Consider the following 72,089-nt stretch of genomic DNA (forward strand, 5'->3'; position numbering starts at 1 on the left):
GTTGAGAGAATTCAATGAAATAATGTATTCAAAGTTTCTAAAGCTGTGCTGAGCATTTACTAGGGGTTCCAACAGTTATATTGCTGATCCTCATTATTTGCAGATTCCATTTTCGCAAATTCACCTTCTTGCTAAAATGTATTTGTGACTCTAAAATAGTGTTCATGGTGCTTTTGTGGTCACTCACAGACATGGGAAAAGTGGTAAAAATATAAGTCACCCAGCAGGCGAATTCCCAGCTGAAGTGGGACAAGGTGACACTCTCTTCTTGCTTTAGCTCTTACACCATAAACAAGCTCTAAGGCTATTTCATGCCTCATTTTAAAAATGATGTGCTTTTTCTGTTTAGCAAAGCACAGTGCTGATGTGCTGTCTAGTGTCATAAGCCCAAGAAAGCTGTATGTGCCCTAGGGAGAAAAGCTTCATTCAGTCATGAGTCATCCTGCTGTTGGACAGAAGTCCTGTTGTTCTGTTCAGGCCCTCAGTGAATTGGATGATGCCCACCCACATTGGTGAGGGAGAGCTATATTCAGTCTAGATTCAAATGCTAACCTCTTTCAGAAACAACCTCAGGGATACACTCAGAAATGATGTTCTGCCAAAACTATCTGGGAATCCCTCAGCCTAGTCAAATTGACACATAAAATTAACCATCACACTCAAGTGTTTATTTATTACATCCCTCCTCGAGTTCCAAATGATGATGGCATTCCTCAGCAGTCCCTACATCTTTTGGGGGCATTTATCCCACTCCAACTTCTATTACAGTTATTCATGGTGTTGATGGGGATGAAAATGGTGTCCTGTGGAGTGCTATCAAGTAGAGCATTTTATGATTTTATACAGAGAGCATAACTATGGTGACCAGTAAGAATTGACTATATTCACCGGTAGAAATGGCATACACCTATAATCCCAGAGGTTCAGGAAGGAAGGAGGATCACAAGTTCAAAGCCAGTCTCAGCAAAAGCAAGGTGCTAAGCAACTCAGTGAGACTCTGTCTATAAATAAAATACAAAATAGGGCTGAGGATGTGGCTCAGTGTTTGAGTGCCCCTGAGTTCAATCCCCACTACCAAAAAAAAAAAAAAGAAAGAAAGAAAGAAAGAAAGAAAGAAAGAAAGAAAGAAAAATTGACTGTATTCTATATAGTTCCCATGTTAGAAAGGTTAAATATTATTGACTAACAAAGTAACTCCAACAACTCCACAACTTAAAACGATAGAAGTTTATTTTTTCACGTCTGTAATGTCTCATCAGGTGTTTGAAAGGAAATCTTACAAAAGGTGAGCCAGGAACCCATACTAAAGCAACTTGGATGCAGGCTCACAATAATTGAAACAAGGATAAATTATCAGCTATTTGTATTTGACATTTTATTTCACAGAGGCATCCTTTCATCTTATGGCTCTGCTAACACATAGGAGCTTTGCTTATGGAGAAAGGAGTCCTGGGTAGAAGACCTTAAGAGCCAGCCTCTCTCATGTGTCTTAGTTAAAAGATGAAGTCCTTACATAATGAGACCTTTCTTTATTCCTTTTTTTCTATGAATACTTCAGCCAAACCTTTAATCTCTGACTGAAAATATTTTTGCCACCGAACAAAAGATTATGTAAAGAATATATCCAATGCCTCTATGAAAGAAAATGTCAAATACAAATAGCTGATAATTTATACTTGTTTCAATTAAATTGTAAGCCTGCATCCAAGTTGCTTTAGTGGCTATAAAACAGTAGCTTTATATGACTTATTATCATATTTATCAGGTTTTGAATAAAACAACATTGACACTCCTTGAAAAAAGCATGCACTATCTCTGATATCTCTGCTTCGATTTACTATGGCCTAATGCTGTGGCCTTATGCAGTCCTTCTATTCTCATTTTAATATTGAGGAAAGAGGAAGTAACAATGTTTATCAGTACTTCACACCCCAGCCTTTAGAGAGAATATTATACAAGAAAAGTGTAGTCTTGTTAAAGGATCACCTCTTTGGAGTTCTTAGGAAATTCCATGCATCTCTGTAGAATTATAAGGAAAATCATCATGAAATTTTTTTCCCAAAAGTTGCATTTACCTGTACATTTTCTTAAATTTGTAACTTTTCTATAATTTTAGGGAATTTTTAAATCCTGCTGAACAGAGGCTGATACCATATGATCAAGCAGTACCATGTCTAGGTATATACCTAAAAGAAAGCAAGGTCCTAAGGAGATGTTTGTACACCAAGGCCCACAGCAGAATTTCTCACAATTTTTTAGAGCAATTCAGGTGCCCACCAACAGATGAATGGTTAAACAAAATGTGGTATTGACATGGAATAATCAGGAATGAGTTCTGATATATGCTATAACATGAGTGAACATAGAAAACATTAATGCTAAGTGAAATAAGCCAGACTCAGGCAAATATTGTATGGTCCTACATAAGTGAAGTACTTACAAGAGGCAAATTCATGATACAGAAAGTAGAACAGAGCAGGTGGTGAGGAGATCAAAGAGGAGTTATTGTTTAATGGGTAGAGTTTTTCTTTGGGATGGTGGAAAACATTTGGGAAGGGATAATATCATTGTTGAAAAGCCTTGTTAATATACTTAACACCACTGAATGGTTTACTTAAAAATAGTTAAAACAATACATTTTATATTATTTTTATTCTGCCACAATAAATCAAAATCACAATGAAAGGAGACTGGACTTTGGGACTTTAAGCCTGAGTTCCAGTCCAAGATCAACCAGGGGGTATGACTTTGAGCAAAGAACTTCATGTCTCTGAGTGGCATATTGCTCACCTATAAAAATGAGAATGTTACTACTGGCCTTAGAGGATTGTTGTAGAAATTAATGTGATTGGCCTGTCACATAATAGGCACTGTGTAAAATGATAAAGAGAACTAACATATTAAGTAAGCAAAATCCAGTAGACTATGTGAAGGTTAAAAGGGTCATAATTGTGGGGATTCTTTAATATAGGTTTTTAGTCCTTACAGTGTGACTTGATATGGGTTTTAAGATATTCATCTGCATCCAGACACACGTGTGCTCTGCAGACAAGTACATTTATCTGGAGATTAGATATCAACTATTTGAAATATCTGAAATAGAACCTTATTTGCAGAAATATGCCTAAAAGCCCTAGGTGTGCAAATGCCAGATTACATTCTATGTAGAGGAGCAGTGCATGCCCACAACCAGAAGTTGTGCAGAAACTATGATATGGGGACAGCAAGAAAAGTCAGAGCTGACAGGAGAGAAAGAGGCAGGAGAATGACTAACGCCCCCTGGAAGCTTTGCTTGAGGCTTGCATCATGAGTAATGTTAAGCCCGTGACATTCAGAAAAGGTTAGATTTCATTCTGTTTGCTCTGCTTAGGAAGTTGGGAGTCTATGCAGTATGCATTGAAAAGGATAAAACTGCAGGTTCAATGCTAATAATGTGGATTTCAGTTATCTGGAAAAATCCTTATAGAAGGAAGTGTGGCTATTTCTCTATATACTCGATTTTTTAAAATATTTATTTTTTAGTTTTAGGTGGACATATGTCTTTATTTACTTTATGTGGTGCTGAGAACAAAACAGCTGAATTCTATCAGCTTTATCACCTAATTATCTCTAGAATCTGGTCAGTTTCCAGCATTTAGCATGAGGCCAGCCTTGCACTGGGCTCTGCGAGTGAATAAATGAATTCAATGAATTAATGAACAAGCCAAAGAAGGAAACCGTGTACAATATGCATGTGTCTGTAACACATGAACTGCCTGCATATAAAGAAAGACATCCATGTTTAAAACTACCCCTCTTTTTCTTTTTCAGAGCAGAAATCCCTCTCTTGGGACCATTCATAAACAAGAGACACCAACACTGCCATGCCAGTGCCTCCACCTCCTCTGCCTCTACCTCCCCCACCTCTAGGAGCTCCTCCCCTTCCCCACCATCAGCACCTCCGGTAAGACCTGTTTTATTTAGTGTCTGGTTTGCTTTGGAGCTTTGGGTGCTTGGATTACACTATAGGGAAAGATTCTCAATGTTCAGAACCAACCACTACCTAGCTCAACTGTGGCAGGTGGACCTCAGGTAGCTCTGACAGCTTCAGGATCTGATTCCAAACCAGCCTGGGTCAGGTATCTGTCTCTTCTATTCCTAGACAGCACCCACCTCTACTGTTCGTGTCACCTACCTTTGACTCCTGCTGCCCGGTACAGGCTCCTTGATTTTCCCTGTGTGTCTTTCCACCTCACTGGGAGCCTCACGTGCCAGTCCCTGCCAAAGTGCACAGCTGAGGAGGCATTGCAAAATCAAGTTCTGGTGGTAAATGGGAAGGTGATAGATAATGATACCTTGGACTTCATTCCCTGGTTCTATGTTCAAGCAAGTCAAGTGTCATGTGAAATGCCACAATGAAAAATATAAATCACTAAAACTTCCCTGTCTGCACAAGACTGAATTCTTTCTGTTTCAGTTTGTGCTACTGGACACTCTCCTGGTTTCATAGTTTGGTTTCGGTTAAGTAGGGGCCACAGAGGGTGGTCATTTTGTTTTAGAACATGGATTCTCAATCTCGTCACCACTGATATTTGGGACCAGATAATTCTTATTGGAGGAGTGGGCTGCCCTGTTCATTTTAGGATACTTAACCACAACCCTAGCCTCTGCCTACCAGATGTCAGTAGAATCCCTCAAACATGGCAATAAAAATTGTCCCTGGGTATTGTGAAATGTCCCCTGGTGGGGGACAAAATATATAGAAAGAATAGGAATAAGTATTAAAGTTTCCCTGATGAATTCAACCCCACATGGTAGAATTCAGTCATCATGAAGTGTTGAGCGATTTATAAGTGAATGAAACATACACAAGTTATCATATGGATCCTAAAGAGATTGCTCCCACGGAGGAACAGCTTATATTAATTTTAAATATGATGATACAGGATGAATCACCAGAATAAATGAACTTACCAAAACCCATGATATTGGAGATTTGGGGAATGACCTATTTTTAAACCTTGCTGGTGACCCAAAGCTATCTGGGCTCAATACATGTAGAGCAAGCCTTTTTGGAGTTCTCTAGTAGATAAAGTGTAGAGCAATAATCATAAACATCACCTGAATAGCTATTGTGCCTCAGGTACTATGCTAAGCATGTAATATGAATTCTAAATTCAAATTTATAATCCAGTGAAGTCAACACTGATAGTGCTGTTTTGCAATGATGGACCTGGGGCAGAGAGAGAAGTGACTCACCCAGGGGCACGTAGCTATTAACTGGGCAGGGTGTGGTTTGAACCCCAGCCAAACGGCACCAGTCCTTGCTCTGAACTGGTAATCCAGCTGCTCTTTGATGTAAACTCAAAGGGCATTGAGTCTACTGGAATTCTCAGGGAAGTAATTCTCAAGGTTGCTTCTACCTATTTGAATCTAAAAACCAGGAAATCAATGGATCCCATTCTCCAAGCCCTGGACACATCTTCCAGATTTTCTTCCTGTATGCCTAACCTGCTCCTATGACCATTCTTTTCTTTTCTTTTTCTTTGTGGATCCATTGTTTTCCCCAACTTGCTCTGTTGATTTCCCTCTCTAAATAGAAAAAAAAATGCATGTTTCCATTTGAGTTAAACCCACGGTTTGCAGCAGAGAATCAACATTACAGAAGTGGCCACAATGCAGAGGAGCTCAGTTTTGTCTTGTCTTTAGCTTACAACTGCCTAGGGATAAGCTCAGAAAGATAGGGTCTCTGCTGCTGGGCACACAGTGGGGACAGTCAATGCCACTTAAGCTCAGTTTCAGGAGACCATGTCCTTAACCTTGACTGACCATCATCAGGCTTTGGCTGCACAGAATTCCTGGGTCTGTGCCTCAGGAGAGTTTAGAACCTGAATCCAGAGAACCTTAAGCTTGTCATGGATCACTGCTCAGTCATGGAAATGTTGAGTAGAAAATTGGATTCTCAGACAAGGATTCTGAAGGTTCTATTGCCTCTTCATCATTTCCCACCTGAGAGTTCCTTGAAGTCTTATCTTTAAAGAGCACTCTTTACCTCTGAATTAGTCATATTGCTTCTTCCTATGCTTGCTTCTTCTATCATTTGAGCTGTCTCTTGAACAATCAAGTCGGGTGAGGGCTGAAAGAGGGTCTTGGGGCCCATGGTCACACGGTAATAGTGAGTGACTCACAAGGCCCTATGTTCTAACCCCCAGCAGCAAAAAAAAAAAAAAAAAAAAGTGAGTGACTCAAAGAGAAGGTGTGTGCCTAGGTCAGGGCCAGCACCTAGCAGGAACTGCCTTTCTGAGCTACAGACTTTGCTGTAGACCCTGTAAGTCACTAGGCAAACCTGCAATGATCAAAAAATCACTACTTTACATTTTCTCCTTGCCTAAGACTTGAAAGCCAGTGCATGTTCAATACTTTCAAATTTCAGTAAGAACATTTGATAAAGCAAATGCAATTAGATCAGAAGTAACTTTAGGGGCAGCAACAATTAGTATTTGGGCATGACTTTAAAAGCTCTTAAGTATCCTTTGGCATAACATCACCATTCCAATTTTCTATTGTTCTGTAAAAGAGTAGATCCTGTACCTTTGCTTTTCAATAGACATTTAAAAACTCACAGAAAGTACACAGTGAACCTGTTTTGTAGATGGTAGCAATAGATTTCCATCTGGTAGCAGTAGATTTCCATTTTAATAAGCTCTGCTGATAATAGAGCAGTAGAAATGTGCTTTCAGGCTGGTAGAAGCAGGATTCTACCTGTACCATGTACAGGGTCTAAAACTCAAAGGTGTAAAAGCTAAAAGCGTGTTTGTGTCCCACAGCCCATGGGTCAGCACTTACTGTTTTAGTCAGGATCATGTAATGATGCAGCATAGTATGTTTAAAACAAAAATTCATAGATTTTAGACATATGCCGATTGGAAATCAAATCCCAGGTGTGCTATTATTTCCTAGCTATAGAATATAAAGTGAATTACTTAACAACTCTGAGCTTCAGGTTCCTTATCTGTTAGTGGGAATCACAATGGCCACTTCTAGGGAAGGTTGCTCTTGGCACAGAAGTCTCCCGAAGGAAGGCACTTTGGTCTGTGTTGCTCACAGTGCATCCTCAACAATTTGGATGGCTCCTGTCTCATGGTGACCTTTGAAAATACATGTGGAATAAATGAATCAAGGGGGTTTTGAAAGGATTCAATAAGCTAACAACAGCAGCTGTTGTTTACAAAGTGCCTGCTTAATAAATGGTAGCTACTACTATTTCAGAGAACAGAAAACTACTTGTACTGTACTGATACATACAAGTCAAAAGGTCAGAGCAAAGCAGAGGTCAGACACCAGAAATGAAGATCTAGGTGGCCAGCCTGAGTTATCCACAGAGGGAGAGTCTGAAAATAACCTCCAAACAGGGGAATAGAAGTTACCTTGTAGATTTTCTGGGCATCCAAACCCACTTTGCCAGTACCCCGTTCCTGCAGGCTGTCTGGGGAGTTAAGGGTTTGTCTTCTTTTTCATTCTGTGGAATAAGCTGAGGGGACCTGGGTCCACAAGAGTTGCAGGAACTACATGGAATCAGCCAGAGGTCAGAACCACGTGGCTTCAGCTGTGGCCTCATCTCAACTGGGGTGACCAACCATGTGTGCGTGGAGATCTGGGGGTATCATTTAACATCCACTCAGAGAAATACTTGCATTGGTTCAGATATTTACGGCATTTGGAGGAGGCTTTGCTTTCCCAGCTGCCATTAGATTTGTCATTTGATGAGCAGCTTTGGCAGCAGAAGACCACGTCACTGAAGGGAAGGACATACATTTCCCTGGAAGGTTTAACGGTGATGCCTGGGTGAGAATTTTAAATTGCCTGGCTCCCTGTCCCTCTCTAAAGCAGAGGACACAGTTGCTTGGGTCTCATGGCAGTTCCAGGATGCTGAGGTTCAAATGCTATGGCTTGGTCTTTCACTACCTGAGCAAAATATTCATTTAAAACTCATCAGGAAAGAGAGTAGAATGAATCAGACACAACTTTCTTATGTTTATATATGAATACACCATCTGTGTAACTGCACATCTGGTGAACCACTAGAATGGGATCCTAAATAGAATAAGTTATACTCCATGTTCGTATAATATGTCAGAGTACACTCTGCTGTAATGTATTTCTAAAAAGAACAAATTAAAAAATTATGAAAAAATTAAATTAATCAGGGAAATTTGAACACAGATATTTTCTTTATTTTGGTTTATATAAGCAAATTAATTTTATGACTTATTTTATTTAATAATATTGTTATTGTTTAAGAGTTATTTTCTTTTATAATAAAATCTGTGGAAGATACAATGTTGGATATATGTTTTGAACAAGCAGGGATTTGGAGGAGGAAAGTGATTGGTGTGGAGACATAGATTGGCTATGAGCTGATAAGCACTGAAGCTGGATGGTGATATCTGGGGGGTTATTCTACTTCACTCCATTTGTATATGTTAACAATTTTCTATAGCTAAAAAAACTTTAATGAACATTAACAAACTCATTTAATTCAAAATATAGGTGATTTGACAGAACCAGGGAGTTTCATAGCAAGCTTTCACTAATTCAGAAGGGTGTTTGAGATCAACTATTATAGGCTTTCCAGTTTTACAAAAATGAGACCCATGTTAGTGCAGGTTTTCTGCTGGAAATTCTGTACATCACTGAGATTTGGTCCCTCTGCTTCCCCACTCATTCTGACTCCTGTTTTGCTGGGGACTCGTGAGCAGGGTTTTTAGCTCTCCCTACAGCTGAAGGGTTGATCCACAAGGTGGAGAAATATAGTGGCGTGGTTTCCCTCCCAAGGAGAGTCCATAAAGGTGACTTTTAGCAGGAGTGTTCAGAAGCTCTGGGTCCCTATCACAGCCTCCCTTGCTAGTTTGTATTCAAATAAACATTGAGACCAAGCAAAGCCCAGATAACAATGTTTTGTGAAACTGTTGCATTTCCTGTTCTCTGGCTGGTCCAAGGACATCTAGCTTAGCTGGTGTTCTCTCCTCAGACAAAGCATAAAGGACATGGGGGATGATCATTAAAGCAGTTCTCCCTGTCAGCAACTCCCCTTAAGCCCAAGGTCACCAAATATGGAAGAATTTTCACCTTCAGCATTCTCTCATCTCTGACGAAACGTATCTTGTGACTGTTAGTAGGAAAGCAAACTGTGAGATAAAACCTCTGGGTGTAGAGATAGCCAGGAGAAGTGTGTGCTATGGAGGTGTGTGTGTGTGTGTGTGTGTGTGTGTGAGAGAGAGAGAGAGAGAGAGAGAGAGAGAGAGAGAGAGAAAGAGAATGTATATAGTATAAATATATATATATATATATATATATATATATATATATATATATATATATATATATATATTGCATATATAATGTTAAAGATGAACCTGTGGCAATCACTAAAGGAAAAAAAAGGTTCCTGATTGTGCTGGTGAAGGATCTTAGCAAGGATGGATGCTAAGATCTCTTAGGGGAGTTTTCTAAGAAATTAAATCTAAGGCAATGTTTAATAATTACTTAGGAGCTAAGCAATATCAGAAAAATATTTTGTATTTTCTTCTGAGATGCTCCCCCCACCCACCCCGCCATTTTCCATCTTGCTCATTTCTCCAGCCATGTGCAAACTCACATACTAGTTCCTCTTTACTTTCGAGGGTTTCACTTTAGCCTAATCTCCTTTTCCTTTTTTTAATCAGGTTTTCAGTTGAATCATCCATTCCTGACCCTCATGGTGAAAATACATGGCTCTTTTCCTCACCAGGACCATTCAACACCATTCCCTGCCCACCACTGACTTATGTCCAAATGAACCATATAGTTTTGTGTTCAAGGCATAAAATTTCCATTGGCAACAGTGCCAGTCTTCCCTGTTTGGCTTGGATAAGAACAGTACTCAAGTGGTAGACCTGGAAGACACTGTGGACTTTGTGAAGTTTAATGTTATTTCTTCTGGCGGTATTTTGGCAGGACCAGCCATATGGCTATTTGTGCGTGAAAGGTGGGCCACCTCTGGTAAGGTGTCCCAGGAGCTGAGTTTCCTCACATGGGCCTCACCAGCGCCCTCTGTGTCACCTTGGGCTTCTCTGTCCTTCACCTCTCAGGTCCTCACTGTACGACAGATGCACAGAGGCTTAGAGGCACTGTTAGTTTTCTTTTTGTTTCATTCTGCTTGGGTTCCATTTCATTCTCATTGCTGCTAGATAATGCCTGAAGACAAAAGCTATTCTAAAGCTGTAAATGTGTTCTTCAAAGGCTGGATTCTCAAATGTAAAAATCAAGGGATATCGGATGAGGGGTGGAGATGTGACCACACGATACTAGCTCCTAGGGCTTATGTGAAGAACTGTTTTAAAACTCATGCAAGTTCACACATGCTCTTGTTCTTTGGAGAAATTAACTAAAATGTGGTAGCGATATCAGGACACATTATTCTGAAACATGTTGCTTTACTGTCCAGATGCCAGGAGAACCCAAACCAGCAGGAATCAACTCAGCATGGGCACCCTGATATGCTGCTTTGATTCATGCCCAGAGCACTAACCCACAGGGCCCTCTGGCCCACCATAATTTTTGGAATTTAGCCATCTTACCTGGAGGCAGGGCATCTTACCAAGTCTCTTGTTCTCTTTGCTGCCAAGTATAGTTACCCAGCTCAGGATTTCAGACACAGACCCACTGGTAATTCTGAGATAAGAAGTTGAATGCATGTAGATTATTTGGGGCCTCTACCCTGCTGGGAATCCCTGGGAGACTATGCAGAGCCTTCCTTGATCTGCCCACCAATTCTTGTTCCTCCCATAGCACTTCCAGCAGTCCATCTCCCCATCTAGGAGTTCCTCTGGCAGAGATCACAGCAGTTAGCCCAAAAGGCCATTTTCTGAAGCCAGGCTTGGGGCTAGGCTGAGCACCTATGCCTGGAGCACCCATAGCATCTGCCACAGTCATACTTGTCACCAAGGTAGTTTCGGAGAGGGAGAAACTGAGGCACAGCAAGGTTAAGTACTGGCTCAGAGTCACATAGCTGCTAGAAGGGATCCGTTACCTGCGTTCTGTTCCTTCAACCTCATTGCCTCCTGGGCTACAGTTGTGGCAGAGATGGCTGGGAAACCCCCTAAAACTAGGAGTAGGGCTGGCCATGATGGCCTTCTCTGATAGTGCTGCTCCAATAGGACCTTTGTATGATAATGTATCTCCTTCTTTCAGCCATGGTGGCTAAGATTTCTGAGCAGACTGCATATGTTTCCATCCAAGCTGTGTGGCTTTGAAAAGCCAGATTACTTAAGTTTTCTGTGCCTTAATTAGAAAGTTTTCTATATAATATGGTCACTATCAAGACAAATTAATGCATGTACAGTGCTTAACAGGAAGCAAGGACCATAAAATTATTCATTGTTGATGATATTTTACATGTGAATGCTCTTTTCCATTTTGCTAACATTTTTCTGGCTTAGGAATTAATATGAACATGTGTAAAACAAAAGTGCACATTTCATTGCAGCATTCATGTGTGATAGGCACCAAGCCTTCAAGCCTTCAAGCCTTCACCAGCATTCAAGCCTAAACACCATTGCACTTGAGATGACTTTTTGATTGCCTGTCTTCACCGGGTGTTGATAAAACTCCCTGAGGAAGGGGGATATGCTTGCCTTGCCCTTCCCAGCATCAGCAGTATGAGTGAGTCGGGTGCCCAGCCGTGGGATCTGCCCAGGAGATGAACAATAGATAACTAAGAGCACACTTTCCCTTGGGTTGTTGGGGATATAGCATAGCCACACCACTGCTGCTGGTGTCACCAGCATAAAAAGAATTTAAGAGGTTACACCAAAACTGCACTCCTCCCAGAATTTTCTCTGTATATATAGAACACCCTCCTAAAGCCCTCAGACTAATTTTTAGCTGTGGCTCAATTTGAATCCCAACTGAGATGAAATTGGAAGCTAAACTGTGAGATGTAGCTTTTGGATGTGCACTATTAACATCTGCCATTAATTATCAGTATTAATATTTCATTATAGATAACACTGTGAGGTAAGAGGTGGACTGATTTTAACATCTCTTTGAACCTTGATACGCTCTTTACGATGGGTGAGTTCCGAATTGAAGAATCCTGTTTTACAGATGAAGAACTCAGACCTAGTGAGTTGTACAGACCACACTGCAGCAGATGGACCTGCTGAGCTGCTCTTCACAATTATAAAGTTCTTTTTGGTCTATATCAGAGGCTCCAGTAGCAGTAGCCTCACCACCACATCCAGACTCATGTGTTACAGGATAAAACTGCCTTCTCCCACCAACACATTCACATCTGGAAGTTCTAATCACAGTTCCTCCAAATGGGAATGTATTTAGAGATGAGGTCTTAGAAGAGGTAATTTAGGTAAAATAAGGCTGGTGGAAGAGGCCCAATACCACCAAAACTGGTTTTCTTGAGAGTAAACTGGGACATAGACACACACACACACACACACACACACACACACACACTCACAGGGACAACCCCATGAGACCAGAGAGAAGAAGGCCATCCAGAAGCCCTGGAGTGTAGCCTCAGAAGGTCAGAAGGAATTAACCTGGCTGACACCTTGATCTTGGACTTCTAGCCTCCAGGACTATGAGAAAAAAAAAAAAAAAAGAAATCCTGGTGTTTGAGCCACACTGTCCATAGTGCTTTGTCCCAGCCACTTGAGCAGACTCATACAGAGCACTTTTAGTGTCACACATGTGTACTGCTGACTCCATCAGCTGCTCCCACCATACCTGAGGAAAGGCCCCTGGGGCACCTGCATTTCCAGATGTGGCCATCTCAAAACAGAAGCTGCAGCTTAGTTCTACTGTCCTGTGTTGCTATGTGTTCAAAACCCCAAGTTCCTTGTACTGTTTTGTTGTGTTTTGTCTTATTTTCTAGAAAAATGCAGAATCTCTGATTTGAAGGAGCTTTTCAATTCTAAAATCTGTTTAGGCCTTTGTTTCTGATTACAGAAATGCTGAGTGTGTTGCAGGAGTAATGCATTTCAGAATCAATGGACAGATAACTGCTATTTCTAGATGCTTATTTGGAGACTCCTGTCAATTCCTTGCAACCCTGGATCATTTTAACATCCATTATAGGACGATCTTTCAGCAAGCACAAAGCAATTTGCCTGGCTTACCTGCCACACAGTGGCTCTGCCTCTCTTCTTGGGAGCTCCCTGTTCCTAATGGATGTTTGCTGGCATGATGGGGCTGGACTATGACCAGAAGAAAAGGGCAGAGCCAGGGTGAGCCTCGGAAGGTCTCTGCGCTGACCTGGAGTTGCAACAGAACAACCGCAGAAAACATGAGACATGAGGGGTAACCTGTCTGCTTTTTGCAAGTGGTCTCACTTCTTCCATTTGTATTTTTATTTTTGTCTTCTTCACCTTTCCTAGCTCTACCTAGATTTGCTTTATTGCTTTATCCCTGTTGCTAGAGCTAGCAAATTACAATATAGGACATTCAGTTAAATTAGAATTTCAGCAAATAATTATTTGAGTATAAGTATAGAGCAAATGTGTCATACTAAAAAAAATTCTTATTGTTCATCTGAAATTCAAATTTAGCTGGACATCTTATATTTTATCTGGCAACCTGATCTGTCTCTTAATATGCCACATGTGCGTTTCTCTTATGTGAATGTCTGTAGAGGTAGCTATAGAGACAGAGGGAGAGCAATCTCCTTCACAGATCTGCTTCTTTCCCTGGGAACCTATCACACATTCCCCACCTCCAATCTTTTTGGTTTTTGTTTGTTTGTTTTAGAAATGTTTTTGGTACTGGGAATTGAACCTAGGGGTACTCTACCACTGAGCCACATCCCCAACTCTTTTTGGTATTTTACTTAGAGACAGGGTCTCGCTAAGTTGCTGAGGCTGGCTTTGAACTCTTGATCCTCCTGCCTCAGAGTCCTGAGTCACTGGGATTACAGGTGTGTGTCATCATGTCTGGCTCCCACCTTCATTCTTATAATGGGGAGGCTGCAAACATTTCCCCCATCTCCTTTGTTCAAGTTTTTGCATTCTTTCCTCTATTGAGTATTTCCCTAATAAATTCTTTTAAACTATAATTTGAAGAAGTTTGAGAAATAAATGTTTTTTTTCACTCTCTTTATATTCCCTTAGTAAATCTGAAAATCTACCAGTCAATTTATGGGCATAAATTAATCTGATATCTGGGGTTTGTTGCAGATCATGTTGATAGGCTGCAGTCTCTACCCTCAGATTAGACATATGAAAAGGGAAGAATACCAAGGATTGTATATCCATTACAGTCAAGAATGGAGTGTAGCAGGAGGTGGAACTGGGTGATAATGGACTTCAGTCCTTTCTGGATCTGGTTTAAATGGCTGTGTTCCTCACCAGAGTAGAGGGTAGAGTAAGAAGATGAGGGTACTCACTCTGGGTACTCATCTCCTTAACTTTGCTCCCTCACCTCCCTCACTTCACCTTGACCCAGCCTTGACCCTTGACCCTTGACATAGTACAGTTGAACTTTGCCCCCTATAACATAGCATTGCACAAGCTGAACTAAATTGCCTCTCTTAAAAAGAAATCATAGCAACATTTTGGAAGATTCACTTTTCTTGCTTTTGAGTTATGTTTAACCTCATTCCACAAAAAGTTGAGACTACTATTCTTTAAAATTCTCCTACCACAAAGTTTTTCTAACCCCCTTCCATAGTACATGGCTTGTACAGATCCTCTTTTTATTTCCTGATTTGCAAGGTTTCTGATTCACTTTCTTAATAACATTAATCAGGTATCCATCAGTTCAGGGACAAGTACACTTTCCAGATTTCCAATTCTCATGGACCAACTTTTGGCCATTGGTATTACCTGGGGTTTCCACCATTCCCCCCACCCAGTGACTTCAGTAACAGGATTCTTTCATGTTATACTTTTCTTTAAAGTATTTCCATATACACATTAGAATGTACCTGTATGCATGTGATTTCATTTTGGTAGACTTTATTTTTAGAACTGTTTTAGTTGACAGCAAAATTGAGCATAAAGTGCAGAATTCCCATGTACTCCTGTACCCATGCAGAGCCTCCCCCACTATGAACATCAGAATTGTTATCGAAATGTAAATTCTGTGTTTGTTTAAGATTCATCAATTTTAAAACCATTCTTTTGATGGTGTTATTACTCATATGAACAGCAAAAGTATCAAAGATTATTAGGATCTTTAAAATGTGTTTTTTTAAAAAATGTGTGTGTTACTTTTTCTATAATCACTGCCTTACATTTCTAAAACACTGTCATATTTCCTGCCAGTAGAAATATTTTTGGTTATTGAAATTAAATATACTAGTGATCAGAATAGTAGCTGGCACATCAAAGGCAGTTGATGTTGAGTCTGATGTTCTAATACATAAAGAGTCTTGAGACTTTAGAGCCTTTAATGATGCTCTGCCCATGCGGGGCTATACCTTCTTCCTTCCAGGGTAGGGTTAAGCTCGCCAAGACATCCAGGAGGCAGAGAGCCTTTGGAAGGACTGCCAGAGAAGACAGATCTCCTTTGGGGAAGTGATGGTTTCATCAGCATGCCACCCTGGTTACATACAGCCTCAGTCAGCAAGTCTAATTTTTGGAGGTGCAAGACAAAAATACAGTGGAGAGGAGTGAACTAAAAATAGGCCCCCTTTCCCTGTTACCATCCACTTCCTCAGAGGTTTGGCATGTTCCAAGGAAGCCAAGTTCTCTCCCTGCTATAGTGGGCATGCAGACATTCCATGGTTATGGAGAACAGTGAAAGCCCCATCCTGAGTCACTGCAGATGTCTCGACCTTCAGTTTTCTTCTACTCTCCTTCAGAATTGCTGGATCCAATTGAACAGCTGCTTCTGTTTTCCAGGGAGGGTTTGCACCAGCCCTATTTTATTAAAAATATATCAGGGGTGCCATTGATGAGAGTGTGTTGTATGAGTCACACTCCTGCCATTCTCAGGGGGAAAAATTTTTGTTTTTACTTTTAATTTGCACTCTACTTTTCAGATTGAAGAATGAGTTTCATTTTAGTCAGTTTTTAAGGGCTTAATATGTACAAGACATTGTGCTGAGTACTGGAAGGATGGATTGAGACATCATTTCTACTTTATGGAGCCTACGTGGGGGAGCCAGATGCATGTCAAGATGGGAAATAGATGTTCTCTGCAGCTGCACAGAATAGCTTGGGGGGGGCTGCCTTTGGAGAAATATCTTAATAAAATCTGCAGGAGGGAACAGTTGTAACCTGGCTAGACCAGGCAATAATAAGGACAGCTTATCTGTACCTCCTAAGGCAAGGGCAAGAATTGGCTCTATGTACGTGAGAGGTGACAATAGTGAAGAAGGGAATAAGAGAGAGGAGTCCTAACACTGGTTTGAAGATGGTGACTGAGAGCATGCTGGGCCAGATGAAATTTTTCTGTGTTGGGATGGTGGTCAAAGGTCATTTGAGGGTCAGGGGTGCCCCTCACTCAGTGGGAAATTGTTTTTGATGCCTGAGATAGAAAGCTTTTCTCTTCTCCACCCATATAGCAGTAAATCTGCTATGTTTCATGTGGATTTTTTTGTCGGGGGAGGTGTTTCATTGTGTTTGATTTGGTGAGGGAGTATCACTGACAGCTCAGGCCATGTTTGTGAGACCACAAGGAGTAGAACAAAGACAACTGTTTGAAAGTAGGAACCTGGAACCAAACATAACCCCGGAACGTAAGTTCCTTGACCTTGCAGAAATCTCTGGAGGATTTGGGCTTCCTGAGAGCTTCCAGTAGGGCCTCTGAGCAAGTCTTCTCTACATCTCAGGATCAGGGAATTCCAGCTCCATCTTCTCTACTGGATTAAACTCGTAAAATAAGTAAGAATATAAAAGAATAAGAGTGGAGATGCCAAGAAGGAAATAATTCTAACTCTTGAATTACTGCTGTGGTCTCTGAAAGAGCCTCTGTAGCCGGGCCTGGGAAGATGCAGGTGATTTCAAGAGACAGAGTTGGAAGAGGAGGCTGTATTAGACTGAGGAAGTGCAGGGGATTGACTGTGAGGCACCATGTGTGTGAGCAGCACAGGGAATGAGTGTGTGGCTGGGATGTAGCATGTTGGGGCGGTTAGGCCCTGATCAGATCCTGGAAGCCCTTAAACACTATGCCAAGTGAGTTTTACCCAATTCTGTGGATGACTGATCTAGATCTAGAGAAGAAAATTGGAGAAACAACATGAAAATTTAATTTCAGGGATAGGAGAACATTCAAATGCAGGACTCCCAGCCTTCTCACTTCTACCTACACCTCTGGAGGGTGGCCTACTGAGATCAGAGCTGTGGTTTAAGGGGTGTGGGTGAGAAGTGGAGAGAGTGTGAACACAAGAAGCTGTAGTGGGACTGGAAAGGGCGGTAGGAATTGGAGATGTGTTTTGGAGAGGGTTGATAGCAGGTAAAACTGATGAATTATTGATAGAAGGAGTTTTTGGTTTCGAGTGTGGTTGACTTGAGGGATATTGCTTAGATCCATATTACAAGAAAAATAACAGGTGGCAAGAATGTGTGCATGTGTGTGTGTGTGTGCATGCGTGTGTGTGCATTCACACATACATGTGTGTTTGGTGGGTCGTGTGGTGGAGATAATGTGTTTATTTTGGAAGTGTTGAGTTTAAGGACATTTTCTTGGAGATGTTCAGCAGCCAGTTGGAAACATAAACCCAGAAGCTGCAAATTCAGCTCCTTCTGAAATGATCTGTCTGTGTTACATAAATGCCATTGAGGCCCAAAGATGGTGGATGTAGACTTCAGGTGTTTCTATTCTGCTGATGTATTTCCAATCCTTAACCAGAAAGTAGTGTGCAGAAGTGTCTGGCTGCCCTTTCTCTTGCCTCTGCCCAAAGAAGATGCTCAGAGAGCAGTAACCTCAGTTTGGCAATGCTAAGAGGAAGAGGAGAGTTTGTACTTTTCTTGCAAATTCTGCATGAAGCTATCTAATTTACTGTATTTACTTGCATTTGACCTTTCGTCCTTATGCATATGGATGTACCGACTATTTTTCTAAGAAAATAAATACAACTTTGCAAAATAGGTTTGAAAAACATACATAAGGAAAAAGGATGGGGGGTATTTCAACCTTAAACCTGCCTTCCTGCAGGTTGTCCTTTCTTTTTTTGTTTTGACCTATAAGCATAAGTTTGTGCTACCTGCTATTTGTCATATATTTGCTTATTTTAGATATTGTTCATTTGTTGTGTATTTTTATAGATATTTCCATCCTAAAAAACAACAACTTGAGGCTGTTTTTATAGAGAACTTTAGGACAAAATGTTGTGCTTAATAAATCCAGAAAGTCAAATAAATATATACTGAATTCCTGGTGTGCAGCAGTCTCTGGGCTTCTGGAGTGGAAAACAAAGTAACTGACATTTGCCCCTCCACGCTGCTGTGAAACCCATATATCATAAATATACAGAAAGATTTGTAAGCTGCAAATGTTTGCAATTATAGGACTATGTCGCTGTTGTTTGGGGAGAATCAGCAGGTGAGTTTTCAGAAAGCACTTCATGGAGATGGTATATTTGAGCCAGACAGAGATATTGTACATTCTTAACCAGAGGAGGGACTGATGACATTCATGAAAGATTTATCTAGGTGTTTTGCAATAATTGTGCCATGTAGTGATTGAAGGGTCTGGTAGTTGCAGGATGGGAACAAGATGTCATCCTGGCACCCTACAGCAGCCCTGAGGGACATAATCCCAGGAGACTTATTCTTCCCAGAGCCTGTTCATATTAGCTTCTTGGCCAGTGGTAACTCCTGTCCATTAACCTATTCCATGAAGGCCCCATGTGCACACAGACTAGGCCTTTAGACAACTGAGTTTGAATTCAAGATGAAACCTCAGGAGAGACTGTCCTTGTCCTTAAGAAAATAAGAGGCATTGTTGTTTTGGATGTTGAAATGTTTGGATAATGGATCTCCCTGACCCTGGGACACGATAAGCATGGTCACTTGGGATGGGAAGAACCTGACCATTTGTTGGCCTGAGATATATTTTTACTGTTCTGCAAATGAATGGAGATTAGAACTTAGTGAGTGGCCCAGTGGGAATGGCAAATAAATGCCATGGTTTAAAAAATGAAGTAGTGCACAAAGTGGTAATGAAGGAGAAAACAGTCTGTAGGTGAGCCCTGGTTGAGTGAGTTAGGTGCTTGCTCTTTTTGGCTTTCGGAATAGAAGAGATGATAAACTTGAAGAGGGCGAGGGGTGAGTTTAAATTTTAATCTCTAAATAATATGACAACACTGTTATTTCTTTCTTTATCACACTGAGTCATCATTTATTGACTTGCTGCTATAAGAGATGGGGATTGAACTCCCTTATATCACCTCTCACCTTCTCCTCCCTGTCTTCCTCCTTACTTTTGGTTCTTACTGTGCTATTTTGACTTCCTTTTGTGGTTGCCTTTGATCTTTAAATAATACACTTGAGCCTCCATTGGTTGTGGTCAGCATTTGACAGTGTGCTCTGACCCTCTCTTATATGAAACGGGGTCACCAGTGCCCCTACTCTTTGCTCCATCTCTTTTCTGTCTTTCATTTGCCAAATTTTTTTAGTATTTTAAATTTTGTTTTCATTTTTCAAATTTTCATATTGTAAGATTGACTTTTATTCTCGGGGAGGGTGATGGGTCTGTGAATTATAACGTATGCATGGATTTGTGCACTGTAAGAATACAGTATAGATCCATCAACCCCAAAGCTCTCTGGTGCCACCCCTTTGAAGTCACACCCTTCTTCCATCTGTAATCCCTGGTGGCCACTTGTCTTCCTTTTTATTTTCTCATGAGTATTCCAATGCTGGGCATTGTCCACAGTTTGTTAATCCATTCACTGGCTCAATTTATTCAGGTAACTTCCAGGTTTTGGTGATTATGAATAAAGCTGCTATAAATATTTGTGTATAGGATTTTGAATGAACCTAAGACTTTGTTTTTCCAGGGTAAATACCTAGCTGTGAGATTACTGGGTCATATGTTAAGTGTATGTCTGACTTTATAAAAAAATGTCAAACTGTGGTGCTTCACAGTCCCACAAACGAAGTGTGAGGGTTCCAGTTGTGTTCTGTTGTTTTCATTATGTGATATTGTAGGTACTTTTCTGTTTCTTTGTTGTTTTGGCTTGTTGGTTTGGTTTTTGCAGGTTAGCCATTGTACAGGTGTGTAGTAGTCTCCCATCATGATTTAATCTGCATTTCTCTACTGACTAATGATAGCAAACATCTATTCCTGTTCTTATCTACCTTGTGTATATTCTTTTTGGTGAAATATCTGTTTAAGTCTTTTGTCCTTTATGTTAACTGGGGTTTTTGTTTTCTTATTGTTGAGTTTTGAGAGTTCTTTATATATTCTAAATATAAGTCCTTTATTGCACAAAATTTTTTTCTTCTTGTCTGTAACTTCTGTTCTTATCTACCTTGTGTATATTCTTTTTGGTGAAATATCTGTTTAAGTCTTTTGTCCTTTATGTTAACTGGGGTTTTTGTTTTCTTATTGTTGAGTTTTGAGAGTTCTTTATATATTCTAAATATAAGTCCTTTATTGCACAAAATTTTTTTCTTCTTGTCTGTAACTTACTTTTCATCCTGTTAACAATTTTTCCCAAAACAACAATTTAAGTGTTTTATGGAGTCTAACTTTGTAATTTTTTTTTGATTGGATGTGGTTTTTGTGTCTTATCTAAGAACTCTTTGTTCAACTCCAAATCACAAAGAATTCTCCTTTGTTTTCTTCTTAAAAATACTACAATTTTACATTTTATGATCCTCTTGTGGATCAATCATGATCCATTCAAGGGTAATTTCTACAAGGTATGAGGCTTAGGCTCATACCTTTTTGCATACAAGTGTCCAGTTGTTCCAAAATTTATTCTAAAGTCTATCCTTTTTTCATGAAACTACTTCACATTTTTCTCAAAAATTCATTAACCACACTCAGGTGGCCCTATTTCTGAACTCTCTAATCCATCCATCCATCCCATTGATATGTGTGTGTGTCCCCTGGACAGCATCAGACCATCTTGATTACTGTAGTTTATAGTTAATCCTAAAATGAGGTATCCATGTCCTCCAGCTTCACTCTTCTTCTTTTTTTTTTTTTTTTTTGCTTTTCCATATACATTTTAAAATCAATTCACCTATGTCTATTTTAAAATCTGGGATTTTGAATTGAATTGCATTGAATTTATAGATAAACCTGGGGAGAATTAGCATCTTTACCATATTTAAAAATTCTTCCTTTCATTGACATTCTGTGGTTTTAAAAATCCATGTCTGGGCTTTTAAAATTTTTTTTTGATTTCCAGTTATTTATTGCTAGTATATAGAAATATGATGGATTTTTTTAGTTGACTTTATATCTATTCTGACCTTACTAACTCGCTAGAAGTTTCCTAAATAGAAAACCATGCTCCCTGATGCAGCTTTTTATTTAAATATATATATATTAGCTGTAAATGGACATATACCTCAATTTTGTTTATTTTATTTATGAAATGCTGGGGATCGAATCCAGGGCCTGGCTCATGCGAGGCAAGTGCCCTACCACTGAGCCAAAACCCCAGCCCACAAACAGTGTTGATATCTTCCTTTTCAATCTGCATGCTGTTTATTTCTTTGTATTATCTTATTTCACTTACTAGGATTTACAATATGATGTCAAATAAAATTGATGAGAGGGAACATTCTTGCTTTGTTCCTAGTTTTAAGAGGAAAATATTCTTCCTTCAAGTATGATGTTATAGTGTTTTTGACAATGCCCTCTATCAGGATGATCAAGTTCCCCTCCATTTCTTGTTCAGTAAGAGTTTTTAATTATGAACGGATGTTGAATTTCATCAGATGCTTTTTTTGCATTGGTTAATGCAATCAATGAGATTTTTGATTGTCCTTTGTGGAACCAGATATTCCTATATGCATTCCCAGAATAAACCCCACTTAGTTGTAGTCTATTGTTTTTTCTAAATATTCCCAGATCCATCAACTTCTTTATAATTAAGGATAATAACATGTGTCTTCTATCATAGTTTAGTATTTCTTGCTTTGTCTATAAAAGTTGAACATTCCTGAAAAACAATATTTTCAGGATTACGAAGTAAAAATATTATTCATATGAAACTTTTCCTGGGCAGCTTCCTCTTTTCAATGGAATCACAGATTCTCTTTGTTTTCAATAGGGGTGAAGAGGAAAGGAAAGGAGACAGTCTTTTTTCCTTTGATACCTAATATCATCCATCTTTTATCCACAGTCTCTTGCTTGGAATCTATTCCATTTTTTCCCAATCTGAACTGGCTGTTTCCTAGGCCTGTGACACAGCTGTCATCCAGTGATTTCTTTTTTCTTTTTTTAAATCCCTGTCTTTATTCCAGGGAATATGAGCTTTAAAACAGAAAAAGGTGGAAGTGCGTCAGAAACTATTAGAGAGAGCTGGTATTAATAGCACACATTTATTAATTACTAGGTGCAAAGCACTGTTTTAAACTCAATATATAGATTATCTCATTTATTTCTTACCACAGTTTATGTGGCTGTTGTTATTCTCTTTCCAATTTTACAGATGAGAAAAATGGAGGCCTCCAGAGGTCAGGTAACTTACCTTAAATTATGCTACTAATAAATAGTAGATCCAGGATCCCATTCAAGATGGTGGGACTCCAGAGCCCACATTTTCAATGCAAAGAAGGACTGTGTTTACTCATGGAAAACTGATGGAAAAGGTTGTTTTTGTTTGTTAGCTCCTTTTGGTACTGGTGATTAAAATCAGGGGCGCTTAACTACTGAGCCATATCCCCAGCCCTTTTTATTTTTTATTTTGAGATAGGGTCTCACTAAATTGCCTTGGGTCTCATTGAATTCCTGAGGCTGGCTTTGAACTTGTGAACCAGTTGCCACAGCCTCCTGAGTTGCTGGGATTACGGGCATGCACCGTGGCACCAGCCATAGAAAGAGTTCTTAATCTACCAAGAACACTTGGCCACTGGCAAACAGTTGCTTCCTTAAGTGAAAACTCAGCTAGAATAGTAATAAGGGACCTGGGCTCTGCTCTTCCCCTATACAACAACACTGCCTGCTTAACTACCGTCCAGCAAATATGTTGTTGGCAGCCCAGACAGCAACAAAAGCAGTGGCTCAGGAAGAACTGAGGAAGTCAAGGGCAAGGGCGTGGATCACAGAGACACCTGAAGGGGTGTGGAGGATCTCCTGAAAACAAAAGGATGGTTTGGGGCCAGATAGGAAAGGAAGGCAAGCCTCCATTCTTTTTTTTTTTCCTTGTCTTTCCACATATTTTTACTGGTGCATTATAGTTGTACATGATGGTGGGATTTGTTGTTACATATTCGTACGTGCACACAATATAACAATATAATTTGGCCAATATCACTTCCCAGCACTTATCCCTGTCTCCCATTTTCCCATCCCTGGTCTCTTTCTTCAACTGAATCCCCTGTCACCTTTCTTTTCTTTATTCCACTCTGCCTTCCACATATGAGAGAAAACATACAACCTTGACCTTTAATATAATGTTCTCAAGTTCCATCCATTTTCCTATAAATAACAATAACATAATTTTATTCTTTTTCATGCCTAAATAAAATTCTATTGTGTCTGTATACCACGTTTTCTTTATCCATTTATTCATTAGTGGACACCTCGTCACATCCCACAGTTTGGCTATTGTGAATTACGCCACTATAAACATGGTTTGCATGTATCACTATATTACAATGACTTTAAATTTTTAGAATAAATACCAAGGAAAATAGCTGGGTCATGTGGTAGTTCTGTGCCTAGTCTTTTGAGGAACCTCCACACTGATTTCCATAGTGGTTGTACTAATTTGCAAATCCACCAACGATATAAAAGTTTCTTTTTCTCCAGTATTTATTATTATTTGTATTCTCAATGACAGCCATTCTGACTGATGTAAGATGAAATGTCACTGTAGTTTCAATTTTACATTTCCCTAAATGCTAATGATGCTGAACATTTTTTCACATATTTGTTGACCATCTGTATTTCTTCTTTTGAGATGTGTCTGTTTAATTCATTAACCCAGTTATTAATTGAAGGGTTGTTTTGGGTGTTTTTTTAGTTCTTTATATACTCTGGATATTAATCTTCTGTCAGAAAAAAAAATAGCTAGCAAATATTTTCTCCATCCTATGGTTTATCTCTTCACATTCCTAATTGTTTCCTTTGCTGAACAGAAGCTTTTTAATTATATGCCATTCTATTAATTAACTCTTGTCATTATTTTCTGAGCTTTAGGTATCCTACAAAGAAAGTCACTGCCTGTGCCTATATGCTGGAGTGTTGACCCTATGTTTTTTCCTAGGAGTTGCATAGTTTCTGGTCTAATTCCTCAGTCTTTGATCAATTTTGAGTTGATATTTGTGCAGGGTAAGAGATAAGGGTCTAGTTTCATTTTTCCACATATAGATAACTAGTTTTCCCAGCACCAACAGTTGTTCAATAGGCTGTCTTTTTTCCAGTGTGTGTTTTTGGCAACTTTGTCAATGATCAGAGGACTGTAGATGTGTGTGGGTTTGTCTCTGTGTCTTCTATTCTGAACCACTGGTCCATGTGTCTGTTTTATGCAGTTTTTTCTTACTATAGTTCTGTAGTATAATTTGAAGTCAGGTTTTGTCATGCGTCCAGCATTGCTTTTTGGACTGAGAATTGCTTTGGCTATTCTGGGTCCTTTATTCTTTCAAATGAATTTTAGAACTGTTTTTTTTTTCTAGTTTTGTGAAGAATGTCATTGGTATTTTGAAGGAGATTGTATTGAGTTTCTAGGTGGGAAAACCCTCCATTCTTCATCAGCCGTGTCCAGAACTGGAGAGCTAAGGGTGATGACAGAATTTTGAAGCACGTATGTCAGGCATCCCAGATCTGCTGCTCCAGGGGACCAGCCCAGAGAGGTCTGGAAGCAGACTTTGAAATGGATGAGAATCCCATGGGTGCTCTTCTTAGGCAAAGCTGCAGATCATTGTTTTTCTAGGATCCAATCCAAGCCCAGACTCAGAAACTCCTATTGAATTCTCCATGCAAAAGGCCTAGAAAAATGACAGTGAGAAAAAGAAGTCTAAATCCACTTACATTATCATCCGTAACTGGCAATACTCTGAAAACATCTCACACTTGCCATAAATTTTGAAATTTCTCCCATAGCTATTTTTGTTGCTTTTGTCTCCTTTTATATGTGGGCTGTGTTCATAATCCCTATTATTTCAGAATCAACATAAGGAAGCCATTAGCTGAAAACCCTGCATTTTACCTTCAGTCAGTAGAGAGGCATGAAAGGAGAACTAGGACTCAACTCTGGAAAGAAAGAGGTGGAGCAGTAAGATTGGTGCATAAGAGGTTCTGTGTTACCTGACAAGGGAGTTTCAGGAACAAGTAGTTTACAGTTGAGATATCAGCCACACAGCGTAGGGTTACTCTGTGCAGTTTCCACTAGAAATGCCCCTGGTCCTCCCTTGCCAAGGCAGTTGCTGGCTCACATTTAATGCACTAACCGGTTCTTCTTCTTCCACCTTGGCCATCCTTTCTGGTCCTGGCAGAGGCCTAGCACTTAGCTTCTATAGTACTAGCCTTTTCTGAAAGCTTTTGTCTTACACACACACACACACACACACACACACACATGCATGCACACCCCACAGCCCTTCCTTTTCCTTCTCTGATGCCCTTTCCCTGCCTGCTCCTTCCTGCTCTGGTTCCTTGTGAAGCAGCATCTATCCTGGTTCTAGGCCAGAGGGCAGTTTTCCCCCACCCCACCCCCACCCCCAGCTGCAGGCCTGCCCTGCATTTCCTGGGTGATGACATTATGGAAGAGGCTTGCAGCTTAGTGGTTATGAGTGCCAGACTGACCTGGGATTACCTCTCAGCTCTACACTTCCTGGCAGTAGGTGGTCTGCTTCACCTCTGTGCCTCATCTGTCAAGTGGACAGAATCCTCATAACCAGGACCTACATCCAAGGGTTGCTCAAGGGCCCTTGTAATGAGTTAATTCTCTCAGGTTACTTGAGACAAGGCCTGGCACATATAAATGCCTTCCCATTACTTTTTGTTATTGTGATGTTGTTATTGTCACCTCATTGCATGTTGCAGCCTGTTTAGTCAGCTTTCTCGTTGCTGTGACTAAAGGACCCCACCAGAGAACTATAGAGGAGGGAAAGTTTATTTGGGGGCTTACAGTTTCAGAGGTCTCAGTCTATAGACAACAGATTCCATTCCTCAGGGCTCCAGGTGAGGCAGGGACATCATGGTGGAAGAGTGTGGTGAAGGGAAGTGGCTCATGTGATGATTAGAAAGCAGAGAGACACTCCACTTGCCAGATACAAAATATATACCCCAAAGCCAGGTCCCCAGTGATCTACCTCCTCTAGCCACACCCTACCCTCTTTCAGTTTCCACTCAGTCAATCTCATCATGGCATTAATTCATTAATTTAAGGCTCTCGTAACCCAAGCATTTCTCCTCTAAACCTCTTGCACTTTCTCACACATGAGCTTTTGGGGTACTCCTCACACCCAATTCATAACACAGACCCTTGTTAATTCCCTTCCTCAGACTCCAAAACTACCTCTGTATGCATACTAAAGTAGAGGAGGAGATGGGTCCTCCCAAAAGCTTTTTTACTTCAAATGAAAGAGGGGACAGAGCCATAGGTATCTTTGAGGGTTCAAACTTGGATGAATGAGGAAGGCATTTAGCAAAAATGGGAATGCTGGTGCCATCAGCTGGAATTAAGGACAGTGGTGTTATTTCATTAATTTGCAAATTAATCAGCTGGGAGTTGGGCACGTTTCTTTCTTTCTTTTTCTTTTTTCTTTCTCTTTTTTTTGTGGAGGGGGGTAGCACTTTTTGTCTAAAGTAAAAAGAAAATATAAAAGAAACCTCACCAGTTATTGAGATACTGTTCAAACTATGAATTATTTATTATCTCTTCCTCATATTGTACCTTGACTCCTAGCCTCAGGCTTTTTTTTTAATCTATTTTTTAATTTTTGAATTAATGAGGTTGTTCTTTGCAGGTCCAGTATGGGTTTTTTTTAAACCAAATTTTACTCATAATTTAAAATTTAGACTTAAAAACCTGGGAACATTGCCACCATTGAAAACGAGAGTGATGACAAATTGAATTCTCACTTGCAGGGATAGAGTGGCCAAGGAATAGAAAGTGAGAGGACCCTCTGGAAGAACCTGGGCTGTGAGATGCCCTCCCAGGACAGTAGATTCTCCTCCCACACCTGCATGTTGTGTGGGAGCCGTTGGTTGTCAGAGCCAAAGATCCAGGGTTAAGGTCTACATGGAATTCAAGTTAACAAATACAGATAGATTGCTTATGTATGTAGTTAAAAGAAAAGAAAAGAAAATCTGTCTTCCTTCGTAATAGAAAGTGGCTTAGATCCTACTCTCAAAAAAAAGAGACAAATATATGTAAAGGCTGTAATATTGGACAAGATATAAATAGTGTCATAGAAAGTTACAGATCATGTGCTTTGGCAGTAGGAAATGTCTAATTGAGGAAGTTAAAAAAAAGTCTTTGTAAACTGTTCTTGCTGTGTAGCTTACAAGGGAGGTAAAAGGTTTGTGAAATATTGCAGGACTTTTGTGAGGGCATTCCCAGAAGAGACAGGAGCCTGAGCACAGGCTGCAAAGCAGGAAACAAGAAACACTGGAACAATCTAGAATGGAGGCCTATCACAGCCTGGGAAGGCTACCTGGGGCAGTATGACTGGATTCCTCCTTTCAGTTAAGAGTGGAGTGCCACAAGGGCATTTTGTGAAGGGAAATCAGGTGATTAGTGCTTTAAAGATGACCCTCTAAAGGTAATCTCAAAGGTGGATTGAGATTCTAGTTTTAGAGGCCAGCTAAGAAGCTTGGATCTAGAAAATAAATTATAAAACACACACACACACAAACATATATATATGTATAAATGTGTATATGTCTATATACCATATAAACACACACATATGGAATAGCACACATACACATTTGTACACACACATGTACATATACTCTCTGAGAACAAGATCCTGGCAGTCCAACCCCTATGGCCCCTGGCCCAGTCAACACTCATATCTTAAATATTATTGGGTTACATCAATAACTAAGTAGTTTTCTCCTGATTTCTATTAACCATCATTCAAGTCCCCTCTCTCCAAAAGTCTCCATGAACTATTTATAAATTCATTTTATCATTTAAAACTAACAAACACCACATGAATTTAAAGATGTGTTTTTGTCTGGTATCCAACCCACACCTATATGTTCATTGCCTTTCTGAATCTATAGCTCTGCGAAAGTTGAAGCTCTAATCCCTGCCTCTAAACCTGACCTTGCTGGCCTTGTATATACATCTCAAATCCCTCTCTTTCCACACTCCTTCATTTCTACTCTTCTCATCCCTGACATTTATTCTCCTACTTTTCTAATTATTCCCTATTGAAGGAACCTTGAACTCATATTGGAATTTAAATTGCTAAAAATTAGTGATTAAATTTATCACCATAAGTGTAGTTTGTATCTAGAAAAGGATCGTCAAATTCTTTATAACACTATTTTATAACACTAGTTTAAAAATGCTATCATTCATAGGTACACACAGGGTAGCAAGAGGAAATGGGGGTCAAGTCCAGCCAGTGATGTTAAGGAGGACTTTGCTTGTGCTATTCTGAGTGAGGTGGAAAGCCATTGCAGGGCATGAGTGGAGTGACATGACCCAGAGAGCAGATGCTCTGCTGGGGGCAAGAGTTCCTCCCAGAGCATAGACAGGGCTCTTACCTGGCCTTCTTGGATCCACCAATTCCTTGGAAGACTGCCAAGAGAAAAGTGTGAAAAGAGCAAAGATCACAGCTTGTTCAAGCCAAGTTCTGAAGGTGAACTCCAGTGTAAAATGGAAAGTGTGGGACAAAAGGCCTATGCAGCAGAGGGGATTTGAATGAGTTCCTCAGAGCAGTGGGGAGCCAGCAAAGAGTGACACAATAAATGATATGACCCTTAAAAGGATCACTCTGGCTGCTGTGGAGGAGGGCAAGACAAGAGGCAGGAAGAGCACGTGGTGGACTGCAGAGGAATTGGTGGGCTTCCTTAAGGCAGCATCACGGGGATGGAGAAGAGGGGCCAGACCCAGAGAAATCACTCATGAAAAAAGAACTGGAGTTTGGAATGGGCTGGCTCCTGGGAACGAGATAGCAAGGAGGTTGTGCCACACGTAACAATCCAAGTTGTGCCAGAGGTTGAGATAAACATAATGGGTGGGCTTTTTTTATGGGTGTAAAGAACAAGATCAGACTCACCTACAGCCTGCAGCCCCAGTGAAAAGCTCCTAATTCTGCTTTACCTACAGATAAGAGAAGCAACACAGCATGAGGTAGCTCTACTCACGGGCCTGTAGACACTTTGGTTTAAGACATTAGGCTTTAGAAAAGGAGGTTAAAGGGTTCAATCTTTTTGTTCATGGATTTGAATTGCAATTTGAAGTTCTAAAAATGAGACACAGAACTGTCAAATCCCAATATGCCTCATTCTTAAACAGCTTGGTTTCTGCACATTTGGAACATAGGGAACATTCTGTCAGGTCCAACACAAGAGAGTTCATTTTTTTTCTGAAAATATTTCAATCTCTATTCTGGATCCTGGGTTCCCTGTGTTCTACATAAAGACGGTAGCAGCAGGCAGGAGACTCCGCCATTCTGGCATGTTCTTGTGATTTAGACTTGGGAATGAATTGCAAGTGCCCTGGCTGCTGACACAGGTCTGTGTCAAGTGTGAGAAGGGGTAGGCTGAGGGCTGGTTGATGAGCAGGCCATGTGCCTGGAAACCGGGCACTGCTATTAGTTTAACAGCCACCATGGAGACTGCGAGACTGAAACCGTGTTAGGCTGACTGGGTTTAGATCATCTTTGAGAGCAATAACCTGCTTGATTTGGATCAGCTGGCTAGATTATTATTAGCATTTGACACAAAAACCAGGATCAGACAGATGCAGGAATGGCATATGGTGGCAAGGTGGCAAATAATAGGGGACGTGCATTTCAAACAGTATCATGGCTGACTCATTTGTTGGAATGACAAGCCCTTATAAATGCAAAGACCTTATAACTTATCAAGATAAGAAGAAAGGCCCCTTGCCAATTTCATCCGACCCTTGGCTCTGTTAGTGCTGTCATTCGAGTTTAATCTTCTTACTGGTTCACTTCAGGTTTTCCATCTTTACACCGAAGGGGATGAGCTAATGTGCATATTTTGCATCTTTTCAGATCCTGGGCTATTTCTTTTGAAACTTGTTGTAGGGAAACTGAGTGAACCAAAGCTTCCTGTGGAACCAGTCGATCTTCATACTCAATAATGTTGTTAACATTAGTTATCTTTGAAATGATGGCTTGTTTTTGTTTTTTGGTGTAAATTGTTGCAGTGGGAAAAGTGTCCAGGCGTGGCTTTCTTTCCCTTTATGATATTTTTAGTATAGTTACCAGTGATCAGGATTTGCAGAGAATAAAACAGCCAGGAACCTTCCCTCCTGTTACTGCATCCTGTAACCACAGTAACAAGAATTCTTACAGTTGTAGAAGATTTTTTTGAAAAGGAAATTATGTATAAATATTAAGGATGGAGTAAGAACATATCTCATTGGGTACAATGATCTTCAATGTGAGAATGAAGTCATCCTCTTGTAGAAAACCTATAAAGTCCAGATATATATGGACGCCTTAGTTATGCAGTTCATAATTCTTCTGTGCCTCACTGGAGAGGAGAGGGTGGAAGGATACCAGGTGAGGGGGAGCCCTCTAGAGGACAATCACCAAAGCAGACACTGCAACAGGAAAAAACTAGAAGTGAAGGAGAAGGAATGTTAAATTTAGGGCAGATCTGAACTGATGGTGTAAATGTAATGTGACTTGCCATGTGCTTCTGCTGATGTTGTGGTGGAGCAAAATGGTGACTTTAGCAGTTTAAGAGCTGCCAGGCTGTGGTTTGCACGCTTACCCAGCTCTACATAGTGTCATTTAACCATAGAAGCTTGCAGCGGCTAGCAGGTACCTGTCACAGAAAACCACAGCAGCAGAAGCAGGAAACAAAGCAACAGGGACAGAACAATCCCCTTAGTGCAGTAAAAGTCCCTAAGTGTATGAGCTAAGAGTCCCTAGCCTGTTGACAAGCTTGCACCCATATTCAAAATGTAGACTGCACCCTCCAATAGAATTGCACCAACTCCCTTGCCTTCATGTACCCCAAACTTGCTTATAAGGGGCTGAGGTTGTAGCTCATTGTCTAGAATGTGTGAAGCCCTGGGTTTAATCCCCAGCACCACATTAAAAAAAAGGAAACCAAACTTGCTTATATACCAGATTAAAAACCATGCTGCACTCAGGGCTCAGACTTTGGGAATTATCCCTCTGGGCTCTGGTGCTACTAATAAAGTGTTGCTGCCAGTTCTTGGTGTCCTGACCCTCATTTCCTGTCACAATGTAGAACATATTTATTAACAAATCGGTCATATAGCATCATCAGGGATTTATTGATGCATGTGCTAAGTAGGTACAACTCAGCGTAATTCACAGCCCTAACCTGCAACACCTGGGATAGGCAAGGTCAGGAAGTGGGGTGCATTGTGGTAATAAATAGGAAATTGAGGGTGAGTTGGATGAGGGGACCCCTCTCCCAGTGGTAGTGACAGGTAGGGTTTTCTCTGTATTCCAGGTGCTTCTTTAAATGGAAAAATGTGCCTTATAAACCCTGACCTGAGTTAGGCCATGAATATCATTATAACTCACTGCTGTTTATCTTGTGCCCAGGAAGAAATTGATGAAGCACTTCCTCTCCTGTGTCCCTGACCATAATACACATAAGATTGTAATACCAAATTTACACCAAAAAAAAATTAATACCCTCTTGGCAAGGGTTTTAGTATTTCTGTTGATCCCTTACTTGATCCCTTACTTATAAATAAAATGAAAGAAGAGTTTAAAAATCTTAAACTTTGCAGTGCAAAATGACTTCTGACATCAATGGTTTTAGAGGATATTTTTAGAACATGTATTATGGGAAATATCCTGCTGTCTGTGTGCAGTTAGATATTCATAGTATACATATCTATGTGTATATCTAAATCTAGCCAACCAATTAGGGTTGGGCCACTTGCTCACAGGTGCCTTAATGACCATCATTTATAAGCCCATCTCAAAAATCATGTTTGTAGAAAATAAGATCCAGACAGTGAAGCTCATACCTGTCAAAGCCAGCATAAGATTCATAACCTGAGCTTACTCAGCCAGTGAAAATACCGACTCAGCATATTTAAGCCCAAACCACAGTGGCCTTCACTTCTAGTCTGAGACACTACCAGGGCCCCTGAGTTTCTAGTCAGCAAGACTGCTTTGCCCTTTGTTGAAGAGAAAATAGTGATAGCAAGGATTTATAAATTCCACGTACATGTCAGGGGCCCTCCTAGATCTCACATCTTCCCTGAAGACTGCTGGGCTCATACATGTGGCCATATCTGAACCCTCTGTGGTCTTCCTCTCTATGGGACTCAATGGGTGCTTTATTGTGTAATAGGTTGGCTAAACTCCCTGTGTGTCCATGACCCTGGCACATGTGCATGCCCTTTAGAGCAAGGACAATGTCTTACACCTCCTAAGTGTAGTTCAGGCCTCTATTCATTCATCTGCACAGAAAATAGTTATTGAACCTACCTGAGGCCAGGTGCTGTTCTACTCTTTGAGGATATACTAATAGAGAGTCCTTGGGGTTAATGAACATAAAACTCATAGCCAGAACAATAGAAAGATAACTATAAACTTGTATGCCCTGATAAATATGACAGAAGAAAATGAAATATAACACTCTAAGACAGAAGAGTTCATGATCTTATTTAAATTTGGGAGCAGAAAAGACTCCAAAATGATAATATTTAAACTGAAACCCAAAGAAACATAGTCTTTTCTTCAGTAGGGACTAGGAAGTATTTCTTGCCTTGAAAAGTGTTTAATGGTCTCTAAAGTCTCATGGCATTAACATCCTAAGTGCAGCGAATCTCCATGGCTGTGTCTCCCAGTGCAGCCTCTCCCTCCCCTTTTGCCAACCTCCCACACCTTTTATCTGGAAGGAAAGTAGTTGGATCTCAGTACTACTTGCAGAATTAGGACAAAGTTGTTCTTGCTAAGATACTTATGAAGCATTTCAGCAGTCTCTAGGACACATAAACTCAAAATGGCATGTGACCTTGATCACTAGTGCTGCAAAGTAAAAAGTATGTGGCCTTCAGAATTCAGCCCATTTAGAGTTGAATCCCAGTCCTGTGACCTCCAAGAGATGATTTCATAGACTCAGTTTCTTCCTCTGTGAAGGGGAGGACAAGGTCTCTTGAAACTCACAAGGATTCATGAAGACTGATGTTACACATCCAGGCAAAGAGCTAGCAGTCACTCAGCCACTATAGCACTGCCCCACCTTTCTCTGAACCTTCTGGACCCCAATTTCTGTGGAACCCCACGGTTCTTCTCTCTGCTCCAAAAATCACATAAAGATTGCTATCACTTCCCTCAAAACCGGCTCTCAGAGTCCAAATTGGCTTCAGTTAAGAGACATAACAGGCCCATGATGGGCCACCTGGGCCCTAACATTGGAAGGATGTGACCACCAAAGGACTGAGCAACACCTCAGTACTGCTCAGAGTAGTCTAGAGTCAAATGGAGCAGGAGTATCTCTCATCCACAAGGTAGGGACAGTCTAAGATTTGGTCCAGGGGTAACCTAGGGACACCAGGCAGAGTGATCATTCAGAACCTGGAAGCAGGAATTAGGGACGCACAGATGGAAGCCTAAGTGTGTGGGTGCAGCTTACCAGGAAGGGGGGAAAGGGGCTATGATTGAGGGCTCCTTGAGGCCTCCAGGACTTTATGCACAAAATGGGCACTTGGCTTGAGGCCTCTAAAAGAAAGAGTCCATTCTAGGCTTCAGGAAGAGAGGTGTGATCAGGACTGAGGCAGTCTCCAGTGATAGCTGCAGGTAACTGCCTGGATGAGGTCAGCTTTGGGGAGGGGGTATGGAAGTAGGAGAGCTCCCAGAGTCAGGCTCTTCTGCTCCTCTGTGAATGTTAAATGCAATTATAGTCAAACCTCTTCTTCTTTTACAGATCAGCACTGACACTTCAGGCTTGAGGAAGCCAGATCCGAAAGGTTGGAGTGTCCTATTGGCCGATATCCAGCAAGGAACTCGCATGCGAAAAGGCACACAGATCAATGACCGCAGTGCCCCACAAATTTAGAGTAAGCAAGCAGTTCAATCAGGCCTACTGCAAGCTCAGGGCAGGGGCAAGGGCAGGGCACAGCCACAGTCCCCTGGCTGGGTTGCATTTGTGACGCAAGACACACCAGGCCATCTCAGACCTGCTCAGTGGACAGGCAGAAATCTTGGTAAGAGAGTCAGAGATGGTTTAGAGTGTATCTTCCATCACTTTTCGAAGGCTAAAAGTTAAAAAGCAAAACAAAACAAAAACAACTCCATGGTAGGTTGACATTTTTATTCATTGTATAAAACACATATAACACAATTTACCATTTTTACCATTTTAAAACCTTCAGCGGCATTTACTATATCCACAATGTTGTTGGAACCATTCCCTCTATCTAGTTCCAGAACATTTTTATTACCCCAAAAAGAAAATCCCACACTCATTAACAGTCACTCCATTCCTCCCAGCCCAGCCCCTGGCAGCCACCAGCCTACTTTCTGTCTCTAGGGATGTACTTATTCAAGTTATTTCATAGGAATAGAATCATGTCCTCTGTGGCCTTTTGGTGACTGGCTTCTCTCAGGCCAGCATTTTCAAGCTCCATCCATAATACAGTATGTGTCAGTACTTCAGCCCTCTCACACAGTTTCATCTTATGGATGTACCATATTTTGTGTGTCCATCATGGGGTAAATAAAGATTCCTTACCCTGTGCCAACATAGTCCTCAAACTTAACTAGAGACAATAAAGCTCTCAAATTTAAAAAAAAAAAAAAGGAGTTTTTGTTTTTCACAAGGAAAAAGATGTATTCAAAATTCTATCTCACAGGATCATGTGACTGCAGCCTTCTGTCTTCCAGAACATAATAGGAGCCTGTGTGCAGGTCAGATAACTCATGTTGAATTCTGCTTCTGCCACCAGGCAAATCAAGGGGCCTCTTGTTTTGTTGTTGTTGTTGTTGTTGTTGTTTGTTTTTGTTTTGGTACTAGGAATGAAACACAGGCTCTGCCACTGGACTACACCCTTATACACTCCAAGCCCCAGGGAACTTCTTTGAGGCTCAGTTAGCTCATCTGCAAAATGAAGGAGATAATAATACCTGCTCTTTTTTCTATGGTGGGGTAGTGTTCAGATTATGGAAGATTGAATTATTTAATAATGTAAGATTGGGTCTTTATATATTTTGCAATGATGTGCATGATGGTCCTAAAGCTAGTCCTAAAAACATAATTGTATCTCATATGATAACACACAAAGACACTTTTTTTGAGGGGGGCAGTACTGGGGATTGAACTCAGGGGCACTCAACCACTAAACCACATCTCCAGCCCTATTGTGTATTTAATTATTTAGAGACAGAAACTCAATGAGTTGTGTAGTACCTCACTTTTGCTGATGCTGGCTTAGAACACACCATCCTCCTGCCTCAGCCTCCTGAGAAGCTGGGATTACAGGCATGGGGTACCATGCCCAGCCAAAGACATGTTTTTAAAAAAGGGTTTTGAAAATTGATTATAATATAAATTAGTTTCCATTTAGACCCACTGTCTACTTGGCTATGCTCAATTAACAAATTAATCCATTTTTTTTGGAACACTCACTTCATAATGACTCCAGTAATTAATGTATATTAATACTCAGAATAATCTGTCTACTTTCAGCCACCAGTGGGCACTGTCTCCTAACTTCTCCCTGCATAAAAGCTTCAGGCTATAAATACATTCTGTCAGTGATTTTTGCCTCCGCTGAATATCTTTTCAGGTTCTGCAATTGGTAATCACACACATCTCAAAGGCTAGAGTTAGTGATGTCCAAGCTTTCAGGCTTCCTGTTTTACAGAAAGGACTATAGGGAATCATAGGGTGGGCCCAGTGTCTGAGAACCCAGGGGAAGGAAAATTCTGAAGCAGAAATCATTGCAGACCGTCACTTCCTGCTTGTAGTTCTGGTCAACCCCCTGTGGACAGCAAGTTAAGATGGTGGGCTGAAATCAAATCCATAGGTTTTCTTTGTTTAGTCTTCCCAATGCCAAGCTGCGAATACGACCAACTCTACACCTGCTGTGTTCAGGTTTTCTAATTTGCAGTGTACTGCTGATTCCCCATCAGCATCCAGCAAATGGGTAGAATTCAGGTTCCTTTGTTTGGTCGCCTTTCAGGGTGGTTGGCCACAAATGGTTAGCTCTTTGACAGGGCTGGAGAGGGCAGCAGACATATATAGGCACATGAGTCTGCGGAGTAACAAGGCAGAGGGCACCTGGGGAAGATGCTGAGTGCAAGGGAAAGAGGACAATGGGACACTGCTGAGACGGTGTCAAACCCCAGAGTGAGAAGGAACTGCTCAGCTCTGCTCACACATCTTCACCACTTGCTCTTCTCTTTGAAGGTTCAAAAGCAAGCAACAAAGAAGGAGGAGGCTCTGCCAACTCCCGAAGAGGAAACACACCCCCAGTCCTGGGAGATCTCTTCGCTGGTGGCTTTCCTGTGTTGCGACCAGCAGGCCAGAGGGTGTAGCAGGTAAGGAAAAATTTGGACTAGCTACATCATAGTCTAAATCTCCTTAACTTATGGAACCAACTGGGAAATCCACATGTGACTAGTTGGTTCCACATGTGCCCAGGGACATGTGTTTTATAAACAGTCATATTAGAGATCATGTATTTGGAAAGTTAAACACTGGAACTTTCTAAAGCACAGAATTGTTCATGAGGAATCTTTCAAATCATCATCCTAACTAAATAATTCAATTAATAATTGAAGAGCAATTTGTATTATTTAGCATTGCCCAGACAGAAGGTTCAAATCATAATAGATCATCATAATGACATCACTATGGACTCACTAGAGATGCATGAGTTGTAATGGTTTTCATTCATTGTATCAATTAGGCATTGCTATGTAACAGAACACAGATACTTAAGAGTTTTAAATGACCATTTATTATTTAGCCTATGACTCTGTGGGTTAGCAATGTGGAATGATCTCAGTTCTACTCCCTCAGCATCTGCAAACCTGCAGGTTAGGTAGGTGGCTTTCCTTTATCTTAGATTTCTCCTGTTTTTCCTGTCTCTGAGGCCTCAGCTGTAACCACTGGCTTGACTCACCTCAGGTCCACATGGTCTCTCAGTCTCCAGCAGGCTTCTCAAGGGCTTGTTATCATGGTGGTGGCAAGGCTCCAAAATAAAAGGAAGATGTGTATAAAGTCCCTTGAGGCTTAGTCTTGGAAGCTACTGAGAAGTAACTTGGAAGGCTAGGAAGTGTTAATTCCTATCACATCCAAAGCATGTGACAAAGATGTGGAAATAGACTTCATCTCTTGATATCATATTCAATCATATTAAAAGGTTATGTTAATAGTCAATCATATTCAAAGATTAGAGAATTAGGCATGAGAGGGTAATTGAGGCCATTATTACAAACAGTCCATTGCAGTTATGTGTGCTTTAGCGGGCAATGGATGTTTTAAAACTTTTGCATTCAAATTCAATCATAAGAAAAAAAGAAGTGTTTTCCCACTATTGTGCTCTTTAGCCAACAAGATGAATAAACTCCAGGTATATCACTGACCCAGGGACTGTCAAGCTCCAAATATTCCTGGTACCTGATCTTCCACCACATGAGCAGGAAGCAGAGGATTTTGTACTCTTAACAGACTCACTTTCAGGGTTTTTGAATCTTGGATTCATGATATTTTCAATCATTTAAAAAGTTTGGATTGGTTTTTCAAGAGTAGGCTCTGTTCTGCTTTTTAAGTTTATAATTCTTTTAAATTTCACTTGGCAACTGGGCTGACTTATTTAGGGTTTTCTGTCATCATCTCTGTGTACTATGGGAACATGTTTCAGAACTTTTAGGCTGGATTCTCTGTGTTGATCCCTGCCCTAGACATCATATAAAATATAGATCTTGTCCCTGGAAAGACCAGGTAGGGCTTTCTACTCCTGGGCATAGGCAGCCAGCTGTTCTGGCCCCTGAAATTATGTTAATTCCTGACAACAAAGATATGTCTTCCAGAATCTCCTCAAAGAAAATCTTCAATAGAGGGATACAACCAAGCTGTAGTAGTCTTGCCCAGGTGACTGTCACATCATAGCCAGAGGGCCACCAATGCGAAAACCCAGACACCATACTCCTGCCCATTTATCTTCTTCCCCCAGAGGCACTTCTTATATGCCTTTGGCCTGGCTTTTGACATGAAGTCCTTCAGGAATGATTTGTACCCAGTTTGGGGAAACACTGGGATGAAAAACTCCAGAACCCCTCAATAGACACTGGGGTTTATAATCTGAAACAAAAGCTGCCCCTATGCTGCAGCACTGAGGAAGTTGTATATGTGAGATGCAAGCATTTTTCCAAGTGTTTTCCACATATTGCCATATAACATATAGGGGTAGTGAAATAGGGGAAAGTGTGTTCCCCAGAACTCCTTTAAGGGAGGACTATATTTAGAATAAATATTTGAATATGCCTCCTGAAAGGACAGTGACAGTCCCTCTGACAGTGACCTCTCTTAAAATCGTATTTAAACAATGATTGCAGAACTTCAGTGCATTAAGCAGGAAGAGGAACTTTTTTAGCAAGAGGCAAGGGAGGGGGAAGAAGAGAATCAGAACTGTGGTGCAAGGTTGTATCAAGAGTCAGTGGTCCATCCAAGGACCCCATATCCACCCCAGTCTTCCATAAAGTTCAGCAAATACAAACAAGCAATTTGTTGTTATCCCTGAGTTTAAGAGTTAATGGATTTCAGTGATGTGGTTGGGCTGGGGTTGTGGCTCAGTGGTAGAGCATTTGCCTAGCATGTATGAGGCCCTGGGTTTGATCCTAGGCACCACATGAAAATAAATATATAAAATAAAATTACTGCGTCCAACTACAACTAGTGTATATATATATATATATATATATATATATTAATGATGTGGTGAAGGAGACACATATAGGATGAGAAATTCAGAGATCAGGAAAAAGCCAGCCCTTTGAAAATTAGAGTAAGTTTTTGTGAAAGAGGGCTTTGAACTTCTAGAGGCCATGTAACTAGGAGGTTCAAGATCATTGGACCTGGAATGTGCAGGACAAGTGTTTCCCTGCTGATTTCCCTTATGTATTCAGGGAATCATGAATTTTATGTTTGCAATATAGAAACAAAGGATGTCCTTGTTCATAAAAGGCTAGCAGTGAGGAAAACCTCCCTAGCCAGGTGTTTGGACTTGGTATACCTAAGGATCCAAACCAGAGCATAAGGGCAACTGCACCTGGCAGGTAAAGGTAGATGAATGTGAGGGGTCTTGAGATGAGGAAGGGCACAGGTCAGAGAAGTCCTGCGTCCTGGGCTGGATGTGAGAAGGCTATTGGCAGGTGAGAACAGAATAGTAAGATTAGGGTCTGATCTGGGCTTGTCTGGAATGACAGCTCCTTGATGCTCAGAAAGACCTTGGTGCTCATCCAGCTGGTCCCAAGTGCCACCCACGCGCTTTAGCTTCTTCCTTTCTCTGTTGTTGAGCTAACCCAGAATTTGTTTCATTTCTAGGTGGCAAGACAGGGCAGGCCTCTGGTTCAAGAGCACCTTCTCCCCGGCTTCCCACCAAAACCATTAGTGGCCCGCTTAACCCCCCTGCATCTTCCAGGCTAGGCAATGCCTTTGAGGCCCAAGACGCTGCCAGGATAGCCCCTCTTCACCCCAATGTGCCCGCCCCACCTCCACCTCCTCACCCCCTACCTCCACCTCTATCACCTTCTTCCCCCACCAAGGCCTCACTGGTGTCCCCAACGGGCCTACCGACCAAAGGGAGCTCTCCTGCCATTGCACCCACTGTCCCCTGCCCTCCTCCGCCTCCACCTCCACCGCTTCCTCCGACCCCACCCCCTCTGCCCCTGGCCTCCCTACTCAGTGACAAGGCAGTGAGGCCTCAGCTGGCCCCCTTGCACCTCCCGCCCATCACGCCCCCTCTCCCTCTCCTCCCACCCTGTGGGTATCCAGGTCTCAATGAGGAGCCTGCCAGCCCCGCTCAAGAGGTGCCAGAGCCCCCCGACCCGCCGCCACCGCCACCTCCGTCGCCCCCACTCCCCCTGTATGCTTCCTGTTCGCCCAGGGCTTCAGTGCCAGCGCCTCCCTTGCCAGGCGCTAACAACTGCAGCGAAAACCCTCCCCCGCTGCCCCCCAACTTCCAGGCCCAACAGCAGAAGGCCAGGGTGCAGGGCTTGCCCGCACCACCTGGCCCTCTGGGACCTCAGCCGCTCCTGCAGAAGAGGAGGATCTGCAGAGGCCCAGGTAAAGCAGCCCAGACCGCAGAACCCCGTGCAAACCGTGGGATGGCTCCAATCTCAGAATCTTGTTTTAGTCTAGAGCTACTCAGTGCCTCTGGGTAGAACCTTGTCCCTCTATGGGACTTTATTGTTGGAAGTTTTCATTTTAGAGACGCAAACCAATGGCCAGGGGGAACTGGGAGACTTGTCCCGGATCCTGCAGAAGGTAAGGGAGGGATTCTGGCCATGATCCTCTTGCCATCACTGGCTGGGACCCTGGACAGCCACTTAACTGTCTGTGTGTCCTTCTCTGTAAGATGAGGACAGCAATATTTCTACCTCCTGGAGTTGTTGTAAAGATGTACGTGATGTGCTTAGAACAGGGAATAGCAAGTGAGCTCTAGAGAAGAGTTTTGTTTTTACTATGGACTTTCTGTCTCCAGATCTACTCCTCGGGTGGGGCTTGTTTCCCAGCCCAGGTCTCTGGTTTAGTCTTCTCCTGAATTATTCCAGTCTGGCTCCCAGCCTGAATCTTTACTGGCCCTCAGCAGATTGGATTCACAGTCTGCCTTTTGGCAGGTTCTCAGCTGACTGAAGAAAACAGGACCTGTATCTTTAGCCAAAAAGCAAAAATAATTCTTCACTTACAGAGCAGAGAGGATTGTGAATTGAGTGTTGATGGCTCCTGACTTACTTCACTGGTCCCTGTAGTGGTAGACTTCATGCACTGTTGATGCCTTTCCACACAAAAGGTACCATCACACATCCACACACACACCTGCATTTACACACACAACTCAAACACAATTACAAGCACTCTCTCAGCCTTACACACAAACACCCTAATAAATGCGTACTCCAAACACACACCCATATACATACACACTTAACACATATACAACTCCCCCACACACATATCCATGCACATATTTTTTGTTCTGTCAGTAAATCTTTTGATGCAGAAAGTTTCTTAAATGTATTTCCTTAAATTAAAAACAATGCCAGCTTATTGTGGAGCAAATATAAATAATATCGCCTAGAGATGAAAACTGTCATTTGGATGTCATTTTCATTTTTTTTTCTGAATACATGTACATTGACATGCTTAATACCATTTTGTATTTACAGTTTTGTATTTTTATTTAATACTATACTAAAAGCAGTTTTGTCAAATTATTAAAATGTATAAGTAAATTAAAATGATAATATGTACATATATTTGATTCCCTGTTTTTGTTATTATGAATAACAGTGTAGGAAATACTTTTATAGAGATTTTAGTCCATACTTTGGATATATTTTTTTTTAATTAATTTATTTTTTTTCTTATGTGGTGCTGACGATTAAACCCAGTGGTTCACACAAGCAAGGCAAGCACTCTACCACTAAGCCACAACCCCAGCCCTACTTTGGATATTTTTTTAAATGATAGGTTCCTAAGAGAGAATTCCTAGCACAGAGGGCAAGGGTATTTTTAAGACTGTTGATCAGAAGAGATAAGTTTTTAATCATTCTTCTTTCAACTGACTGGTCACCAGGAGGCCCGACATTGTGAGTGGTGAGCACCACTGGTATCTGTGTTTTTAAATGTCCATGATGGAGTGGAAAGAAAAGCACGTTTTGGATTTGGAGAGATTTGAGTTCAGATCCTGTGTTCCCTGCATACTCCTGTGTAATCTGATGCCAGTTGCTTGTTTGCTTTTTTGTTTTGTTTTGTTTTATCTTGTTTTTTTTTTTTTTTTTTTAATTTACTCTGACAAATAGGAATAACGAAAGCACCTTTCACAGGGCAGTGCTGTGACTATGCGGTGAGGGCCTGTGCGTGGCTGGGGCAGGAGCCTGTATTTTCCTTCCTTCCTTCTCCTTTCCCACAAGGAGGGGCAAGTTCCCATCAAGAGGAGGATCAGCAGTCTCTTTAGCCCTTTAGTCTCCTTGTGTGATCAAATAACTCCTAGGTGCCGAGGAAGAGAAGAGTGAGAGAAAGAAGCCTGAGACAGTCTCTTTGGGCAGACCCTGCAGGGAAAGCAGGAGCTCAGAGGGCACCACTCTGCTGCTGCTGCTGCTGGAACCCCCACCTGCTCCAGAAGGGTTGCCTGGCCTCTCCCTTGGTGTCTTTGGATGTGAAACTTGATTTCACATATAAAATAGGGGTAACTTCTACTTCAGCTCAACTTGGGAGAAGGGAAAGAAGTTGTAATTGTAAGCAAGTAGCACAGGGAATGGTGGTGTACCGGCAGAGTGATGGAGGCAATGTCATTGAGGAATAAGCAGCAGTGGGGTACCTGTAGTGAGGAGCCAGGACACTGGGCTGTCGACTGCCAAGGGTCACACAGAATAGCACAGGGGGAGGAGGGAGGAGCCTCTGGCCATTGACCAGGGAAGGCTTGAGGGTGTAGGTTGGATTTGAGTTGGGCCTTGGTGGTCGGGAAGGATCTAAGTTGGAACTGAAGGAGAATAAGCAGATTGCAATGCAGAAGAGCTGGTGGGAGCAGAACTCAGTGGGAGCAGAATTTGAGGGAAGGAACATGCCCCTACGACCCATTCCTCTGGCCTCCCTCTGGGCCCTCACCTAGCAACTACCTTTGCTGTTCCTATCACTCTGCAGTGGGGCTATTCCTTGAGCTGTACCATCTTTCTTGGGGGGGAGTTACTTGGGATTGAACTCAGAGGCACTCAACCACTGAGCCACATCTCCAGTCCTATTTTGTATTTTATTTAGAAACAGGGTCTTGCTGAGTTGCTTAACATATTGCTTTTCCTGAGGCTGGCTTTGAACACACAATCCTCCTGACTCAGTCTCTCAAGCCACTGGGATTACAGGCATGCCCTACCATGCCCAGAGAGCTATACCATCTTTTAATGAGGGTCATCATTAATATTATCACAACTGTCAAGCACTTACTGTATTCCACTTGACTGAAATCAACTCATTTAGTCCTCTCAACCCTAGGAGGTATGTGTCCTATTATTCCCATTTTTGGGTAAGAAAACTAAGGCACAAAGAACCTGTTATTTGTCCCAATGAAAGAAATGTGATTCATTCTCAGTTTGGCTGAAGCAGTTGCCCTTTTAATCACTATATCATATTATATCCAGAAATCTAAACATCTAATCTCTCACATAGAGTTATAACGTCACTGTCCCCATTCCTAACTCTGAATGCCCTGTCATCTTCCCCATAAGGGACCAGTGGGGGAAAGCTAAATCCACCTCCAGCACCTCCTGCAAGATCACCCACCACAGAGATTTCAAGCAAGAGCCAGAAGAACCCTGCCTGGACCCCCACCCAGCAGCCCGGAGGTCAGCTGCGGAATGTAAGCATGCACATCACTGGTAAGCAGGTGCACACATGGGGGACTGTGCCAGTGAGGAGGTGATTCCTCCTGGCTCCTGGAGAGAGCTTACATGCTTCCCAGTGAACTGTTGGCTCACACAAATACAGGACAGCCTACAGAGCCTGTGAAATAGGGTTTCTTTCACCACTTTCTGGATAGTTCCAGGGCCTACTCTTAGACTTCTGACTCACACTAGAGAACCAAAAGAAAACCAGTATTTAAATTCTCTTTGTGTTTATGTCTGTCTCTCTCCATAGAGACCAGAGTGCCAGAGAGACCAGAGTGATTTGGATAAGGGCAAGGAGTGGGTGGAAGGCCCACGAGGTAGGGGGACAATTGGAGCAAAACTATGGACTATGGAGGTAGGAAGTTAAAGGCACCTGGAGTTGGATGTGACTGCAACACCTCTGCCCCCCTTCTGTGTGCTAGGCTATGGTCAGACATAAGACCCAGCTCAAAAGACAGGAGTCAGCCCAGGAAAGGGAGACTGGACCACTCCTCTTTTCTCCCCAGGAGCTCACTTCTGCTCCCTTAGGAGCTTCCTTAAGATGTTGGTTGGAGTAGTTTGGTGGGTGATGGGAAATCACTGCTGATCTCACTCTACTTCCCCTCCTCCCAGCCAAGCAGTAAAACTTGAAAGGTGGATGGATGTCTTGGGGTGAATAGCCCTTCCATCAACACCTTTGCACAGAACAGGCAAGCAGAACACAGTGCATTTGCTTAGAGTGACATGTGTTCTCCTGGAGCGATCCAACGTGGGACCTGCCATAACCCAACTAAACTTTACCATTTCCCACATGTGCAGATGACTTCTAGTCTAAATTCATGTTCCATTCTGTGGAAGATTTTCCCCCTCCGGATGAATACAAACCATGCCAGAAGTTTTACCCCAGCAAGGTCCCCCGAAGTAAGTACTAACTTGACAAGACTTCTGGCTTTTCCTGACACTCCTAAAGTAGGTGCTCAGTGTGCATTGATTGACCAGAAACTGCCTGAAGGGTGACATCATGATTTTACTGTCCTGCTGCAAGGATACAGTGTGTTTATACTTAATCAGAACATGTATTTGTCTTTGCACATAAGAGTTCATTTGGAGATTTTGTTTTTATTTTTATTTTTTGCACAACACCAGGGTTAACTGGCATCAGATTTGGATGCCTAAATTTACCACATATCCCTTTCCTCCTGGGACTTTTGGCTAGAGAGCTGAACGCCCACAAAGAACACTGAAATGGGATACAGGGACTGAACTTGGAAAGAAATAGAATTCCCCCCAATTCAGAATTCTGACAAATCATGCAATGGAAAATATCCTTAGGCCAGTGGTTCTCAACCATGGCTGGCTACCTACTGGAATGACCTAGGAGTTTTTAAAAGTCCTGAACTCCACGCTGCCTCTCATCAAAATAGCCAGGGTGGGACCCAGATGTCACTATTTTTGAAAGCTGCCAGGTGATTCTGGTGTACAGTCTAGGTTGAGACTCAGCCAGGAGAAGGCCTCCTGCTGACTGAACAGTGTGGTCAGGCTCCAAGAGAGGCTTTAACTCAGCTCACCTGTTCAGCCTTGAGAAGAGAGGAGGAGACTGAGGCTGAAACAGCAGGAAAGTGAGAGAAAAGCAAGGGTGGGGTACTACCACACTGTCGCTGCTTGCTGGTTAAACTGAGCCAATTCTTGTGTGGTGCTGAGCCAGCTGGACTGGACGAGGGGGTGGCAGGAGGCAGCAGATTCAACAGTATGGGGTGAGAGTTGGATGTGTGCCTACCCTGTTGCCTAAGTAAGGACCCTGTCCCACTCACCTGAGCACCCTAATGAAAAGTCATCAGAGTCCAAGGCTAGCTTGAGACCAGGAATCGGGGACCAGGTTCAGTGGCCCTGTCCTCTCAGAGGGGCCTTGGTGAGGTCCCTTCTGCAGAGGAGCAGAGGTGCTCAGCCTGCTCTAGTCAGGGCAGAGGGCTCTCAGCACCAGCCAGGACAGAGTTCCCTTTTCTGGCTGTGGGACTGCCTGTCAGAGAGAGGGGCCTTGTGACCTCTTTTAATCACAGGTAAATACCATTTTTCTGACTTGAGAGAAAGGGAGTGGATTGTTATAAAGGCGGATGGGGGAGAAATCACATCCCTTTAGGTTTTAAAAAGACTGAAGAGGGGCTCACCTGGCATGCGTGTGGCCCGGGTTTGATCCTCAGCACCATATACAAACAAAGATGTTGTGTCTGCCGAAAAAACTAAAAAATAAAAATTGAAATTCTCTCTCTCTCTTAAAAAAAAAAAAAAAAAGACTGAAGAGCCAGCAGTTGGAGGAGGCAGGTGCTGCACTGGTCTCACGTTCCTGCTAAGTTCAGCAAATGTGTCCACACTGCCCTTGCACAACAGGCACCCTGCAGACACCAAAGGCTGCAGAGTAAGAAGCAAGGTCCCCACATCACCCTCCGCCATGCACACTCCTGAAAGATGAGTGAGAAGTTAGCCGCTGTACATGACAATGTCTTAATGACTGGAGTGTTAGGGGCATTAAGGGGAAGGAGTAGAAGGTGTGGTCACAGTGGCCTAGAGAGAGGACACTGTTTACATATGCCCAGGAGAGAGCATGATAGCATGGTGCATTTAGGAACCATAAATCCCCCATGGTACTTTAGGCATAAGGTGTCTGATTGAGTAAGGCTACACAGGCTGCCATAGGTGACAAGTTGGGAAGTGTCACTCAGTAATATCCCTTTGCTCATTTGTAAAATAAGCATAATAATCTGGTGGGGAAAAAAGGTATCAGATGAAGACTTAGGGATTCCCTTTCTTGTTGGGCATGACTTAGGAAGTTGGCAATGGTAGACTTCATACTGCCCATGGTGCCTGAGAATTGGAGAGCTACAGTCCTGAGCCCCACTCACCCTGCCCAGCAGGGCACAGCTGACAGTCTGTGCTCTATGCTCCATTGCAAAAGAAATGTTTGCATAAGTGCCCACCTCAAAAGTAATCCCCTGCTGCTCAGAAAGGAACAGAAAAAAAATGTCTGCTAAATGAACTGACATCTTACAGACAAGAAAGTGAAATCGCAATTTCAAAAATAAGGTAACTATTTTCGATTGACGTGGCATCAGTGGACATGAAATACTTCAGGAGATTCTCTCAAAATTAAATGAGCATATTCTTGCCATTCTTGTGAATCACAGGGGAGAGCCTTGTTAATGATGTTTGTGTGATCACATTTCTCCATACAGTTTTTCTCTCCTCACTATTGAACTGGTTCCCCAAGATATGGGAGTCTTCATGGTCCAGGAGTCAGTGTTGTTTCTATGAGACACATGGGTTCTCATGCTCAGGCGTGGCAGTGCTCACTCTGTCTCATCCTGCTTGTTTTCTCTCCCCTTTCTTCTAGAACACATGCATGCTAAAGTACACACATACCAGAGTACACAAATGCCCTAATATTTAGCTTTTCCAATGGCTGTATTTGCTGTCTCTGTTCTGCAATTAATGACTATTTTTTCCCATTGTTAAGATGATTTTGTCTAGTTATTTAAATATTTTAGTGATGCATTAGGTTCTTCAATGATTTAAATATAAAACATATGACCTGTGTTAGTCACTCTTCCTTTACTGTAATACAATAACCAAAATAATCGATTAAAGAGAGAAAAGATTATTTGGCTTACATTTTCAGAGGTTTCAGCCCATGGTTGTTGACTGGCCCATGCTTTTGGGTTCGTGGTAAGGCAGTATGTTGTGCAGATGGTGGAGCAAATCTTGGGGCAGCCAGGGATCAAAAGAGAGAACAAGACTAGGGTCCATAGTCCCCTTTAAGTGTATACCCCCATGACCTAAGACTTCCCACTAGATTCTACCCCTTAAAGGTCTCCACCAAACCATAAGAGCACCACAGACTGAGGACCAAGCCTTGAAGACATGGGCCTTTGGGGGACTTTCCAGATCCAACCTATAGCATGACCCATCAATTCCTCTCCTGGATATAGACCCAAAAGAATTTTAAGCTAGTCTTCAAACAAAACACTACACTATGAATGCTGTGCAGAAACATTCATAGTGGCATAATTCACAATCACCAAAAAGTGGAAATTACTGATGAATTGATGGACAATGCATGATCATCCTGTAATGAGATATGATTTAGCAATAAAAAGGAATGAAGTACAGAGACCTGCTAGGGCATGAATGATGCTTGAAAACATCATGCTAAGTTAAAGAAACCAAATAGGACAATCACAGTTGTAGGATACCATTTATATGAAATGTCCAAAATAGGCAAATCCATAGAGTCATAAAGTTAGATTAGGAATTCCAGGGACTTAGTGTTGGAAAATGGGGAATGATGGCTAATGGGTGTGGAGTTTCCTTTTGAGGTGGTGAAGATGTTTCAAACTCCAGGATACTTTTCATCTTGTAAAACCAAAACTCTACACCCATGGATTAATAACTCCATGTTTCCCTCTCCCCCTGGCTCCTGGCAAGCACCATTCTACTTTCTGTCTCTATGATTTTGAATACTCTAAGTACTTCCTATAAGCAGAACCATACACAATTTGCTTTTTGTTACAGGCTGATTTCACTTAGCATGATGTCCTCAAATTTCATCTATGTAATTTATGTCAGAATGTCCTTCCTTTTTAAGGCAGAGTAATGTTCCATGATATATGTATGTATACATACACACACATACAAACACAAATACCACATTTTACTTATCTATTCACTGGATGATTGGGTTCTGCCACATTTTAGCGACTGAAAATATTAACTGCTATGAACAGAGGTATACAAATGTCTCCTTAAGACTCTGATTGTCATGGCATACAACTAAACCAGTCAGGGTCACTCCACGTGAATTGGGCTGGCATAAAATAATGACACAGAAATACCTTTTTCTTTGGGTTTTATGATGACTCTTCTGACCTAGTTCCCACAAAGGAGGCAAGGCTGGCAAGAAAGAGAAAGAGCACACCTTGAACCCAGTTTTATTGGGAAGAATCCATTCAAATGAAGCAAGGGGTCAGGTTTCAGGGGGCTTAATCTAGCTTTGCGACATCTCCCAGGTCAACAGGTTGACTGACATCTTGAAAGACCACACCTATCTCATGTGCTGTGTGATAATCAAAGGCAGAACAAGTGAAAGGGACACATCTGTGCACAGCCCAGACAGAGCTGCATAGTCAGTCCAGTCTGCTTGTGTGTTGAAAATGCTCACAGCTCATACACACAGCCCATGGCCACTTGCCACATCTCTCTACATTCCTATCAATCAACACTAGGGGGCGCTCAGCTCCTATGTGGCAGCTCCCAACACCTGATTTCAAATTCTCTGAGGGTATATATCTTAAAGTAGAATGGCTGGGTTGTATGGTAATTTCTATTTTTAATTGGTTGACGAACCTCCATACCAGTTCCCATAGCAGCTCCACCAGTTTACATTTTCACCAAAAGCACATAAGGGTTCCAGTTTTTCTCCGTCCTTATCAACCCTGATTTTTCAGTTTTAAATTTTAATTTCATTTCATAGTAGACTGTCTAGTGAGTGCAAAGTGGTATCTCATTGAAGTTCAACTCCTCCTTGAAAAGAATTATTTTATGTTTAAAGTAAAACTTGGCCACCATTATTTCCAGGAGCTGTGCAACTTCTCCGCTAGGCACTGCAATGACTTTAGCAGTATAGGGTGGATCATGTCACGGAAATTAAAGGATGAGATGTTCCAAAGCTGAGAGAATTCATAGAAAAAGCACACCTCAGGGGGAGAGTAATTATTTCTGCCTTTGTGGTGGGAGGTTGGGCAGGACCCTCTGCCCCAGTGAGCTTTTTTAGTTACTGTCAACCACAGCCCTTCATAAACTGTCTTCCAGCCTCCTACTCCTTCACCACAACTTCTGCCTCTCCTGGGCATTTCTTTATTTCTCTAAATCTGCAAAGGTGCTTTGATGTCTGTAAAATCTGTCCCTTAATCTACTCTTTCCCTGAGCCTTCTCTGCTCTTCTTAGAGCCAGCATGTCTCCCTGTCTCACTTCCTCTCCTCCTGTTCTCTCTCCTGCTGAGTCCTCTCGGTCCTTCTCCCCTCCCTACCATGGCAAGAGCTGCTATCAAGGCCACCAGTGGAACTCCCCCTTGCCAAATCAGAGGCATCAGGGTAGTGTACAACCCCGTCTTCCAAAGCTCTTCTCCCACTTAAGATGTTTCAACAGTTCTCCTTCTCCTTTCTACTTCCCCTGAACTCTGAGGCTCCTCCATTATTTTTTAATACCAAAAACCTCAGAATCATCTTCAGCTTCTTTCTCTTCTCCCACATTCAACTTAGCAGTAAACTCTAGGGCATCTTCCAGTGAAATGCATCTAGAATCTGATCTCTCTCACCTCTTCTTCCACCCCAACCCTGACCTAAGCATTTCTTTTCCAAATTACCTCAGGAACCTGTTAATAGGCTTCCTTGCTTCCCACTGTAGCACAAGTGATGTGGGTAAAGCCCAAGCCCAGCCAAGCTGCCCTCTGCCCCAGAGCCTCCAGTAAATTCTCATCTTGCTCCAAATCAATGAGAAATTTTTATCATGGTTCATAAGACCTACATAAACTGTCCCTCTCCTCTTGAACCACTCTCCTGCCACCTTACTTGCTCTAACACCACCTCAATTTCTAGAACATTCAAAGCACAATTCTGCCTCTGGGTTCTTTGCATCTGCTTTTCCTTAGGTATGAGACATTTTCCTCAGATAGCCACAGACTCATTCTCTACTTCCTGTGGATCAAATGTTACCTGTCTATCAGCTCAGGCTGCCAAAACAAAATACCATAGACTGGCTGGCTTAACAGACATGTATTTTCTCACAGTCTAGAAGCTGAAAAGATTAGGTGCTGTCTGATTCAGTTTCCTGCTTTGACAGAGGAAACTCTGTCAAAGAGTTTGAGAGCCACCTTCTCACTGTACTGACATGGCAAAGAGGAAGAACCACTTTCTAGTATGAGGACACTAATCCCATCAGGGGACCCACCCACATGACCTCATATAACCCTGATCACCTCCCAAAAGCACATCTGCCAATACCATCACACTAGTATTGAGATTTCCACATATGAATTTGAGAAGGGGGGACACAGTTCAGTACACAGCAGTACCTTATCAGACAATCCTTGAGTGATGTAAAAGTGTAGGTCTCTCTGGCTCATCAATTTTTATTCTTTTCACACTGTTTTTTAATAGTCTTCAAGGTATTTATCACCTGCTGACATGTGATGTGTTTACCTGCCCCTTGTCTGTCTTCCCCCATACTTGGTAAGACTTGAATGGCAGAGAAGGCACCAATTTTATGCACTAGCCCATCTCCAGCTCTCAGAATGGAGTCAGGCATGCACTCAGTAAATACTTGTTGAATAAAAAGGCTCACTCATGTATACGTTGCTCAACCATTTACAGAATAAAAAAAAATTGGAAATATCACAAATCTCCTTCAATGGAGTTTAAAAATTAAAGCAGAGTCACAAGATGGAACACCATGAAAACATTAAAACAATGTTACCAAATATTTAGCACATTGAGAAAATTCAACACCCTCTTGAATGAATAAAATAATACCAAAAAAGTACACAAAAAATAAATACGATTTATTTTTTGTTGTTGTTGTTGTTGTTCTGGGATTAAACCCAGGGATGCTTAACCACTGAGCTGCCACATCCCCAGCCTTTTTTTTTTAATTTTGAGACAGGGTCTCTCTGAGTTGCTTAGGGCCTCACTAAATTGCTGTGGCTTTGAACTTGGGATCCTCCTGCCTCAGCCTCCTGAACTACTGGGATTACCATTGTGTGGCTCTGAGTCCTGTTTATGATTTAAATTAAAAATAAATTAAATTAAATTAACTCGTGTGTTGAGGGAGAAAAAGAGAATTTCATCAATTAGAGGAAGAGATTAGAAATACACCAAAATATGAAGTGATTGTCACTCAGTGCTTGTCTGTGTTGTCTAAATTCTTTTGGTAAATGAATACTGCTTTTAGTAATCATTGAAACTTTTAGATTGCAAATTTTTGGGAGAGAGAAGATTAGCCCACCCATAGGTCCATGTACCTGTGAGGGAAGGGAGGCATATGGCATGTAGGGTGACCTCTCTTAGCTTGGGCTTAGTCCAGAGATGTGCTCAAAGGGATGATGAGTCTCCTGTGCCCACCAGTTCTATGATGGCAGTGACAGTGGAAGGAGAGAAAAAAACAGATGGACGGTTTAGATCCAATGGAACCTGTCATTCTCTTCACTTAGAGATTACGAGAAGGTCCTTTGTGGGTCATCCGGCTTCATGTACAGCTGGAGAAACCAAGGCAGAGTACAGTGGCTTGCCTCTGCTGCTCTGGTCAGGGATAGTTCAGGTCTCTGCTCCACATCCAGAGTGATCTTTGCATCTCGGCCCACTGCCTCCTCACTTTCCTGCCATGGTGGACTGAAGTTGGGCAGACTGTTGGCCCTGCACTGATGGTTAGGTCTGCTCTTCACATGAGTCTGCCTCTCCCAAGCCCACCTTCCAACTCCCATGAATTACACTCTAAGGCTGGTAGAAGAATTCCCCAGGAGGCCCTGCCTTAATGGCCAGCCAAATTTCTAAATCCTTTCGAAACACTCTCCAAGTCCTACATATCTATCCTCATGTCACTTAGCTACAGAATGGATTTTCTTTTTCCTAATATGAAAATGTGGCTATGGCTGGAGAAAGATACAAGGTGAGCTTGGTTTGCTCATGAAGAAAAACAAGGCTGAAAGCCAGCTTGGCCCTGGGTCCTGCTCTGTCAGCCCCAGCATAGACATTCCTCTTTCAATCTCATAATGCAGAGGAGTGTGCACCAGGACTGCTGTTCAAGTGTTCCTCAGGGCCACAGCTGCATTAGCAGGGAAGCAGAGCCCTCTGTTTGCAGGAGATCGCAGCAAAGGCAGCAGCGTTCATTCTGTGGGCTCTGCCAGTGCAGTAGGGGCTGGATGGAGATGGGGAAGAGGTGTAAAAAGATTTCTTACTCTGAGCTCCTGAACCAAAAGCTTGAAAACTGTAGTTTGGATGAATATGAAATACTGCTGCAGTCTCTGGCTGGGCACAAATCACGAGTCTCCACACAGCTTGTAGATTCAAACAGCAATTCTTTATTCCCGAACTCACACCGCCCATCTACAAACATGTTCTGGGGGAATCCACGTTCTCTGCCCAAATCCACTTCTCCCAAATCCACTACTCCTGGGCTTCTGTCTCCCAAATATATTGTCTGACCCTAAGAACTCAAGAGGAAACCAGGCAGCAGGATACGCCCTATTCTAAAGGGGGAACACCCTAATCTCCTATTATGCTAAACTGCCCTATTCTAAAGGGGGAACACCCTAATCTCCTATTATGCTAAACCGCCCTGGTCCTTGAGCAAGGTCACCTTTCAGAAGTCCTTCCACTAGACAGCATGGGAGTAAGCTGGCAAGGAGATTGTCATACCTACTTGGCTGATGGCTCCCAGCAAAATACCTTTCCAAGGGGAATAGCTGGTGTGATAGACGGTTTCTGCAGAACGGCCCCATTTGATGAATTCCAGAAGGTTCTAGTGACATTTTAAAAGGGGAAATCCCTTCAAAGCCATTTTTAAATCCAAAGCACTCTCTCTAACCCTGTCGATGTCCCCGCCACTCACTTCTGGCACCAGTGAAATTTCTCTTTGCACTAAGGCCAGAGTTGTCCTTTCTATTTTATGGAGAACTCACTGATTATCCTTTAACCTCTCTGCTCTTGTTTCCAGGCATCTGTAACAAAACTAGGAAAAGCTGTTTACCTGGGGAAGCCTGTTTTATTACCTAATGGTCTTCAAATGGGGAGATGTTGGCCCCCAGGGACCAGTCAACCATGTCTAGAGTCCGGGTTTGAGTTAACAATTGGGCATGGGCCTGGGACAGGAGTGTGACTGGCACCTAGTAACAGAGAGACCAGTTCTGCTGTTAAATGTTCTACAGCACAGAGGATGGCCTCACCACAAGGAATTGTAGAGCCCAAAATGTTAATAAAGCCTGAATTGTGAAACCCAGACCTAGAAGATTTTTCTGTAGTGGACAGGAGTTTCTGAAATTTAAAAACAGTCATTCCCAAGGCTGTCTTCTCACAGGGAATCAGATCAGGGGCTGTCAGTACCTTTTTACTTTTACTCAAACTGTCTCAAAAATCCTAGATTCCCTGCATCATTTGCTCCAAAATATCTTTATTCTAAACTCAGTGCACTCATTAATTTAAAAAAAATGTTTTAATGAAAGTTACAGTGCCCATTTATTAATGTTTTGTTAAGTTTCAGAGACCCTTCTGAGTGATAGTTCATTTTTAAAACTGTACCATACAAAGTTGTCCCAATGGTTTATATATGCTCATGGTAGAAAACTTCAGAAGTATTTATTCACAGGAATTTTAAAAAATAATAATTCTACTCAAGAGGAAACATTTCCAATTATTAACTGTGTTTTTAGTGAATTTTAAAAATAATCAACACTGTTCTATTTTATACGATTTAGTTCCTCCAAATCAAGACTTTTTAAAAAGACATCTGCTTCATACACCATTATATGATACTGAACTCTAGATTACCTAGAACCTTTGGTTGAACACAGGTTATTATCAGTTTTTCAATATTATAAATAATTTGTGATCATTGTTTCTTTATTTCATGCTGTTTTTTAAGTAGCACAGCAACCTGGACTGTCCTGGGGACTTTGGGACATGGATCTAACTGACCCTGGCATGGTGCCTGGTACACTGTAGAAGGGTGTAGCTGAAGGTTGTGGTGAGCCATGAGTCAGGAAGCGTTAAAAAGCTTAAAAATGATGGGCCTCACAAGATGCTGTCCTTGCATCATGGACATGATGACCCTGTGTCTGTGGTCTGTGGCTTTAACCGTGGGGCGGAAACACAGTCCAGGGCCAGGAGCCTAGTGGTCTCAGGTTTCCAGGCTCACCTTGCCCTGGGTTCCTTTCTGGTGTGGAAGTGCTGGCTGAGCGGGTTTCTTGGTGGAGTGGGCACAACCTTCCCCGGTCCAATCAATGATGAGATCTTCTTTGTTTCTCTCAGGCCGCACACCTGGTCCCTCGCTCCAGACAGAGGCAGCTGGACAGAGCCCGGATGACATCAAAGGCAGAAATGCTCAGAAATAGCCCTCAAAGAGATTCTCCTGGGGAGCACGGAAAGGCTCAACAGCTGGGCAGCCTTCCTCACACTCGTTTTCTTTTTGGAAAGCCATTTTGGTGTGGCTTTGTTTCAAGCCAGAATGGAACACTTAGAATTCAAGAGCTGAAGCATGGAAAGGGCCCCTAGAATCACTACAACATGCAGAAACAAGTTGAGCCACTCAGAACCCCCTTTGGACTCATTCTGCTGTCATCACCCCCAGTCCCTGCCCATTTTTCCCTGAGTAGCATAGTTTAAGAAACCTGTGAGAAAAACCCTGTAGCATTTATAAAATCTAATTCAGTGTTCTCTCTCACCTGTAGAATACATGGCTCCTTTTGGTGCCCTTAGAGCTTTTTCCTCCATCGATATTATTATTGATTTTGGCCAGATTGACTCACAAGCCAAGTTCTTTTGCTACAGGAAATTGACAAGGCCAAGAGGGAGACCACACGGGTGCTTTTGCGCTAAGACAGTCTTGGAAGAAATGCCCTTGCTCGCACCCCATGCAACTTAGAAGTGTCTTCTAACCTGGGCAGAGGTGACATCTCTCACTGTACAAAATGAAGTCTCAGGTTTAAAAGTCCTTTGTTTCTTTGAAAACATGTACAGTCCTACTCTGGCCTCGTCCTGTTTCAGGGTTCTGTGTGACAGACAACAGACTGGCTTGCTGGTACACTGGGCCATCCCACAGTGACCTAAGAAGCAAGGGCCTCGATTCCCAAAAGCCAGGATAGTCCCTGGGACAGGTGGTAGGTACTTCCTCTGGCAAACAAGCATTTCCCTTCTCTAACCTCAGCTAACCCAGGAATAGCAATATCCATTCTCAGATGATCATAGGTTCAAAACAGGTATACAATTGTAGTTAAAGAAGGATATGCACATAAAAAAGAAAGAAGAGAGGAAGAATATGCACAGAATTGTTACTAGGTGGAGGGGATTCTGAGAGGATGATAGGATAAGACACACCAGGAATCTGTCTCCCCACCTGAACAACAATTGCACTGGCAAAACCCATTTATTGTATTTTGTATGGAACTGTGTAGAACTCTGGGGTCCATTGAAGGCTTGCAAGACCCAGGGGATGCTTGGAGAATAAATCAGAATTGATTTTAGGCGATTTCAGCTTGTACCAGTAGCTGCTGAGCATCCCCCCAACCAGCCCCATGGCAGGCAGCTATGCATGTGTTCTTGGAGTAACTTGCACACAATTTGGGGGAGCCAAGAAGGGAAAAGGGAAAAAAATATCCCCATCCTCCACACGTTGGGGATCTGGGCTTTAATTGCCCACTGCTGCTTCTGGAAACATGGGTGCAGGTAAAGAGGTGGCATCCCCCCCTGCACCTCTTCCCACCACTGCAGATCTCTCTCCTTCTGGCTGAAGCAACCTCCAGGAGAACTTTTTTTCTTCCCTTCATTTTACTGTTTCTACTTTTGTAAGCCAAACGTTAAAGACCAAGCTGTTTGAAAGCAACTTCACATGTAGGGGAAATTAGGAAGTAACCACCATGAATGTTCAAGAGAAAAGGCATAGGCTCCAGAAAGACCTGAGAAGACCTTAAATTTACACCTCAAGCTGATTCTTGGCCTAGAGATAACATACAAAAAATAAGAAAAATAGAATAGAGTAAAATTAAAATGATAACAAATACTTCTAGCAAATTCTGAGGAAGGAAAAGGATCTGCTTTTTAGTGTTATGGCATTGTTTGATTCAGATATCATTCCCAACAACAATAAAGAGAATCACAAATTACATAAAGAAGTAGAAAAGTGAAGACCATTCAACAACAACAACAACAACAAAAGTATCTTTGAAAAAAGGTTGATGGCAGATCTATTAGACAAAGAGTTTAAAACAGCAGTCTTAAAAATGTTCATGCTGGGCATGGTGGCATGTCCCTGTAATCCCAACAATTTGGGAGGCTAAGATGGAAGGATAGCAAGTTCGAAGCCAGCCTCAGCAACTTAATGATGCTCTAAGCAGCTTAGTGAGAACCTGTCTCAAAAAACAAAACAAAACAAAATTAAAAAGGGTTAGGGATGTAGCTCAGTGATAAAATGCCCCTAGATTCAATCCCCCCTACAGAAAGTAAGTAAATAAATAAATAAATGGCAACTGGCTTATTTTAAATAGTATATGGACACAATACCTTTATTTTATTTTTATGTGGTGCTGAGGATTGAACCCAGGGCCTCACACATACTAGGCAAGTGCTCTACCCTGAGCTCCAGCCCCAGCCCAAAAGGCAACTGTCTTAAGTTGCTCAAAAAAGTAAAGGAAGATGTGGATAAATTCAAGCAAATGATGTATGAACAAAATGGAAATATCAGTAAAGAGAAAGAAAACATAGAAATTCTGAAGCTGAAAAAATACAACTAAAATGAAAAATTCACTAGAGAAAATGAAAGGCAGACTTGAGCCAGCAGAAAAACAAAATCAGTGAACTAGAAGAAAGGACAGTCAAAATTATTAAGTCTGAAGACCAGAAGGAAAAAACATTAAAAGTGAACAGAGCCTGTCAGAGCTATGGGACAGCATCAGGTGTTTTCAGGGAGACTAGAGGGGGCACAGAAAGAATGTTTGAAGAAACTTCACAAATTTGATTAGAGGCATGAATAAAAACATTCAAAAAGCTTACTAAACTCTAAGAAGATGAACATAAAGAGACTAACATCAAGGCACTCTGTAACAAAACTTCTGAAGAACAGAGGATCTCAAAAGCAACAAGAGAATTGATTTGTCACATACCAGGTATCCTCAGGAAGGTTATTGGCAGATTTCTCATCAGAACTTTGGAGAGGACAAGTAAGCTAATATATTGAAAGTATTAAAAAGAAAAAAAAAACTGTCAACCTAGAATCCTATATTTGGCAAAACTGTCCTTTAGAAGTAAGGAATAAATTAAGACATTTACATATAACAAAAGCTGAGGGAGTCTGTTCTCCCTCGCCTGCCCCGTGTCTCTGGCTTTCAGGAATCTCATGCCTCTTGGATCACCTTCCTGCACATTCCATGCAGCCCTGCAAAATGGTCCAGTGTAGACATTGCCCATAGAAGATGATCACTGCTTTTTACTTTCTTCCTAGTATACTTCTATAATTTCTACAAGGAATGTATTGCTCTTGTGATCAGCAAAATAGAATCATCATCATAATTATAGTCTCATATATTTATATGGCTGTTTACAGCTTTTAGTTGGTTTGTACATGGTATCTCATTTGATCCTTTTAATCACCCTGTGATCAAACTGGAGAGAAACTTCTAATGCATTTTATTTTTCAGTGATGGGGATTAAACCCAGGGACTCACATAGGCTAAGCAAGTGCCTGACCACAGAGCTACAATCCCAGCCCCAAGGTCATTTACACAAAAGAGAAAACTAGGCTCCAGAGGCTAATGGGTTTGTCAAAGGTCACATGCCCAGACCTTCTGACCTTCCTCTGGTGCTCCTAACACTATATATCACTGAGAAGAGCCTTCCTCACCATCAACGGGGCAAGGCTAGGTGGGACATTATGCAGTATCTGGTCTCCAGTCTCATGACAGGCACAAACCTAAATCACCCCAGACTGATGCCTTTTGTCTCTGCCCATGACAGTCCAGTCAAGGCTGGATTAAAAGTCTCATTGGACATCCCACTGAGATCTCTGGAGATCATCTTCAATCATTTTCACTGCAGTGAGACACAAAGCAGTGCCCAGAGAAACCAGTGGGCTCTAGCCAGCACACAGTGCCCGGGGAGTGCTCTCTCTTCACATATGCTGGTTCTGATTATCATGAACTGATATTTCTATCCCAGAAGTCTCCCAGTCTCCCAAAGAGGTTGCAAAGATTTCCATGGAAAATATGAGAAACGTGTAAAACAAAATGTCTGAAGAAATATATGTCTCAACTATCTGGCCACAGCCCACCCTGAGAATCTGAAAACCAACCATAGGCCACACTCAGCCCCCTTCCCAGCTGAGGGAAGATGTCACAGGCCCACAGCTTCCCCTTTCCCTGTAATGGGTACCTGGGGGCAGGTGCACATTCAGCTCCCTGATTATGCAGAGTCCAGCTGGGCTGGAGCTGTCCCTTACCTTTTCCTTGAGCCAGCAAGGGCATGGAAGTGAACAGGGAACGCTGACATGGATAAAGGAGAGAGACTAGGAGGAAACAGATTTGAGATCCCTGAGGAAATCGGAGAGGGAGAAGAGCAGGATAGCAGAAAAGTTTGCTTTGGAACAACCCACTCATCTCTTCAAACCTTGAGGATGCGGGACAGTGAGCCACAGTGAGCCAGGTTTGGCCAATGTGACTGCAGACCCCTCGCTGTGGTCTGGAGCCCATCAAGCTGGTGTCCTGCATCAGTGTGTGCTTTCTCATTCCAGATGGGAGAAACTGAGTCAGCATCAAGTATGCATCTCTGGGGCATGACTCAGGCCAAATCGTAACAGCTAAAATCAGTGGGAAAGAAGCTTTCGCAGGCCTTTTGCATTATTGATTTATTGTATTGGTTCTGGAAGTTTTCCAAGAAGTCCAGGATTTCATGTGGGGGACAGTATCCACTCTGCCTTCCTTCTGGTTGCATAAAATATTTACAAGAGCTTTACTTTGAATAATGGAGAAGGCCCTAGACACTGGAAGTTCCACTTTGGAGTGGACTCCTGGTCCTGGTGAGGCGTTCAGAAGTTCTGCTGGGATAGAAAATTTATAATAAAACCATTCAAGAACAGAGAGAAGGAAGGAGCAGAAACCAAAAAATGGCAAATAGGGAGCAACCTCAGGAATCCGGCATCACGTGTGTCCTCGAGACCTGTCACTGAATGCGCACCCTCCAAGCTTGGGCAGTGTACAGGCTGAGCCCCTTGACCATGGACTCATCAGAGAGGCATCCCTGCCACCTCCCACATCCTCACTGACCCTGTTGTCTGTAACTCTCCCCCTGTTTCACCTTTATTTTATATTTATTGATGCCTTATTCTGCAGATTCATTTCTTTGTACCTAATAAACTAACTTTAATAAGTGGAAATGCTTCTGAGGTCATTTCCTGTTGAAAACCCATCTATGGTCACCAGTACTGATCTAAGCCAATTTTTTAATGGTATCATATTTATGAGATACTGTGTGATATTTTGATATGTATAATGTATAATAATGAAATTTGAGTACCAAGGCCAAACATTTTAGGGAGGGGGCACCAGGGATTGAACTCAGGAGCAGTCAACCACTGAGCCACATCCCCAGTCCTATTTTATATTTTATTTAGAGACAGGGCCTCACTGAGTTGCTTAGCTTTTGCTGAGGCTGGCTTTGAACTTGCAAACCTCCTACCCCAACCTCCCAAGTCACTGGGATTATAGGCATGCACCACTGTGCCCGGGAAAGCCAAGGATTAGAAGTTTAAGGATCGGAAGGGCTTCTGAGAAGGCCACAACAAAATGGATGTTTACATGGACCTCGTGCTTGCTATAACATACAGTAATGGAAATAGAGTCTTTCTTCTTTGAGCTAATTTACTGAGTGTTTGGTTCAACCAAGCCTAGGGGTTGGGGGGTACTTTTCAGGTGTGTTTTTAAAAGTAGCTAAAATTAGCCAAGTGTGGTGATACATATCTGTAATCTCAGCAACTGGGGAGGTTGAGGCAGAAGGATCCCAAGTTCAAGGCCAGCCTCAGCAACTTAGTGAGGCTTAAGCAACTCAGCAAGACCCTGTCTCAAAATTTAAAAAAAAAATAAAAAGGCTGGGGATGTAGCTCAGTGGTCAAGTGCTCCTGGGTTAAATCCCCAGTACCTAATAATAATAATAAAGTAGGTAACTATATTTATTTAGTTTTATTTATATAGAATGGGCAGAGTGTATTGTTCATAAATTCTGCTAAATTGTATTAAAATGGAAAAAACTTTCAGCCTAAAATGCACTTGGACCCCCACTTCCTTAATTCAGCAAACCACTCCAAAGAGCCTCCTGTGTGAAGCAAAACCATCTCTGACTCCATTAAGACTGTTTTAGGTAGACTCTGAAGCCTGTTCTGGGGGAGATTTGGCTTATCTGCTAGGTGAGCTGGCTCAGGATGAGAGCTTAGAAAACACACACAGATTTGAGTATCTATCCTCTCGTATGAGTTTTGGAAAGTAAATTACTTGGCCTGTGCTTTAGTTGCATTACATGGATGTGTACCTGGGCATATAGAGATGAAGTCACATGAGCAGGCCCTGACCCTTTGGTCACTTCAGTCAGGCAAGGGCACACCCCTCCCTCTGAGGAGCCACCAGTTTGCGTATTTCATGCTCAGTCACAAACAGGGCTCTGCTGGCTGCATCCCAGTTGCTCCCTTTAGTCGCTGGCTGAGCTGCTGGGACCACGCTTTGCTAGCAGTGCTGTGGGATAACAAAGCAGGAGGGGTAATTAAAATTCATAGATGTTCCAAAAATAAATCTCATCTAGAAACTAATTTGAAAGCTAGCTACTACATGCTTTGCATCCTAATGAGTTAAGAAGCTGAATTTTTTTTCCTGCTGCCATATTGATGGAGGTACCAATAAGCTCTTTAGTGACCAAAAAAGGCCAGTCTGACTGGGGAAGAAGAGCAAGGACCCAGGATAATCTACAAAGTAGGTGATGAATTCTAAAGTCCAGGCAGGTGGTAAAGGAGCTGAGCTATACATTGAAGGACCTTTACACTGAGGCACCCATTAGGAAATTAAGAATGGGAGAGGTGAGAGGAACAACTTCATGAGAAGAGCTGTAGATTTCAGAAGCTCTTCCAGGAGTTCCAGATTTTCTTCCAGAATTTCTAGGAGTTCCAGAATCTCAGACTATGCCCCAAAAGCTTTGGCATCCTTCATGAACACATTCTGTCATGGGTTGAATTATGTCCCCACAAAATTCATATATAGAAGTCCTTAGCTCCAGTATATCTCAGGATGGTACCTTATTTGGAAAGAGGATCACTGAAGATATAATTCTTTTAAATGAAGTCATACTGAAGTGGGCCCTACGTTCAATAGGGCTGATTTTCTTATATAAAGGGAAAATTGGGTATTGCCATACACACGGGGATAATGTGGTATAAGAGGAAAGCAGAGGTTGGGATGATGCTAAAGATTTCCAGCAAAGCACCAGAAGCTAGTCAGGAGACATGTAACAGATTGCCTCTCACAGCCTCAGATGGAACCAACCCCACAGACACTATGATCTTACACATGACATCTAGGCTCCAAAGCCATGGAACAATAAATTTCTACTGCTAATACCATCTAGTCTGTGGTATTTTGTTATAGCAACCCTACAAACTCATACCTACTCTTGGAGCTTTTCAGGAGTGTGTTACTTTAATGAAAAAGAAATAGGTGGGAATAAAATTTAAAGTAGCAATTCCTTATGTCAATGGAGCAATTGTCTAATCTAATCTTGACTCAGGTCACTTGTTGCAGGTGGCTTAGTTCTATTTCCTGAACCAGACAATCAATTTTGCATGCCATAAGAGCAGAGAGAACTTTTTTTCTTAAGAGACATCCTTGTGTCATGGAGCTGCTAAACCTTTAGAAGGAGGAGACTCAGCATAGATAGCATCAGCCATTCTGATGATCTAAACTCTAGACTTCCAATTCTAGTTCTTTTTTTCTTTTAAAAAATTGTGGTTAAATACACAACATAAAATTTGCCATCTTGATTGTTTTTAGTGTCCAGTGTAACTGGAGGGCATCTTCACTGTTAAGCAGCCACCACTACCACCCAACTTCAGAACTCTTCATCTTGTAGAACTTCAGCTTTGTACCCATAAAACTACAATCCTCTATTTCTCCCTCCTCCCAACCCGTGGCAACCACTCTTCCTCTTCCTTCTCCTTGATTTGACAACTCTGGGTACTTCACATAAATAGAATTGTACACTTCCTCCTGTAACTTGTTTATTTTACTTAGCATAACACCCTGAATGTTCATACATGTGGTGGCATGAGTCAGAATTTCCTTCTCTTTTTTAAAAGCTGAAGACTATTCTATTGTATGGTGTCATGGAACATGGCTAAACCGGTCAGCATCACTCCAAGTGAATTTTGTCTGACTAAATAAAGACACAGACTCAGAAAGTACTTTTTTGGGTTCAATGACTGCTCCTCAGCCACAGCTCCTACAGGAGGGGCAAGGTAGGCAAGAAAGAGGAAGAGCACGCCTGGAACTTGAGTTTTATTGGGGAGAAGCCACTCAAATGAGGCAAGGGTGTGATCCAACCCCATCGGGTGACACCCACTCCTGGAGCTGCACCTCTCTTATCAGTGGAGGTAGGGTCCAAACGCATTGCAGTGCAATACCTGTTCAGTACCTCCTCACTCAGGACTTAAAGGTGTGTACCTAGCTCCTTTCCAGAGCGGCTCCCTGACAGTATGCTTATACTACATTTTGTTTATCCATCCATACATCTATGGATACTTGTCTACACATTTTGGCTATTGTAAATAATGCTACTATGAACCTGTAAGTACAAATATATCTTTGGGGCCCTACTTTCCACTCTTTTTTAAAGATACTTAGAAGTGGAATCACTGGGTCACATGGTAGCCCTTTTTTAAAACATTTTTTTAGCAACCTCCATACTATTTTGCACAATGGATGTGTCATCTACATTCCCATCAGTAGTCTACAAGGATTCCAGTGGCTACTTTTTGTTTTAAGTTGCAATCCTGATGGATGTGACTAGATTTCTCATTGTAGTTTTGTGTTTACTTTTAAAGAATGAATTTACCCAAAGAATAGTACCTAATGCAGAAAATTTCTGAGTTGATTGGTTTTTTTTGAAGATTTCCAGCAGAAAACACATCCCCTTCCACACATTTCCTGTGTGCTGACTGATGCCAGCATTTTTTCATGAAACACAAGACCGAAGAGGCCACTGGACATTAACTTCAGTATTTTTTATTGTATGCTTGATGCATTTAGAGACAATCCCAAGGACAAGAACTGGATAAAGGGAAATCACTTGGTTTGTAGATAGTTGTACAAAAGACTGTTAAGACTACATGGTCAGTTCCCACTGCAGGAAACGAAGACTTTCTTTTTTATAATTTGCTGCCAGTAGCATTTTCCAGCTAATACATTTAAACTCTCACAACATGATTGCAAACATATATATATATATATATATATATATATATATATATATATATATATATATATATTCCCACAAGAATTCTGCATGTGACATTTCAAGATTTATGGTGTCAATCAGATAAAGCACATTTTGACAAAAACCTAAGGAGGGCAACGGGGACTTAAGACTGTGTGGAATGAAATGCCACAGCTACAGGAAGCATACAGTAGAACTGGGACAGCCAGGCATGTGACCTGCCACTCCTCCCCCTCCCAGAGAGCATGCCCAGTAAGGTGGGTCCCCTTGCTTTCTTCTCCCTGTGCTTCCTAAAGCTAAGAGCTCAGTTGAAGACCTCTCCAATAAAGGATGGGTGGTTCTCCAATCAGGAATGCAATTAGAGACCTCATGACAGACACAGGGTCCCACCTGTCTTCCCTGCTATCAGCCAGAGCTATGTGTCACCTGTATGGAGGTGAGATGACATCTGTTAGGATGCATAGTAATTTGCTTAGTCAACAATTACTTTTTAGACATAATGATTCATCCAATAGTAAAGGAACTTCGTTGCTAAGATCTAAGAGGCATATACCTGCTCTGTTAGCTTGTAGGGTAGCTCCTAATAATAACATCAGGTCTTACATTACAGGGCACTAATGAATCTCCATAATTTTGATTATGTCCTTATTCTACCTAAGGTTCAAGCCACTTCCAAAAATGAAAGCACTATTATATCTGCTTTGCTAACTTACTTTCACTGGAGTGTCTGCCCTTGATCTGAGGACCATTTTCACTTATGGTAAATCCCACCTAATAGACAAGACTAACTAGCTTATGATAGGTTACAGGGAAGGTGGGGGAGAGATTCTGTCCTTTATGGCCATGACTTCTTTCTGCACAAAGCATGCACTGGCACCCTACCTTCTTAATAGATATACAAATGGCATTTAGGAAGCTATTTACACATGGTGACCTTTAAACATTAGTTTCATGTTTCATCTTGAATATAAATTTTCCCTATATAGCCTTCAGAAAAGCAATCCCTGGAAAAAGAAATTATCCATGTATAAGCATTCTTCCAAAGCAAAATCTGTTAGGAGCATTTAAAAGCAAACATTCCCCCTACAACAGCCTACTCAAAATTCAACAACATATTTCTGACTGTTGTCACTAAACATGAGTACAGCCACATCAGCAGACTGCTTGCTCTCTGTAGTCTTTCCTCACCCTTCCCAAATGCACAAAGAATCCTGAGCACTGCTATTCAGGTTGACTGTACACAGACCCCCACCTTTATTGCCTTCTGGGAGGCACTAGGCCCACACAGAGGGCAGGCACACCCTCTAGTGGTAAGACATCAACATTACAGCTGTGATTGATGTACAGTTGGCCCTTTCCTGCCTGCAATGTCCACAAACAGAAGTAGCCACTGTGTTTCCCACTGCACAACTGGCTGGGTAAATACAACAGTCATCTGTGATTTGGGCCATAGTAATAAAAGCAGGCCTTGGTGTGATTTATTTGCACTAGACTTCTGATCAAATCCTGTATTACTCTGACTATCTCAGACAGGTCAGGTGTGATAAAATGCTTCCTAACCTGTGCAGGTGAGACCATGCATTGAAAGACAGAATTTCTGCAACACCTAATATTAAATAACCACTCCTCAGGTAGACTTTGAAAGGTAAGTACCTACATCATTCTCAAACTTCATCCTTTTCTCTCTTAGCAGCTATAGACACTTTTAGAATGGCCACTTCATCTAGCAGGAGACCCTCAACTCATCAGCAGTGAAAGCTCAGGTCAAATCTACACTACAGGCTGCCACTACTGGCTGCCATAAACTTTGTCAGCTGAAATAGTCTTCCCATCTGTACTTAGTGATTTTACATACAGAATTTACAAAACTGCTGAATAGAAAGTTCATGGCAAATCTATACATACACTCTTGAAGGAGAGTTGTAGAAAGAAAATATTCATTCCCATAAAATTTCTGAGGCTGGGGACAAGGCTCAGTGGAAGAGAGCATTTGAGACTGCTTGCCTCGCATACTCAAAGCTGTGGGTTTCATCCCCAGAATAACAAAAAAAAAAAAAAAAAGGAAAAGAAAAACGTTAAAAAATCTCTGATCCTTGGTATTCCTCAGCCCTCATGGGCTATGACACCACTTCCCGCCCACTTCCACTACCAGTCTGGAAGCAGTTGTAGGGCATGAGGACTAAGGGGGAAGATCTAGGTGGTCTGCTGCTTCAGACACCCATGTGTGGGTTCTGACAGGCTGGGTAGGAGGGGTGGAGTTGGACTGTGACCCCACAGAGATGTCCTCTTGTATCTGTCTGTCACCTTCTTGCCCTCTGAATGCCCAGTATGGAGCCCACCTGGTCTTCCTTGCCTACTTTCTTATGCTCTATTAGTGGGTCAAATCCTTTATGTGGATATGATATTGGAAGCAGATCAGCTCAGCTGGAGTCTCTGTGTTGAGATAAAGTAGCGACTGCTTGAATCCCAGCAACTTCAACTGCAATCTAAAAAGTCAAGATTTTTTTTCCTTTTCTTTCCCTCATTAGCTGAGAGTCACAGTTGCATGGGGTGGAACTATGCTGCAGGGCCACTGAATGAATCCTAGATTAGATGCTGGTCACTAGACCAGGAGTCATCCCTACCCACGGCCCCATCTACTTGGTAGGTGCACTGCTGGGAGCCATCAGCCAAGTAGGTATGACAATTTCCTTGCCAGCGTACCCCCATGTTTCTTTAGTGGAAGGACTCATGGAAATAGGACATTTTGCAGGACATTGCATGTAAGGTGACCTTGCTCAAGGACCAGGGCGAATCCGTGTTTAGGGTGTTCCTGGATTAGCATAATAGGAGATTAGGGTGTTCCCCCTTTAGAATAGGGCGATTTAGCATAATAGGAGATTAGGGTGTTCCCCCTTTAGAATAGGGCGATTTAGCATAATAGGAGATTAGGGTGTTCCCCCTTTAGAATAGGGTGTATCCTGCTGCTGAGTTCCTCTTGAGTTCTTAGGGTCAGACAGTATATTTCGGGAGACAGAAGCCCAGGAGAAGTGGAGTTGGGAGAGAGTGGATTTGGGCAGAGAACGTGGATTCCCCCAGAACGTGTTTGTAGACGGCCGGTGTGAGCTCGGGAATAAAGAATTGCTGTTTGAATCTACAAGCTGTGTGGAGACTCGTGATTTGTGCCCAGCCAGAGACTGTGGCAGTGCACTGCTCTGTAGGGATAGCAGCGTGTCTTATGGGAGACCCACTTGGCGATCCTGGGAGGTCACTGGCATGGCTCCCTGAATCTCTAAGGTGTATAGGTTCTGGCTAACAGTGCTGCCCAGCTCTCCTGCATATGAAGCAGGGTTGGGTCCACCACACGAGTACAGCGCATGGAAATCAGTTCCTTGGAGATCATGGACACCAGGACACAGCTGGGGCAGCTGAGAGGACCCTTTATTCCCTCCCATTGGCTTCATTCCCCAGGGAACACCTGTAGAAACTGCAGTGCCCACAGGCATGAGCCCAGGTGAAGAGCAACTGGGGAGGTGGCCCCTGCCCTCCACACACACAGGAGCCTGTGTGAGCCAACAAATGCCTTTTGTTAACCTGGAAGAAACAGGTACTGAAAGACTAAGACTTCAAAAGAGCTTGCTTTTCCCACCAACTCAACACCTCGGAGCCTGTCTTTCAAGCCTCTGTGAACTCTAGTCCTGAGAGGCTAATGTGTCCATTGTCACTGAAATACAAGAATAGCAGCTTCAGATCCACAATTTGTCACACAACTGAACGCGAGAGGCCAGAGGGATACTTGTTACATAGCAAAGGAAGGGGACCTACACGGCTGAGAAAGGGACATTTAGAGACACAAGGTAACAGTTGGATCTGGCTTCAGAAAAGGAGACCACCTGATAACTTTTCTCATTTTACTCAAACAGGAGAGTGTTTGTTTTGCTGGTCATTTAGTCAGGTGGGAAGTTTTAAATAAGAAGGGGAAAGGGAATGATCACTTCACTTAAAGAACTTAATCTTTGTGTCGACACAGTCATAGAAAAGGTCCCCCACCTAGGCGAGGTCTGGGGGCTCAGGGCTGCTCAGGATTTCTTACATGGCTTCCAGGCCTTGCTTCTCCAGCTCCATCATGGTCTTCTTCAGCACGTGACCCTGCTCCTGAGGAAAGACATGGCCTTTGCACAGTCAGCAGAACAGTGGGATTGTGGCTGTGGACACTGAGCCTCGGGGGTTCCGCTGGCTTCCTGCTCACAGTCCCATCCACCCACTCTTATCTGTTCCCGAACAACTACCACGAGGACCATTCTAGAATGTGGCTGCTTCAGGATACAATCCAGACTCCTGAGTGGCATTCATGGAAGGCCCTGATGAGAAGCAAGGTCTTGTGGGCCTGACCTCTTGCCTCATCTCTTCCTCATTTTCAGCCAGACTGAATTACCTGCACTCCTCCATCTCATGATACTTTCCCCCATTGTACAGTGACTCTTCCCTCCAGCGGGTCCTTCCCCACGTCAACACTTAGGCAACTTGTGCCCAACTGCCACCCAATGGCTGGGACATAGTAGGTGTACTGCAATGATGTACTGCAATGGTGCCACCCAATGGCTGGGACATAGTAGGTGTACGGCAAAGATGTTTGCTGAATGATCAATGAATAATTATCTCCTGGGCACTCTTTTTAGGAGATGGTAAGAGCTCTTCCTCCAAGAAGAACTCGCTCATTTACAGTGGGTGACACTGAAGGCTTTCATTTACCCAATTAGTCCCAGAACTGAGAAGCCACTCTCCTTAGTCATCTACTACTTCCTGATTCAACCCTAGAGTCATTTCTAAATTTCAAAACCCACCGATCCCATGGACTCTTTCTAGCCTACATTCTCATTGCTTGATACCCACAAAACCAGACACTAGTAGGTGACATTTTGAGTCTACCTGGGGCTTTCTGTCATACACCTAGAAAATAAGCCCTGTCAGAAACTTTATTAACCAAGCTTCGATCATAGAAGCAGTTTGACATTGAAAAAGTACTCAGTCTTAAAAAAAAAATGTGAACTTAGCCAGGCACGGTGAAACACATGTTCCTGTAATCCCAGCGGCTTGGGAGGCTGCAGCAGGAGGATCACAGGTTCAAAGACAGCCTCAGCAATTTAGTGAACCCTTAAGCAACTCAGTGAGACCCAGGACTGGGAATGTGGTTCAGTGGTTAAGTGCCCCTGGGTTCATTCCCTGGTACAAAAAAGAAAAGAGAAGGAAAACTGGGAATGTGAGAATCTTTTTCTAAAAGAAAAGAAAAGAAAAGAAAAGAAAGAAAGAAAGAAAGAAAGAAAGAAAGAAAGAAAGAAAGAAAGAAAGAAAGAAAGAAAGAAAGAAAGAAAAACTGGGGATGTGAGAATCTTTTTCTAAATGATATCGGTAGTATGGGAAAATATGCTTAACATAGAATTTGGTACATAGTGGTTGTGCAACCACCACCACCATCCATATCCAGAGCATTTTTGGAGAATTACTTTTTGGAAATGGCATATGATTGCATCTTTAAATAAAGCTCTGCCAATCAAGTATAGCTTCTTAGCCCTAAAAGGTTGCAAAAGATTTTTAGAAAGCACAGAAGCAGGTCTCCCTTCTAGAACTGCACATCTCTATTCCTCCTAAGTCAACAGTAAATGAGAGAGAGCTTGGCCCACTGAGTTCCAGAACATGAGAAGTAAAGGCTTTGTTTTACTTGATTTCAGGAAGATTGGGTAGGAAAATGAGCACCAGCGTTCTAGGAAGGACTGTGGAACCTGGCTGCCCGGGAGGAGACTGGCCAAGAGTAGAGGAGGCTAACAGACTCCCTGACTCCTTCCTCACAGACCTCATTACTCACCCTGAACCCTTACCCAGGCTCACCTGGTCACTCTCGATGACAGCACGTGCCCACTCGTGGGACTTGTACAGCTCATGCTGGCAGTCTGGTTTCTCCTGGAACCGAGGCTCCTTTTTAGCAGGGTCATCGTCCCCAAAACAGGGAGACTGTGCTTTGGGAACAAGTTTTACATCATCAACAAAGATGAAAGGCTTGAATATGGACCTGGAAATAAAAGACAGTCAGACTGAGCATAGGGCACGAGGACACCCATAGACTGTCTCTTTATTCAGCAATCATTTTCAGAGCCAACTCGTGGCAGGTGGGTTTGTGCCAAGAGAAACACACTGCATGTTTTAGTAGCTATTTTAATAAAACCAGCAGCCATTTACAAGCTGCAAATTCTTCTATTTACAGTGAGGAGACACTGAAACAGACTTTTTCTGTCCTGGAAAGAGCATCCGAGAGAACTCTTTTAAGTTGTATAAAGTGAGGCAAAAAGACACATAGTGTTCTGGGAAAAGGATGGAATGGATGGTCAATTTTGAGATGAAAGGTCTACCCCTTTCTATCCTAGAAAAGAAGGGTCTTTTGGTTTTAAGATTCTCATTGGAAAATCTTTGTAAGATCTCTCACAGCCTCAAGGAGGGTACTGATTAAGACAGATGAAGCATAAATTCCCAGAGACCCCAGAGGGGACACCTGCAGAGAAGCAGAAATCTGGCTGTGTGAAAGCAGGTGCTGGGCAGAGTGAGGGGCCTGATGCCCCTTTATTCTTTGATCCAGCTCTTCTGGCAGGACTGATGTCTGGCAGGCAGGCGTGTGTGAATATCCTTGTGTGTGGCTTGCACACATCATCACACACATACACACACACCCCAAGAGAGCCATGCATGTCAAGAGCTGTGGCCTGGCATTCCAGGCCAGTGTCACAGCTGATGAACACTGGGAAGGACACTTATTCTCCCCTCTCCGCACCCAGAGAAAACACTGCTGGGCAGAGGGGCACTCCTAGTAGGTATGGGCACTGCTGGACCTGCGTTCTGATGTTAGCCAAGCCGTGGGGCAGCACCTGCAGTAAAGATAGGAGAGCGTGAGCCACGTGCACATCTCATGTGTTTTCAATTTATCAGATTTGGACTTTACTTTGCCCTTCCATGGGTGTACCCTGTCCCACTCCAAGGAGACTCCATTGGGTTAGAAGTGAGCTTGGATGCTGACTTTTTCAGTCTAGAGGTGTTAAGATGTGAGGCAGCCACAGTAACCTTGCCATTGTGCCCTGAAAATACATTCATGTGCACCATGATCTAAAGAGGACTGGTGATCAGTCACCCTTGCTCCCCTAGCTGTGTCCTTGGACTTACAGCATCAGCATCCCTGCCCTGTCCTGTCCTGCTGAAGCAGAATCTGCATTTTAACAAGATCCTGGGGGATTCATAACATCTGGGTCTGAGAAGCACAGTCATAGAGAACAGTAGTGGGAAATAACCTCTCTGATAGTTTCCTGAGGTGATCACAGGAAAGGGCTTGAGAGAGCACTGACACTGGTCACAGCATCTAATTTAACCTGCATGTCAAAGGCAATGAGAATTTGCACCCCATGGTGATGGAGTGAGTGGTACTAATTAAGGATGCCTGTCAGGGACTCTGCTGTCCTCTGCAGGTGATACATATCACTCATATGGGAGACTGGTCCCCTCCTCTGCCCTACTGCTGGGGAACACAAGGTGGGCCAACCTGGGCAGAATCAAGGCATATACCTCCTTAGCCACCATCAAAGGAAGTCGCCCAAGACATAGGGAAGCTACTTACACAGAGGGAAGACACACTTCCACCCCATACAGCCTCTTGGAAACGATTGTTCCTTTTCCCTTCTACTGACTGTTGGATATGAAAAATGAATTAATATAAACTTCAAACTGTAAAAACCAATTCTTATTACCTGGGAAGTGGGAGAGAAAGAGTGTGCCCAGCACAGAACCACATACAGAGCTGTCTCTGGGTCCCTCTGGTCTCCAATGACACAACTACATCCCAACCAGCAAGAGTCCTATCAGGTCCTGCAGGACCAGATAGCACCAGGGGTGTTCTGAGGGGTTCCTGATTTTTTCCCAGTGCTGGGGACTGAACCCAGGGCCTCAGGCTCAC

The 72,089-nt window shown here is 42.4% G+C and overlaps 1 pseudogene; it reads left to right on the plus strand.

The window, feature by feature from the left end:
* The first annotated feature begins 18,492 nt into the window (after positions 1–18,492).
* Positions 18,493–57,516, plus strand: LOC143389297 (WAS/WASL-interacting protein family member 3-like; annotated as a pseudogene).
* The last annotated feature ends 14,573 nt before the right edge of the window (positions 57,517–72,089 follow it).

This window comes from Callospermophilus lateralis, unplaced genomic scaffold, assembly GCF_048772815.1.
Source record: "Callospermophilus lateralis isolate mCalLat2 unplaced genomic scaffold, mCalLat2.hap1 Scaffold_530, whole genome shotgun sequence".
NCBI lineage: Eukaryota > Metazoa > Chordata > Mammalia > Rodentia > Sciuridae > Callospermophilus > Callospermophilus lateralis.